This window comes from Helianthus annuus, chromosome 17 (genome assembly GCF_002127325.2).
Source record: "Helianthus annuus cultivar XRQ/B chromosome 17, HanXRQr2.0-SUNRISE, whole genome shotgun sequence".
Taxonomy (NCBI): domain Eukaryota; kingdom Viridiplantae; phylum Streptophyta; class Magnoliopsida; order Asterales; family Asteraceae; genus Helianthus; species Helianthus annuus.
Window position 1 is genome coordinate 8,526,797 of NC_035449.2, and position 60,948 is coordinate 8,587,744.

Genomic DNA, 60,948 nt, shown 5'->3' on the forward strand with positions numbered 1-60,948 from the left:
TGCTTATTACATGAAAACCATGCAGGAGATTAGAGCTGTGATGGATGTTACATCAGCACGGAACCTTATGGGAAAATTGCAGGTGCTGCTAGATGATCTGTGGAAAGAAAATGGTGAAACAAACACAGCTCATATGAAGCAAGACAAGGCACCAATGGAGATTGTAAAGCCTCCTAATCCAAGATCTCACTCAGCTAAAGCAACCAACAGGTGTGCGGAATCCACCTGATGATCAACCACTGCAGATGAAACACTAGAATGCAAGGATTTGATAGAGAAATCAAGAATACACTGAGTATTCTTGATGAAGATGAATGACGTCACTCACACAAAGCAGCCGCCAGACAAAACACAATGATTAGGGTTAGGTGCACAGAATTTCACACAGAATCGCCACCTTGTCTATTCCACATTAAAGTATATATACAAGGTAAAACCCGGACTTTCAAGACAGACTAGAAAGCCCGGACAAACAACTACACAAAGAAACTCTGACTTTTGTCCCTATACAAAACTCAGACAAAAGTCCTAACCAAAAACTCTGACTAAAGAATCCATCCTAAAACTTGGACAAAATGTCCCTAGGATAAACTTGGGACTAATTTTCAACATATGTACAATAAAGACCCTATAACTTGGGAGACATGCACTTATCACCAAAAGTGCATTAACAGAGATCCGCATGTCAACGGTGCATGGGCAAGAGGAAGTTGAGAACCATAGGGCGCAACGAGACACAAAATCAAAACACAATTTTTATGAAAGAATGACACATATCGAGAGTTATTGGGAAGATCTGAATGAGCCGTTTGAGAAAGGGTATAAAAATACTCGCCGCATGATTTCATTGTTGCGAAGCATTGAAGGATTACTGCAAAAGGTGCCTAGATCACTTGGGGCTAAGTTGCAAGCAAGGTTTTCTAGTTTGCGTGCTGAGGCTGAGACTGTTATGGAGAATATGATGGATCGTATCAAGATCCAATGTGATAAGAGACCAAGCCGTTCAAATGTCTACTTTGATCCAATGTCACAATTGTCCTCATGACAAATTGTAAGTTCTTGATTTTCCATATACTCTCATTTGAATATGATAATTATTCTTTATATCAATTTGCAAACCTTTAAGTATTTGGTAAATAAAAAGAGCAAGCTTAAATATAACAAAAAGTAGAGCATGATCGGATGCTAAATTGGCAACTTGCATTGTTTGATTTCTAACATGATAGCCCTTGACCCAAAGGCTTATAGCTTAGTAGTATCAAGGTGTGTTGGTAAGGTGTTCCACCTGGTTGAGGGTTTATGCCCCTTGGTGGACATAGGTGTCGATTTAGGAGTAGGATTGGATGGTGTGAGTTAGCCGTTCAAATAAAAAAACATAGCGGCCCTTGAACTATAAGTCTTGATAATGACCAAACAAGCCCTGGAGTTTTACTAAACTTGTATCTTCAACCTTTTCCTATATGGAAAACTAACATTAGTAACCTATAAATAAGCAACCACTTTAAGCATAAGGTGGTTGTAACTTTGGCTTTGGGAGAGTTTCAAAAAAAAATGGAATTTTTCATTTTAACCTTCAAGTTTTAATCCTTGACAATTTAAGCTTAAAGTTTTAATCTTTGTTTCCTTTTTAACCCTAGAGTTTTAATCTTTGACAATTTAAGTTTAAAGTTTAATCTTTGGTAATTTAACCTCTTTAATTAATTTGATTTTTCACTTCTAATTCAAAAATTTCAATCTTTTGCGATTTAACCACTTTGATTTTTTTTACTTATGTGTTGTAATCTTGGCTTTTGGGGGGTTTTCAAAGAAAAAATGGTTATTCATATGGTTGTTCCGTTGTTGTAACCTTGGCTTTGGGGATTTTTCAAATTTTTTCGCTTTATAGCTCATTCGAAATTTTGTGACTTAACACATCGCAACGTGTGTCTTTGGTTTAACGTTTTTACATTTCGTTCTAACGCGAGTTAACACGACGCAACGTGCGTGTGTGGGTGAACGTTTTTACATCGTCTATTTTTTCCCGTTTGACAGGTTTAACATAACGTGCGCATCCTAAATCGACTTAGTTATAACTAAAGAATTCCCGCCGCATTGCGGCGGGTCGTAATTCTAGTTAAGATTAATTAACAAGAAATTAGCATTAAGTTTCTAGTTATTATTACTTACTATAAACTTTTATTATTATCATTGCAAATTAATTTAAACATTATAGGAATTATGAAAACTGATATTCTTATTATCTATACTATATTATAATACATGAGGGAAGGATTCCCAAAAGTTAAGAACTTCTTCCCCCATTATTTATAAATAAACCCCTAGAATGAGGGTAAAGTGGTCTTTTAAACCATAATTATTTTTTAGTCCCTCAATCTATTACATTTAAACCCTTGACATTTAACATAATTATGGGTAATTAGTTACACTCCCCCCCTCTTTAATTCTTTAATCTATTCCTGCGATATCTTACAACCCGTAATGTTTTAAAAAAATCCAAAGGTACCATGACGATCGGCACATTTTTTTAAACGTTTCGATAGTTGTCTTTTTTAGTTTCGCCGTGCGTTCATAAAGTACAAATAGCCGATGCGTAAATGTACAATTGATTAAAGCCAACATTTGTTTTTTACCCAAGCCAGCTTTGACCATTACCTAGCTAACGTGCATTAACATTTGTTTTTTACCCAAGTTTTTTATTTTGAACGGCATTAATAAACTAAAATATTCCCTAATTTTACTTGTACAGAGTCAGTTTGTTGTGGCATGTTTAATATAGTAAGTATCGATAAAACTCACAACAAACTTCCTATTAAACATGCCACAACAAACTAAACAGGATATGTGCATCTTATTTTAAAAACTTAAAACTCACAACAAACTTCCTAAATAAATGGATGACCAATCTAAAACTAAACCCTAATGGACTACTATAAATACATAGCAAACACTCACAATTCTACATTTCTGTTGCTAAACAGATTTAAAATATGGAGCCAGTTCTGAATTCACTTGATGCGAAAAAACAAGCATGCGATATTGAAAAATCTAAGGTCGGTTCTATGATAAGTTTTGTTATATCGCAATAATGAATAATTGTTTTCTTTTATTTACTTTTATGTGAATACTAACTTATTTGATTTTTCAGATTCAACACACCAATTTAAACACCCCAGTTGTCGAACAAGCTTTTGTTAGTTTTTAAGTAATATTTTCGCTTATAATCTTTCATATTAACAAGTTCGTTATGTTATTATTTGGTGTTTTATTGTAGGATGATGGTGATAATAGTGTTGAAATTATTTCTTATGGTGCAATGTTCAGTCCATACAAGTCTAAGCTTCAACGTCAATTTAGTGAAGAGGTAATTTTAAAATTTATTTAATCTTTTTAAATTTTTTTTATTCAATATTTGTTCTTTTTTTTAATTTATTTAATCATTTTTAACTTTTTTATTAAATTTTTGTTTTTTAAGGATCGGAAGTATGAGAATCAAAAGAAAAGATCTAAGAGACTCTCTGAATGGAAATGGGTCGAGATTATAAATTGATGATTCTGAGGACGATGAGAAAGAAGATGAATTAGATGATACTGCTGATTCGAGCACAAACAAGAAAAACGGATCAAAAAAGAAGAGATTAATATATCAAGTGTTTTTACGTTTTTTTTCATTTTCAGTTGTTTTTGTTTGATATAGACTATCCCATGAATAATAAAGTTTATTTTATATTTGAAGTTTATGTTTTGTGTTATTTTATTGCACTTTTAATTTACATCTCGATTGAACTAATATACTTTAGTACTTAATCATGTTCGTATTATATAGTTTACATGTTCGTACTTGATCATTTCCAAAGAGATAAATTCAATTACCAAGAATGGCCAAAACATGAAAACTACCTCTTGGTTTGGAGTAAATTCAAGATTGTATTTACAAAACACACTAAACTTATTCAATTTAACAGTCATGTTCCACGAGGATTTCGTATATATCCATTAGTGCATTCTATAAAAAAAACTGTTGGACGACACAAGATATGAAAAAATAATTATATAATATTATAGATTTTTCGAATAATTTGTATTTCTTAAATAAAAAGATAAAGTTAATAAAGATATAAACTTTTACATCCTATTTTTTTATAAAAACTGTTTTATAAAAATATGATTTTTTAAATATTTATAAAAATGAAATTTAACATTAGTTAAAGGTGTTTAAAACGTACCTACAAGTCACCTACTATTTTTTACTTTTTACTTTTTCAAAAACGAAAATTTTAAAATTAAAGTTTATTGGATGAGTATGATGTGGATATTTAAAAAAGTTATGGACTTTAAACAATAAAATTATAAACTTTATCATTTCACCAACAAAATAAACTTACTTTATAACGATAGCAACTTATTTTTTATTTTTTGTCATTTGTTTAGTATTTTTTATTAACAAACGAATCTTTACATGTTTAAAACAGTTTTTCTATACTTTATTTATTATTAATTTTTATAACAAAACAAAACTTTGATATTTAGTAGATAGAAGATAAAGTATGTTTCAAAATTTTAGGAATTATTTAATACTAATTTACGGATTAGTAGATAGATAGTAAACTATATCCCAAAATTTAGGAATTATTTAATACTAATTTACAATATTTAGTAGATAAATAGTAAACTATGTCCCAAAATTTTAGGAATTATAAGTCAACTAATAAAAAAATAATTATTGCAGTTATTTTTGGATATTAATATAATAATTTGCATTTTTAATTAAAAAGTAATAAAGTAAAAAACTTTAAAGCTAAACTAAAAAACTGAACTTACTATGATATAAAGTTAATAAAAAATAATTATTTTATAAACATTTTTATAACAAGTAATATAAATAAAATACTCCAGAAATTTACAATCTTTACTAGATAAATTCTAAACTGGGTTTCAAATTTTTAGGAATTATAAGTTCAACTATATTGTTATAGATAATATTAGTCAGTTCTAAAATAATTATTTACCAACTTGACTAGATACATAGTAGTAGATTGTGTTGCATATTTTTAAGGATTATTAGTTAAAAGTAGACTCATATAGATAAGATTAGTTAGGAACTAAAAATTTGAACTTAGTATGATATAAAGTTAATAAAGATATAAACTGTTATCATCTTATTTTTTATAAAAACAGTTTATGAAATCTTATAAAAATATAAATTTTTTATATTTGTAAAAACCCGAAATTTAACAATTTAAGTTAAAGCTCTAAAACGTACTTACGAGTCAAATACTATTTTTTGTTTTTATAAAAACGAAAATTTTAAACTTAAAGTTTATTGGATGAGTACTATGTGGATATTTATAAAAAGTTATGAACTTTAAAGAATAAAATTATGCTTTATAATTTAACCAATAAAATAAACAAACTTTACAATTATAACAACTTATCTTTTATTTTTTGTCTTTTGATTATTAATTTTTATACAAAAAAAAACAATATTTTTTGTCTTTTGGTTATTATTTTTTATAAAAGAACAAAACTTTTACATATGTGTAAACTTGTGACATATATCCACCACAATAAACGAGTGTTGCAATGCAAAGTGTCGCCCCCGCCGCATCGCGCGGGCACCCTACTAGTTATCAACAATACAGTTAAATCATGTGAAATGAAATTCTGTACCAATAAATTATATAAAAATCTCGCAGGTACAGGTATGTCGTCACTACTTTATTAATGAAAGTTCCAGTAGAAGGTTTCAGGTAGGCTTGAATTTTTCTGTGACCTAGATCGAACCAAACTAAGACTATGGGGTATGGCGGGGTTGGGTACAACCGCCCACGTCACCATCCTGGGTGGGTTTGGGTTTGGGCGTGGCCCCTTGGGCGGGGGTTTCAGCCCGGGCGTTGAGCAGGGCTACCCACATGACATGGCGGAACCTCATTGGCCAAGAACATTAGGCCTTTAAAATTTGCTTTTTTTCCACGTCACCCAACCCACGCCCCACCATACCCCTTTGAAATTAGCTTTTGGTCTTGGGTGCCTCATAGTTCACGTGTCGCACCATGCCCCCAACCCACACCCCACCATACCCCACGGTCTATCTTGACACACATTAACAAATGAAACTTTGTTAAATGAATATCCAATAGATTTTGTGCTTTGTTTTGTTTTCAGGTTCTTAATTGGACTAGAGCAATCACCCCTTTGCACCAACTGAATTGGATGGTCGAAGTTTTATTTATGTCAAGGATCTGTATTTTTTGCTGCTACTTACTTATCACACTATGAAAGGCTTTAATAGATTTTTGTAATTAAGTCTACACTTCCAAGTTCCAATTTTGAGCTTATGCTTTAATTTTTAGCACCCAATATATTAACTACATGGCATAAATGTGTTATCTAAAGGTTAATTTGTGAACAACCCCTTAATTGTGAACACTAGTGAACTAATCCTAATCCTTGATTATCAATACACAAGTGTAAATCAACGAGCATGATTTGATGATGAAAATACACTAGTGTATTTTACGATTTGATGATGTAAATCAATGACCAAGATTTATTCATTCAATTCACAAATACACTAGTGTTCACTCTAGAATCTCAACCTATATATAGAGAGGCCGGTTATTGTACAATTGGCCTTAATGTACGATACGTACGCTGTAAAAATATAACATACGGCTTCACAAACCCGGACAACATATATCATGAGGCTTCGTAAACTCGGACAACCTATAACATTCGGATTCACTAAAACCCGGACCTATAACATGCGGATTCACTAAACCCGAACACCTATAACCTGGGCAGTCAATATCGGCGCTATAGCGGTGCTATATCGGTTATCGGTGATGGCCCATAGTATCGGTTCAGAATATCGTTTTAAATATCGTTACCGAGAATATCGGCGATATATACCGAGATATCGCCGATATTCTGAGAATGTTATCTCGGTCGTATCAGTGATATTATCGGTAAGCCCGAATTTTTATGTTTTTCTTTGAAGATGATTGTTGTGGATATTATTTGTAAGCCAAAATTTTTATGTTTTTCTTTGAAGATGATTGTTGTATGAACAATTGATGCTTACCTGGTGTTGTGCTGAAGAAGAAAGACAACAGATGAATGTGTGGGGTGGATGATCTAGAAGAAACAAGGCATATGGAGATGACGATTGTAGTAACTATTAGAGTTTCTTATGGCAAATTAAGTTTTTGGATGTAAACCCAAGTTTTATAAAAGTGGGTTTTTCTTAAAACTTGGGCTCATTCTTAAAACTTGGGCTTATTCCTAAAAATCAGAAAATTTTAACTTAGCCTAATGAATTCTTAAGGTATTTAGTGGAAATTTGAAGTAGTATTTTATTTTTTATAAGATATATATATATTTATGCATGATATTATAAATTACCGATATCTCAAATATCGGTCCTTGACCGATAACCAGTATTTTTCCACATTAACTGCATAGCCTATAACATGCGGATTCACAAAATGGGAAAATATAACATGCGGATTTCCTCTACTTCACAAACCCGGACGCTCTTTCACTCTACTTCACAAACCCGGACACTACTTCACAAGCCCGGACACTATAACATGCGGCTTAGCAAACTCGAAAAAATATAACATGTGGAATACTCATCACATACGTTCATACGTTAAGGTCAATTGTATTTTACACTTTCTCTCTCTATATATAAGGGTTGGTTAACATACAATTTGCCCTGACGTACGCTGCGTACGAGATGCCCTTACAACATGCGTTTTTTTTAAACATGCCATTTTGGTTTTTTGGAACAACATGCGACATCTTTTTCAATATGGGAAATTTATATTTTTTTAACATGCGACTTTTTTTAACATGCGACATTTTGTAAAAAATTCAACATACGCGATTTCCTCTCTGAGCTTATTGTTATCGAACAACCAACTATAGTAAATTTAAATTTATAATAATATATATTTTAGTTATTTTTTATTTTATATTGTAATACTTATTTATTACATTTGCTTTTAACTGTTTAACATATTTTTCTTTTCTTAAACCGTATTTCTTCTATCATTTATTTTCTACTTTTAATAATTATTTTTTCCTTTTTCAAATCATATTTTCTTTTTTAGTTAATTTGATATTTTTTTAATAATTTACGTTCGATAATTTTTTCCCTTGACATTCTCGTATAAGTTTTGTTAAAAACAAACATGTATTCAAAATATATAGTATTTATTTGGTATCATAAAACTATACGATAATAAACTGAACCGATTCTTGCGGTTTGGCTTTCTAAACAACATGCTTATTTTTCAAATAATGTTTGTTTTATCTTATCAGTTGCTCCGTTTCACAGCAACGCGCGACGTCAACAAATCTAGTCAATATCAATAATGAATCAATGATCAATAAGTTATTAATAAACACATGACGTTTACAATCATGTAGTGTAAAGATCAAATACAAATATAAGTTTTAACATACATAATATCCTTAATGTAAGAAGGGAAGGATGACATGACACTTTTTTTCCCTACTACTTAAGATTGATGTGTAATTGCAAAATGTAAGAAATTCGTGATTTTACAAAAATAATTATTGTAGGGTAATTATTGTTACTCTACAAAATTACATAGTTACTATACCGGTTAAAATACCCATGGCTTTATAGCCTACTATTATCTTGGGGGTGGGAAAAGGCTTTGAGACCAATAGGTCCTGGGTTTGATTCTCACAGTGAGATTTTTCCCGTATTTATTGGGTTTTCTTCTGAATTGCTGTATAGACATTATGCCTAGTGGAGACGAATATGATCGGGTGGTTCCGCTGGTGGCATGATGAATGCATTACGCCTAGTAAAGATGGACATGATCAGGTGGTTCGCTGGTGACAGGATGCTACTCCAGTGATATGACAGTGATCCTAATTTGCCGTTAAAAAAATTATACCATTTAAAATAAACAATATTAAATACAAGCCAAATAGGCAACTAGGTAATTAGTTTTTCTTTTTTTTTTTTTAAATGCAAAACAAACCACCATCAAACCAAACTAGTAGGTGATTAGGTCATATGTAATGGGGCGCGAGATGTGGGCATAGCGCCGCTATGGCGCCATTAACACCGCCCCCCGGGGCGCCATGAGGCAAAAAAAAGAATTGGCGTGATGTATTTCGCGGCGCGAGTTGATGGAATATTATATTTTTTTGACCGTTTGATAACGGTCATATATAAAAAAAAAAAAAAAATTCTAATTTTCTTATTTTTCACACTATAAAACCTCATATTCTTCCACTTTTTTTACAACTCATACCATTCTCATTCTCATTCTCCATATATTTTTAAAAAAGCTAGTCTCACTTTATAAAAAATGGGTTCCCCGTCGGAAGAGTCTTTCACCGAAATTTACCGAAGATATTTTTCGCCCGACGAAGACGCGGCCGAGGAAGAAGCGGTTACGAGTGCATGTACTTTTGTGCTACAAACATTTGAGCACATTCGGCCACCTCCCCCTCCACGACCCATCTTGCGATGCACCTATATCTTGCGAGATCGTGAAGCCGCGAACGAGCGTTTGATGAAAGACTATTTTGACGCGGCACCGGTTCACGGACCGAATGTTTTTAGACGACGTTTTCGGATGAGCCAAAGGTTATTTTTGCGCATTAACAATGACTTGGAAAATACGTACGATTTCTTTAAGCAAAGAATGGACGCACGAGGATATCTAGGCTTCACCTCAATTCAAAAGGTCACATCCGCCTTACGCGTATTATCATACGGAAACACGTACGACATCAACGACGAGTATTTGAAGATGGCGGAGAAAACAACCCGAGATACCTTGGAACATTTTTGCTATGGTAATTTTTTAATTGTCTTTTATTTATTTACTTTTATACATTTATTTTTTCGTAACTTGTTAGTAAAACTTTTGTATATTAAATTACATTTTAGGAATATGTCAGTTATATGGAAAACGTTATTTGAGAAACCCCACTTGGAACGACCTTCAAAAAATATATGAGGTGCATCTAGAAAAGCATGGAATACCCGGCATGATTGGTAGCTTGGATTGTCGTCAATGGCGTTGGTATAATTGTCCAACCGCATGGCGAGGTCAACATACACGGGGTGATCAAAAAGGGCCAACTTTGGTATTACAAGGTGTTGCGTCATACGATCTTTGGGTTTGGTCGGCCTTCTTTGGTGTAGCCGGGTGTTTTAACGATATTAATACGTTAGAGGCTTCACCATTAATCGAGGGCTACATTTCTGGAACTATACCAAAGGCCGGTTTCCATGCAAACGGGAACGATTACGAGCATGGCTACTACTTGGGCGATGGTATCTACCCCGAGTATTCGATTATTGTTAAAACGTTTTCAGAAACTTTCGATGAAAAAAGAAAGTATTTTAAAAAATTACAAGAGTCTTCGAGAAAGGACATCGAGAGGTGTTTTGGGGTTCTACAGCAACGATGGCATTTTATCAGAAATCCTTGTCGCATGTGGCATAAGGATAAAATACGAATGGCCATGTATGCTTGCATCATTTTGCATAATATGATCATTGAGGATGATGGAAAAGCGATATGCCAAAACTGTATTCCCGAAGATTTGGTCGAACTACCCCAAGCGACAACGGAAGAGAGACTCGCAAATGCTCAACTACTACGATCTAGAGAAATACATAACACGTTGAAGGCGGATTTGGTTGAGCATGCTTGGGCGATTCGCCCAATTCGATTAAACAATGATCACGACGAAGATTCCGAGGAAGAAGTGGGGGAGGAATTCGAAGACGGGAACTTTGAAGACGTAGGTTTAGATGCTGGAGAAAACGAAGAGGAAGAAGGAGAGAACGAAGATGACACCGAAGAATAAATTTATTTTTTAGGTGTAATTTATTTTTTAATTTTAATGTAGTGTTTTTTATTTAATGAAATATTTTTTTATTTTATAAAACTTATAAATTATTTAAAAAATAGAAAATTAAATTAACTGAGTAATGATTACACAGGGGCTTTATGACTACGGCCTCAAATTGCATAAAGCCCCATAAAGCCCCTTGCTGACGTGGCATGCCACATGGCGCATAACGCCCCTTTGAGGGCTTTATAACTACACATGCCCTTAGTGTCTTGGGTTTTAGGCGGTGATGGGAGTTGGTCACTAGGCATTGACATGACATAAAGTATCTTTTAGTTTATAAAACAAATTTTAAAAATCCCATAAAATTGTTAAATATCTTATTATTATAAGAGTAAATTACATTTTTGGCCCCTGTGGTTATATCACTTTTACTATATTAACCTAAAATAAGAATTTTTAACATATCTGCCCCTATGGTTTCTATAACTAACCATTTTAGCCCCTAAATCTAGAGATCATGTGGGCTAAAATGGTTAGTTATAAAGATCATAAAGGCTAAAATAGTTAGACTTAGGAGTTAAAATGGTTAGTTATAGAGACCATGAGAGCATATATGTTAAATAATCTTATTTTTAGCTAATATACTAAGAATGATATAACCACATAGGCTAAAAACGTAATTTACTCTTATTATAAATACTTTACTTTAAAACAATATCTAAGAAAAAAAAAGGTAACTGTTTGCATTGTGTGTGGACTGTTAAGTGTTAACCAGAAGATCCGTGACCTTCCAAACATTTCAACTTCTTCGAAGAAAAAGGCAACTTTTTGCATGAAACCCTATATGTATGTATGTCTTCTCTTTTTCTTCCTTGCAATTGTTGAACTGCCGATACTTGTACAGATTATCATATTTCATTGTTGAAAGTTTGAACTTTGATTTTTATTATGAGGACGAGTTTTTGCTAATAGGTCACTCAAATATATGGATTTATGAAAAAAAAAGTATATCGATAGAAGATTTGTTTGGTAAAAGTAGTGGCGAAGATTGAGATTTCCGACCGGGCCGTGGTCGAAAACGTATATACCCAAGCATATCTATAAAACGGGGGTTGAAAACATATATACCCAAAATTTCTATACGAAAACTACACACTCTTCACTACCGAGCAAAAAGTTCGGGGGATCGGCCGCTCCCTCCTGCCCCACTATGTTGCGCCCAGGGTAAAAGAGTATAAACGAACTAAAAATATATAATTCCAATGTTGCATGTGTAGTGGGATTGATTATTATTATTATTATTTGTATAAATGGTAAAATTCTTGGTTAATAATAGTCAAATATTGGAAATTTTAAGGCATCGTTAGACTATGGAGTGAGTTGGAGAGAAACGCTCAAGTCACCACCCCGGGTGGGCTTGGGTTTGGGTGTGGCCCCTTGGGCGGGAGTTTAAGGCCGGGCGTGGGGCATGCTAGCGATCCTATGTGGCCGGCTTTTATTGGCTTGTTGGCTAGGCTATAGGTGTATTTTTTAATTTTAGGTTTTTTTTTTAATTTTAACCAACCCATGCCCCAAACCCCCGCCCCACCATACCCCACGGACACGTCACTCACCAGCGTGGGGGCTCGAACTCCACGTGTCAACCCATGCCCCAAACCCCCGTCCCACCATACCCCACGGTCTTAGTTGATTGTTTAGATATATCAGTTCTTTCAATATTTGTTCACTACTGGAAATTGCAGCTCTTGAAATCAAACTTAAAGAGGGCATGATATGAGGATGATATTGGTTTAGCAAACAAGACTAGTAGTACCGTATTTGCACCAGTGCTCTGTATCTAAGAGAGTGGGAAGATAATGGGTGATAGAAACAGGGTAAATGTAGGAGATCGACTAACCAGCTTGCCGGATGATATTATCCATAAAATCCTGTCTTTTGTTAGCATCAAACGTGCTGTCAAAACGAGTGTTTTGTCATCCAGATGGAGGTTTATTTGGACTTCAATGCCTTACCTCAGTTTCTCATGTGAAGATTTCCATACATTGCCCAAGCTCTCCAACTTTGTTAAACATGTTCTGTCGGGCAGATATAATCAAACTGAAGTGTCCTCTGTCAAGCTCAGATTTCGTTGAAAGGTTAGCCAAGCGTTTGTCAAAAGAATTCTGAACTATGCATTCTCTCACAATGCCCAACAACTGAATTTTATTTTCTTGTATGAAAAGAAGACTAAAATTCTTGAAATTCCTCTTTCTCTTTTTAGTTCTCAGTCTCTCAAACATCTCACTTTAACGGGGTATGGTGATGACGTACATTTCATCACAATACCTACTTGGGAGATACAAGCTTTAGCAATATTAAATCTCAAATCATGTCTCATTGCATTATGACAATACTGACAAGGGTGCTGGTCTTTTCTCCCACTGTGCAAACTTGAAGAATCTCACCATAACACATTGTAGAATAGTGGGCTTGAATGGTTTTAATATATTTCATCTTGGACTATCTAGTCTAACACTTGAAAATGGATATGGTGGTGTCAATGTGGTTACACCTCAACTCAAGAATCTTACCGTAAAATATTGGCGAAGAGTGCATCTGATTTCTGCACCCAACCTTTCCTCTTTGCGTTATTATGATAGGTTTTATAGCATTCTTGCTCATCATCCTTTGCAGCTTTCTACTGACCTTCTTCACTTGGAGAAGGTGGATGTGTGTATTCACATACATTCACGTTTTCCACCTTCTCCAAATGTAGAAGGTTCCAATAAAAATGAGGCATATATATACTCACAAAATTGTTAGTCTTCTTCAACAGCTCCATAATGTCAAACGTCTTACACTTAACTTGGAACTTGTCAAGGTATGCTGGTATTGGTCCTAATGTTTATCACGTTCATCTAAGACTATGCATTGTGGATTAACGGAGGGGTGCCACATCACCCATTAACAGCAACACCACGCCCCTCCCTTAATGGCTTTAGTTAATGAATGTTTGGTGAATGAATTGGCGCGTGAATGAGAATAAGGTGGTGATGATGGTTCGGGCCGCCCCAATCTAAACCAACCACATCCTTTTGTTTTTTTTTTGTTTTAATTTTTTGATTTAGTTAATCCACAACGCATTGTTAATTAGGTATTTAGTTAACGGTCAAGTTCTAATGTGGCAGTGATGTGGCAATAGGTTTAGTTAATCCACAACACATAGACTAACGTAAAGTATCAATATAAACAATAGCAATATTCTTCTGATTGCAAAAAAATAATAAAAAGAAGTGTATTGAGAGTGCTTACAGTACTCTACTGCCTCTATTTCACTGCTTTAGCTCCATGGCTATTAAGAAGCATGCTCACAGGAAAATATGCTTTTAAAGCTTTACTTAAATTAATCTCCTTTTGTATACATTCTTTTTGGCATTTGGCAGTTTCTTTCTTCATCCGTGGAACTAATCTCACATCAACCTTCTCCATTTGCCAACTTACAAAGTTTAAAGATTTATCCAACTGATCTTGACGGACCACAGGTAGCAATGTCTTCTGAAGTCAAAAATTATTTGCTAGATGGTTCTCCTGATGCCACCTTCACAGTGGATTCACATGAGGTAAATATGTACATCAGTATATCATGTCCAAACATTCTTATTCAAGTAGAGCTCATGTCCAAAATTTGTAAATGCCTTGGTGCATTTGTTATGTTAAAAGCTGAACAATTGATTTCTACAAGAGCCTTAATGGAGGGTATTTATATGTTTCTTGCTTATTATATGATCCATGGAAACCATGCAGGAGGTTAGAGCTATGATGGATGTTGCGTCAGCACGAAACCTTATGGGAGAATTGTATGTGCTACTAGATCGGTGGAAAAAAGATAGTGAAAGAAACAAGGCTCGTACGAAACAAGACGAGGCACCAATGGAAAGCGATGTGGCAACAGTTCTCAAACAAGACGAAGTTGAGAACCATAGAGCACAACGAGACACGATAATGGATTGCGATTTCCTGGAAAGAATGACGCATATTGAAAGCTATTGGGAAGATCTGAACCAGCGATTGGAGAACGGGTATAACAATACTCATGACGTGATTTCAGTATTGCACAGGATTAAGAAAGTACTGAAAAAGGTGCCTAGATCAGATCGGGCTAAGTTGGAAGCAAGGTTTTCTAGGTTGCATACTGAGGCTGAGACTATCATGGAAAATATGATCGGTCGAATGAAGATCCGGTGTGATAAAAAGCCAAGCTTCTTCCATGACCTTGCTACATCATCACAACGGTGTTCTTGACAAATTGTAAGTTCTTTGTATTCCATATACTCCCATCTAGTTCTAGTGTTTGTTAATTGTTTTGTTTATCAGTTTGCAAACCTTTTAATTATTTGATGAATAGTTAGAGAAGTATAAATGTAACAGAAAGGCTTGCTTGATCGGATATTAAGTTAAAATTTGTCCAAATGTAACTACGTACTTGTGTCTTTATAACAAGAGTAAATTACAAAAATTATGTATGTCACTTTTTGCAAACTGTGTCATTTTTCTTCAATAATTACAGAAAACGTACTCGATGTTTGCAAATCTTTGCAAATTATGTCATTTAGCCCTAACTCAGTTAATTTTTTGTGGTTAAATCTGACGAAATGGACCCCACATGAGGATATTTTGGTCATTTTACCCTCATGTGGGGTCCATTTGGTCAGATTTATCCACAAACATGACCGGACTAGTAAAAGATCTCATTTACTTGTTCATTTGTTACTTTAGCGTTCGTATTTTATTAAAATTTGCAAATCAACACAAACATAAAGTAAAACTGCAAATCTACACTAAAACTGAAAATATTGATCAAATTATTTATGGTGTTGTTAAATGTGGTCTCACAACTTATGTTTATCGGTATCAAGGAGAAAAGATAAACATAAGTTTTTGAATATAAATTTATTAATTGTAGAATATTTTGGTCAAAGTGTTGTAAGTTGTAAAATTTAGATTTCATGTATCACCTCCGTCATTCTATATGGCAGCCCTTTTAATCGTAGAATCAAGTTCAATATTGTTCGATATCTCTCTGTTCGATGTCATGTCTGATTGTTTTTTAGGATAGAAACATATTAAAAAGTAAAACTGATGTAAAGTAGAAATTCATATAAATTAAGGGCATGTTTGGGTAAGCTTATTGAAACAACTTATTGACTTATTGGCTTCTTGGAAAAGTCAGGATTTTGTGACTTATTGACTTATTGGCTTTTTCCTCTCACATACACCCTCTTTGCCAAACATCATTTTAGAGCTTATGACTTTTCAAAAAGCCAATAAGTCAATAAGTTGTTTTAAAAAGCTTACCCAAACATGCCCTAATAGAGCCTTGTTATAATTGTGTTTTGTTTCTAGGTTCTTAATGGTGTATTTTCATTCCAATCATCAGGGCAAATTACATAAGGATAGCGGGTAGACGAGCAACGAACTGCGCCGCCATCCCTTTCTTAATTGGCCTAGAGCTTTTGCAGCAACTTTAGTTGGATGGTGAATTCTTGTATATCTTGTAGGCCTGGCAAAAGTAACCCATTAAGTAGATTTTGGGTCCTTTTGGGTCAGAATATTAAGTTCCTGGGTTGTTTTGGGTTTAATAATATTTTTGATGGGTCAAAATGGGTGAAATTAAAAAGATGCGAAGGCTGAAACGGGTTAGAACGGGTCAAGAGAAAAATCAGAACGGGTGAAACAGGGTTGAATAAGAAATCAAGCGGGTCTTTGAAATCACATTTGAACGAATGAAGGGTAATGACTGAAATCGTTTCTGCTCAATATAGCATCTGAAATCGTTCAATTCATCTCTGAAATCAATGGGTCTCTTGTTCGATTCATATCTAAAATCTTAGTTACTTACACAGTATCCTTTCATCAGTAAAATCCGAACCATATTTCGTATCATATTTTCAATGATTAGATTCAGATGAACAATTGTTCATTTGTAGATTTGTGTTGAAACAATCCATTAGTCCCTGTGATCTATAATCAATTAATCATCTTCTACATCCATCTCAAACCCTAGAGGTAAACTTTTCAATCAGTTAATCATCTTCTTCAATAATATTTGTAGCAGTTTATTTCACTGTTTATGCCCCACCATCCTTGCTCACCAAGTGTTTGTTGAATTGCTTAAATGAATTTGAAAGTGTTTTTTTAATTAGTTTACGAGTTATAATTTGAGTTTGAACCTATTGATTGTTGCAGTTATTTGATTTTACATTGTGAGATGAAATGTGAGTTTTGGTTATTTGATTTTGCATCTTCGAAGCTCAATTAACCGTTTTGACGCGTACTGTTTCGACGCGAACTGTTTCGACCCGTACCGTTTCGACCAGTACCGTTTCAAATCGAACCGTTTCGATGCGAACCGTTCGACCCGTACCGTTTCGACCTGATTAAGTGTGGTACAAATGCGTGGGCTATCATTGTTCATCTATTTGATGTTCCTCTGTTTTGCATTAGGTTCATCGCTATCTTAACCATGACAAAAAGTTCAATTCTTTTTTGTTTTCTATTTGAGGTTCAGTGGCTCAGGTGATGAACAGCAGCATGACTAGCTCTGTTGATTGGCACTTGGAAATATTGAATGATTTTAATTTGCATGTGTTGCCTAATCTGTAGGTTAGATGTTGCAAGTTTATATCAACTTTGAAAGATGTATGTTTAGTAATAGATTTAGAGGATTTCAGCTTGTATACCATTTTAACAAATTTTCAAACAATATTTTATGTTGTTGAGTGATAGGAATTTAAAGATGGCCAGTATATGAATAATCAATGCATATTAGGCCATCCGTAGTCATAAAGCCCCTTGTGGGGCGTTATGCGACACGTGTCGTGCCACGTCACACAGGGGCTTTATGGGGCGTTATATCACTTGAGCCCGTAGTCATAACGCCCCTATCCATCATTACCTAATTATTAATTTTCAATTTTATTAATTAATTATAAAAAACCTTGCTTAAATTTGATTGGTCCAAATTTTGAAAGATTCCCCCAAAACGCCGTGATATATATAGCGCCTACCCCCATTTTTCCCCCCATAACGCCGCCCGTCGCGGTGTGCGGGGCGCTATGGGGGCGCCATCTCTGTTTTGGGCGGTATATCAAGCCCCAGTACGTATGCTCTTAGTAATCATTATAAAAAAAGACCTGGCTCGAAGCCCGTTCTGACCCGGACCCGTTTCAACTCGACAAAATTGCCCCTTGATGTATAATCTCTCTGTTTTTTTTTTAAGAAAGCAATTTTTAACCAACCCGACCCGACCCGAAACCCGTTCTGACCCGGACCCGTTTCAACCCGAACCCGTTTCAACCCGAACCCGTTCCGACCCGAACCCGTTTTGACCCGAACCAAAACAACCCTTTTTTGTAATTGACCCGTTTTGACCCGAACCCGTTTTGACCCGAACCCGTTTTGACCCATGACCCGACCCAACCCGAACCGACCCGTTTGCCAGGTCTAGTTTCTAGCCGCCTAGTTTATTAACTACCTTGCTGCATAAATGACTTGGATGATTACTTAATAGTTCTTATTTCACCTTACTTTGATTCTTAATTTGGACGGCTACCTGGGACTTGGGTGATATAAAGCAGTATAATAAAAACATTTTTACTGGCCGGAAAATTAGTATTTAATAAACCAACATTTGCCCAGTTGGTAAATAATAATCAAACCTACAAAATTGGTATATAATAATCCTACCTATCAATATGTTGGTACTCAATGAACCTCCGTTAGTTTTTTTAACTAAAGTTAGTTTTTAAGTTTTATTTATTACACAAACAGTCCCTGTAGTTGTAATTTACTAGTTTTAACTATGAGTTAATAGCCAAAATGGTCCCTGAGGTTAATAGCCACAGCACCGCCACCACCACCGCCACCGCCACCACCGCCGCCACAGCACCGCCACTACCACCATCACCACCACCACCGCCACCACCACCACCACCGCACCACCACCACCACCACCATCGCCACAGCACCACCACCACCACCGCACCGCCACCACCATCGCCACAACACCGCCACCACCACCACCGCACCGCCACCACCACCACCACCACCACCACCGCACCGCCACCACCACCATCTCTTTCTTTGATCATCGACGCCTAAGGGGTTTGAATTCAGATGCAGCAACAGACGATGACTGACCAAAAACAGTTGGTATTTAATAAACCAATCTTTAACCAGTTGGTAAATAATAATCCAACCTACAGAATTGGTATATAATAATCCTACCTATCAACATGTTGGTACTCAATGAACTTCCGTTAATTTTTTTTAACTGAAGTTAGTTTTTAAGTTTTATTTATTACACAAACAGTCCCTGTAGTTGTAATTTACTAGTTTTAACTATTTTATAAACCTCAAATCGAGGAAAAGGAGAATTTTCGAGTGGTTTTTTTGTTTCATAAAATAGTTAAAACTAGTAAATTACAACTACAGGGACTGTTTGTGTGATAAATAAAACATAAAAACTAACTTCAGTTAAAAAAAATTAACGGAAGTTCATTGAGTACCAACATGTTGATAGGTGGGATTATTATTTACCAATTTTGAAGGTTGGATTATTATTTACCAACTGGTTAAAGGTCGGTTTATTAAATACCAATTTCCCTATTTTAAAACAGGTGTCGTGGCGGACCCATAAAATTATTTTTTGAGGTAGAAAGACATGAATATTTATTGATAATTTTTGAGGTAGAAAGACATGAATGAACTTATCACAAACACTCTTCACATATAGTGGCGGACTCATAAAATTACTTTTTTAGGAATCGGTTTTCTGTCGTTAAATGTTTTTTTTTCGGTTCATGTTGTGTCACACAATAAAATGATAAAGTCAAATTAGTATGTCAATCATTATTAGAAATGCATAATGGAAATATCTCCATGGTTGCTTTCAATATTTTCAGAACCGGCCCGAATATTAAACCGGCAGCTTTACCACTGATTCGGCCAGATTTAAGAAACACAATGACATAATAAATAAAAACAAATTTAACAATCAACAAACTATGTACAAGGATATTGAATAGAAAAACATGAAACGTGAAAGAAAGTTAAAAGTCAAAAGTGTTGATACATTTTGTGTCTGTAGCTTGTATTTATTGTTTTGTATTTTGTACGGTCTTAATTTTGTATGTTTATGATAGTATGGTTTGTTATAAGTTAAAGAAGTTAAGCATCCTCCTGTCTTTGACTTGGTCAACAGCTGAAATACAAAATTGATGTTTTTTAAACGAAAGTCAGACAACGAAAGTGGACGTGATCTTCGTTCAAACGAAGGTTAAGTTTCGTTATATTATCAAATGCGAAGGTGGACCTTCGCTTAGAACAAGCCACCTTCGCTCAGAATAGGCCACCTTCGCTTGGATCGTGTCACCTTCGCATGAGAATGTCATGCGAAGGGGGACCTTTGTGTGATTTTGTTTGACCTTCGTTTGAACCTGTTGCATGCATGTATAAATACAACAATGGTCATTTTGAACAGTTAGAGAGCACATTTTAGAGAGTTGAGAGCATTTCATATTTATCATTGAACCGAAACTCTGCTGAAATCAATACTAGTGAACTTTAAAGTGATATCTCATGTTATTGATTGTGTTCGTACTTCGGCCTTGTGTATAAATTTGGATGCCACACTTGTTTATGCATTAACAACAAGAAATATTGTGTACAAGAAATAACGGCGAGTAAGGTCTTTTATGACAATTCATATGTAAAAAAGCTAGTAAACTATTGAGTTCTCCATAGATTTCATTTCTTTTCGAGTAAACCCCAATTTTACCCCCTGTGCTTAGGGGCGAATGACACCCATACCTCATATTTCTAATAAATTGTTGTCTTACCCCTGACATTTTATGATTACATCAATGTACCCCCCTCAACATGAAAAGTCGTGTTTTCCCTTGATAATAAAAAAGAATTAGAAGTAAATGACACATTTACACCCTGTGCTTTACCTCCGCAGACACATTTACACCATGTTTTATTATAGTGTGTTCTCCGGCGATGTTCCGACAACTCCAGCGATTTCCATTATACACATTATTTATGTATAATTTTTTACATATTATTGTAATTTCAATTTTCTATTATACAACATGTCTATTATACAACCTCGTGTAATACACTGGTATATAATCTAGTAAACCAATACCTTATTATAAAAGTATAAATTTATATTTATCAAACATTAGATAAAAGTTTCATTCGAAAACCAAACAAGTAAAATACAATCGATTTGGAACCCCTAATTCATAACCCTCCAAAAGACTTCTATAAAATCGACGACAATTTGTTTGTGTTATGATTTGTTTGTGTTAACCTATTTTGATCTTGTATTTATATAGAAAATATTTTTAATGTCCATAAAGTGATACATTGAACACAAGAAGCATAATAAGGTGGGAGATTGAAGGTTTCTTTCAAATAGGGCCGTTCATTTATATACATGCATTGTATGCAATAATTAAGTGGAAGCTTGAAAGGTGTTTGTAAACTAAGTATTCTACTATAAATTAATAAAATATTAATTAATATATAAATTAATAATTATTAATTTATCGATTAATTAATAACTCTTTTAATTTATAAATTTTTGTGATCCAAATGTATTATTTTATAGAGTTTCTATTGTACTTTATAAGGGGAGTGAGGTGTTCCGTGATGGTCACTCACCACGCGTTGAACTTCAACGGAACACCGCCGCCACCACCCCATATCACGCGTTATGTTTTTACGAGTTGATAATATCACGCGTTGAAATCTTTTGGAAATCGTACGTTGCATTGCTTTTTGACCGTTATTCAACGATTATATATTAAAAAAAAAACTTTAAACCTTTTATCAATATATATCTCCATTTTTAACCATTTCACCCACACCAAAACATAAACACATTTCACACAATCTACATATTTCTCACATGGAGTTCCCTACGGATTCGACGTTTCTGATGTCTAGCGATAGCGATACCGAGTCGTCTTCCGACAATGAGACGCTAAAATATTTTGTGTCGGTGTATAACGAACTTGATACTAGTTCGTCCCACCCAAAGAAGAAGATGGTAGACCGTAATCGTATACGTGCCAACGAAGTGTTAATAACGATTATTTTGTGGAAAATCCGCTCTACAATGCCGAAACGTTTAGAGATCGGTTTCGTTTACCCAGAGAATTATTTTTAAAGATTGTTGGAGACATCGAAGCAAGCGAGGAATGGTTTCAAGAACGTTACGATGCGATGGGCAAACCAAGTTTCATGTCGATAAAAAAATGCAAGTCCGCCATTCGCCAACTAGCGACAGGTAACCCTCCCGATCAATATGATGAATACCTAGTTGTGGCGTCTAGAACTTCCCGTGAATGTGTAACGCCCACTTTTCACATTTGACAAATAACATAGACTTCATACAATTTTTTGGAAAATTTTGACATGACCCATTCGTAAAGTAAACGTTTTCCTGCTTTATAATGAAATCATTCCAAAATACATTCTACGACATGTTTCAAAAGATATAAAAGTAATAACCATACAAGATTTAAAATCCCAACTTACTTAGGAAACATCCTAGACATAAATTTAACATTTACATTATGAAAACGTTTTGACCCATTTACAAAAGACGACTTTAACCGGAAGCGCATAAAGGGCTATGTAGTGTGTTCGGTCCGAGCTCGCATCGCCAAGAGCGGGATTTACCTAACATACATAACGCAAACATTCCTTAGTTCAAATCTCAAGACAAATTTAACGCCTATCCTTTACTTATTCTAATTCGACCCATTAGCGAAATAAAACATTTTATCAACATCCTTATTAAATCATTCTTTTCATTCTAGCATGAAATTTCTTCATGCTCATTTATTCTTGCCTTTCGAATACATTCAACATGTAAGACTTTCGACCCATTCATAACGGATCAATTCATACCATACACTTTCAACGCTTTTTCCTCATTCCGACTCGTTATCTACAAGTCTTTACTTAAACCATTACATTATCCTTCCTTTTTAATATTTCGACCCACTTGAAGCGGGTTAAAATGCATCCATTGCTAATACACTTCCTATCCATTACCAATACTCAACATAACACAATTTTACCATGAACAAGCGTAAAAATTCCACACTAGGATTTAATTACCCAAACTAACATTCGCAAGTCTACAAGTAGAGAAAATGAAGTTCATATGAACTTACCGTGGTCTTGTGTCCCTTACGACTTGGAGTAACTTGCTCATTCCTCTTTCTTTGTTCCTATACATCACAACTTCATATGCTTAGCTTTCGGAAATTTTCAGTATTCTCATATTCTTTGTCATACAATATGATGTTTATGAACCATATGCATTCCCACCATAATCACATTTCATAAATTTAGCAAATTTTCATATGAAATCACAATTACATTAATTTAGACATTTCATCAAACACATGGCGTGCGTACATTCTAATAAGCATAATGTACAAGTAATTATAACACATTCATCCTAAATTCATCAAATAAATCAACCAATTCTTTCAAAATCAACAATCATAACCATACTACATATGATTCATATCAAGTTACTAATCTAAACACTTCTATAACATGAGTTTAACATCAACATTATATAATTCATCCATGAATTTTACTAATTCTTTACTACCTTACATAATCTCAAGTGGGTTTTACCCCAACAACTAGAACAATCGAAATAGCACATAATATAATTCCTATTTGTTCATATCATCCAACATCTAGGTTTGATTTCATACAAACATCATAAATTATACATAACCCACTTCATGAATTTCATAAAAACATCAAATTTTAGACTTACTTGAGATCAAATATAGTTAGGAGATCCTAATTCCTAACTCCTGAATCAAGAATTCAGCTTTTAATCCCTTCAATTTGTAAGATTTGTGAGATTCTTTAGACTTAGGGTTTCCCCTTGGCTTCCCCCTTGTACGATCGCACCCAGGAACCAAATACTGGTTTCCTTTTCTTTTTTTTTTTATTTATCAAGTCTTCATTAGATATTTACACCTTTGGTCCCTTATCTTTTTAAAGTGTGTCAAAATGGTTAATTCTCATACTAACTTAATCACTTTCATTAGCATAAGGGGTTTTAGACTTATTATTAAAAACTTTCGAAACGGTAAAAAAATATATATTTACCATTCCTTATTATTATATTATTCTAAGTCATACGAAATTTTGGGGTGTTACAAGTCTACCCCCCTTAAAGAAGGTTTCGTCCACGAAACCTGAATACGTACATTCTGATGAGTTAATATGTATCCCTTCGTTATTACGTACCTCGAACTTTGATAACATGCTTTCATTCGATCATCCCTCGTGATGAATCAGTCTTTACTACTCGAAACTTGTCTAATACATTTGGTAATTCAATCTTGTATGAATCAAAGCGATCCTATTACATTATTCATGATTATCATTCAATTGTTCAAGCTGATTTCTTAAAACTTATCTGTCAGATCATTCATTATCGTATACCTCTAACATATACTTAGGGGAAATAATTATCATAATATTCATACTCTTTCATTCCTATTCATTCGTAATAAATCACAAACCAAATATCATTCAATAGTTTCTAACTATTTAGTTTCTATATACTCCCCATCCTTCCAAGGCCAATATAAGTCTTTAATCACGCTATCAATATGATCGTGTAATCAATACTTACATTTGAGCAACTCATATTACACGCGAGGTGTCATACTCAGCTATACTTGTTATCACATTCCATGGCCGCTATACATACTTCATTCCTTCTAGCAATTGTAATACTAAGGCAATTACCCAACATTGTACCTCAAAGGGTTAATTCTTATCAACCTAGGTTCCGCTACATACGAGATTATAAACTTAGTACATATGCCACTCCATTTCACGTATGAGTTACATAAAACTCGGCACAACCATTCATTCGATAATTGAGATTACACTCTACCACGTAGGGTTGTTTTATAACACGAACCAAGAATCATGTGTATAAAAACTTTAACTCTTGAACTTTTCTTTAGAGGCTTATCTTCTAATAATTCCTCACATACAATAGGGAACTCGACAGAAGGTAAGATTTATTCAAATATCCATTCAAATATTCATCATATTTTACATTCCACTCGATCCCTATTTATGTAACATTCCCCCTCTAACAGTTACCCATTCTTATATTTTCATTCTAGCTTCCATCTACGTTAACCTTTTACAATTTCCATATAGTTCTTTCTAATTACTCTAAATTTGGCATCCAAAGTGTGTACCCCGCTATCTTAACAATTCCTCGCTTTTCATTCTTTTCTATTACCCATTTTCCGATATACGGATAGACTCTTACTATCTTTCCATCATGACATTTCAAGACATTTATTAATCTTACTCTATAATAAACAAAAATTTAGAGCCGTCATCATTTCCTATATTGATATGAAGATTATAATTTACTTACTAGCATTATAAGTCATTTACTTCTGCCTTCCAAGTCACTAACCATACATTGTTCCTTCACTATGTTGTTTGAATCAATAATGCCCACCATGAGCTTGCTACTTGATTCCTCTATTATTAGCATCATCATTCTTCCTAGTCACCCCCAAATGTAACGTAAAAACTTTGACTACTAATGTATTTGTGTGTGTATATATACATATACTGGCCTCAAACATTTAGTAACTCTATTACCATTAGTTGCTTATTAATCCATTCGTATAGTATGAACTAATTCGCACAATTGTACTTCCTTATTGATTTTAGACCTACTTGTTATCACTTTACCATTTCTTGCAAAATTTCTATCCTCGCCGGTACTTAAATCATCCATCTAGGTCTTAGCCCGTTATTCATTTTAATCCTCATAAGTCGATCATCACATGCCTAATACGCAACGTGTTCGGAGCATATTTCTTTCATCATAATCTTATTACCTCAACATCTTTCTATCTATATATATATAATTATTTACACCATCATATGTTACCACATTTGTCATATGTTTTACTCTTACTCGTATATCCCCTTTAGGTCTACGACGATTAACTATCAACATATCCCTACTCATATTCCCACAACCAGCGGCAACATATCTCACATACGTTCACATACACATTACTTATATATATATATATACACATGTGTGTGTGTGTTCTTTTAGTCCTACATTATGCTTGACCAACCAGGCTATCTGTGCCATTACTTGTTATGTTTATACTTATCTTTAGTTAGGTGGAGAAAAAGCATCTCCTCATTTGCTTTCATACTTTCATTCCTACCTAATGACTCTAACTTTCATCTGTCTACGACCCTTTCTTAAGTCTCTATCTATGCTTACCACGTAAATATCTTCCCTTAAAATTTTAGTTCTACTAACATTTACTTTTTGTTGACAAAAATTTTAATCCTTAGGACCATACTATTCTCGAAATTCTATCATCCTTTCATGTTCAATATTTACTAAGCTTAATCGTAATTATCATTCTTGCCTTTCATTACATTCTAGGACCATACCATCCTCTTTTGTAATCATCGTTTTTATTCCTTCCCACCATGTCATTTGTTATCATTTGTGTCTCCTTCGCCCGTTATCTACAATTAAGCATTTTCTACATTCATTACTTCATTTACTTTCCATGTCATCTCAAGTAACATTGACGCATTCATAATCACATTTCAATAACATTCATTCCACTTGTACATTATCATCAATGTCGGTCACGATAAGCCACATTACACATGCCTTTCGTTCATAGGGGAATAGAATCCCTCGTCCTTCTTACTTACTTTATCTCACCACCCGTTACTCGGAACATATTTTATTGACAATTTCTTCGTTTTCATCAACCATCTACTATATCATTCGAGATCATTATTAAAATTTATTCTTTGGTCATGTTCATTCCATTCTATCATTAAATTTTTTTTTATACTTTCCTTTCTTTCAAGCGAGGTGTTAACGGTCCTTTATGACTACACCACCTATCTCTTATTATAGGGTTGATAAACCCAACTAGAACTTCATTCACAACCTTCCAATCATATACGTTCTTACTTCTAAACATTTCAACATGACCCGGTTGTCATTTAGAGGATCCTAATATCATAGGTTGCATTTTCGGAAACTTAACGAAACTTTTGGATTTGTCTTAAGAAATATTGTACCACATAGTTTAGGAAACATGTTAATATGCCTAACATATTTCAATGACTTTCATTCTCTTACTTATTAGACATTCGTTAATTTTATATATAACTTTTCACTTCGTTATATGTTACTTCATGCCATCATGCTTACGTCTTATTGACCTTTATCCTTTTTTTTTAATTATAGTTATCATGCTTTTATTTCATAATTCCGGGTGTTAATAGCCACTTAGTGACCATACCGCATTCCTTTCATCATCCTCGGTGTTAACGGCTACTTCGCCCCACACCGCATACTATTCATCATCCTTGGTGTTAACGGTCACTTCGTGACCTCACCGCATATCATTCATCATTCTTGGTGTTAACGGTCACTTCGTGACCTCGCCACATACCATTCATCATTCATTTCTTTATCATTCATGCATTATTTTGCTTTCAATCATTCATTTTCGCAGGTCATAAAACCATACTATCCTTTATTACGAACATTCTAGACATGTTAATCAAAACATACATTCATTCTTATACTTACTTCTTATTCCTTCGTTCTTTAACTAATTGCCTTCGTGTTAGTAAACTTATATTTACGGTTTCATTGTCATTCACGTTTATTATATTCATTAGATTTCATTTCATACTTCCCACCATCATGTTTTAACATCATTTTATCATGACACATTCCATTCATCATTCATACTTCATGCCTTATCGTCATTGACGATCGTATCGTATCATTCTTTATTTTAGACATTCATTCATCCTTTCTATCATATAACCATGCTAGTGATACGTAGCTCTCATTCTTTCTAATACGTAAAAGAAATTACTCGCGACTAAATCATACTTAAACTTTCTTTGGAAACTCAATGTTTCCGACAACCAACTTCATAGTATTCTTTATCCCATATACCTTGGTATCACTTTTTTTTTAATTCTTTTTATCCCCCACTTTATATATATTTCTGGTTACAATTTCGATTGAATCGACATTTAATTGTGTTTTATTTGAATATTGTAGTTTTGGAAAGCTTGTTGGTGATTCGTTGCGGAAAACTCAAGAAAATATGAAGTTTGTGGAAATTTTCCCCAGACACAACTGTGTTGGTTATCTGAGTACAATGTCACACAGCTGTGTCAGCCTTGCCACACACCCTGATCTCAGCAACAAGCATCAACGGTCCACACAGCTGTGTCACTTAACGACACAACTGTGTGCGGCACCAGATCTGATGTAACCTAATGTTTAGCTCCCATTCATTTGACCCGTTCTAACCCCCAAACTGATCCGATTCATCCCACATCTTTCCACAACATCCCGTAACCATTCCATAACATTCCGTAACTAAATTATTTGTAATGCAAAAATTTTAACTTTTAAAATACTTACTTGCCTTGCGCCGCGGAACGAACACACACTTCTCACGAGCTTTCAGTTTGAGTTCAAGCACTTAATGCTTAAATCCCTCAAACCTAGGCTCTGATACCAACTTGTAACACCCACTTTTCACATTTGACAAATAACATAGACTTCATACAATTTTTTGGAAAATTTTGACATGACCCGTTCGTAAAGTAAACGTTTTCCTGCTTTATAATGAAATCATTCCAAAATACATTCTACGACATGTTTCAAAAGATATAAAAGTAATAACCATACAAGATTTAAAATCCCAACTTACTTAGGAAACATCCTAGACATAAATTTAACATTTACATTATGAAAACGTTTTGACCCATTTACAAAAGACGACTTTAACCGGAAGCGCATAAAGGGCTATGTAGTGTGTTCGGTCCGAGCTCGCATCGCCAAGAGCGGGATTTACCTAACATACATAACGCAAACATTCCTTAGTTCAAATCTCAAGACAAATTTAACGCCTATCCTTTACTTATTCTAATTCGACCCATTAGCGAAATAAAACATTTTATCAACATCCTTATTAAATCATTCTTTTCATTCTAGCATGAAATTTCTTCATGCTCATTTATTCTTGCCTTTCGAATACATTCAACATGTAAGACTTTCGACCCATTCATAACGGATCAATTCATACCATACACTTTCAACGTTTTTTCCTCATTCCGACTCGTTATCTACAAGTCTTTACTTAAACCATTACATTATCCTTCCTTTTTAATATTTCGACCCACTTGAAGCGGGTTAAAATGCATCCATTGCTAATACACTTCCTATCCATTACCAATACTCAACATAACACAATTTTACCATGAACAAGTGTAAAAATTCCACACTAGGATTTAATTACCCAAACTAACATTCGCAAGTCTACAAGTAGAGAAAATGAAGTTCATATGAACTTACCGTGGTCTTGTGTCCCTTACGACTTGGAGTAACTTGCTCATTCCTCTTTCTTTGTTCCTATACATCACAACTTCATATGCTTAGCTTTCGGAAAATTTCAGTATTCTCATATTCTTTGTCATACAATATGATGTTTATGAACCATATGCATTCCCACCATAATCACATTTCATAAATTTAGCAAATTTTCATATGAAATCACAATTACATTAATTTAGACATTTCATCAAACACATGGCGTGCGTACATTCTAATAAGCATAATGTACAAGTAATTATAACACATTCATCCTAAATTCATCAAATAAATCAACCAATTCTTTCAAAATCAACAATCATAACCATACTACATATGATTCATATCAAGTTACTCATCTAAACACTTCTATAACATGAGTTTAACATCAACATTATATAATTCATCCATGAATTTTACTAATTCTTTACTACCTTACATAATCTCAAGTGGGTTTTACCCCAACAACTAGAACAATCGAAATAGCACATAATATAACTCCTATTTGTTCATATCATCCAACATCTAGGTTTGATTTCATACAAACATCATAAATTATACATAACCCACTTCATGAATTTCATAAAAACATCAAATTTTAGACTTACTTGAGATCAAATATAGTTAGGAGATCCTAATTCCTAACTCTTGAATCAAGAATTCAGCTTTTAATCCCTTCAATTTGTAAGATTTGTGAGATTCTTTAGACTTAGGGTTTCCCCTTGGCTTCCCCCTTGTACGATCGCACCCAGGAACCAAATACTGGTTTCCTTTTCTTTTTTTTTTATTTATCAAGTCTTCATTAGATATTTACACCTTTGGTCCCTTATCTTTTTAAAGTGTGTCAAAATGGTTAATTCTCATACTAACTTAATCACTTTCATTAGCATAAGGGGTTTTAGACTTATTATTAAAAACTTTCGAAACGGTAAAAAAATATATATTTACCATTCCTTATTATTATATTATTCTAAGTCATACGAAATTTTGGGGTGTTACAGAATGTTTCCAATTTTTTTGCAACGCGGTCATTAAGTTGTATGGTAAAGAGTTTTTACGTAAACCAACGAGCCACGACATCTCACGTATTTACGCCGCACATGAGGCTAGATGGCATTTTCCTGGGATGCTTGGTAGCATCGATTGTACACATATCGAGTGGAAAAATTGTCCAAGAGAGTTGCGAGGAGCGTATGTTAGGGATGACATCAAAAGACCAACCATCATACTAAAAGCTGTGGCGTCGAATGATTTATGGATTTGGCATTCGCATTTCGGTGTTTCAGGTTCAAATAACGACATCAATGTGTTGCGCACGTCGCCGTTGTTTCAAACCGTAACGGATGGTACGCATCTTCCTCTCCTTTCTATGTTAACGGACGATATTACAAACGAGGCTTTTTTCTTTTGGATGGTATCTACCCGTCATGGTCTGTTTTTTGTGAAAGCTCCCTCATTTCTTGTAGAGGCTAAAGAAATCATGTTCAAAAAATTGCAAGAATCGGTAAGAAAAGATGTTGAGAAGGCATTTGGTGTTTTAAAGGGTAGATGAGGTATACTACACCGACCGGTTCGTGCGATGAACAAGAAAGCAATAAATAGCATAGTGTATGCATGTATTATCTTGCACAATATGATAATCAAAGAAGACGGGCGTGCAATATCCCCGGATTGGGTGCCGGATCATTCTACACAAGTTCAAGTTCCACAAAATATCCAACAAGAATTGCGTGATGAAGAAACTCACTTTCGGTTGAGATACGATTTAATCGAACTAGTACGTTCTGTAGGTTTGGAGTTTCATGAGTCGGACGAGGAATAGAGTTTTTTTAGTATTTTTTTTTAAATTGTAGCCTAAAATATTTCTAGTATGTTAAATTGAACTAATATGTTTTTAGTTTTAATGAAATTTATAATTTTAATGTTTTATTGCTAATTTCTAATTTAAAATAAAAAATTAAAAAAAGTTGTGAGTGATGGAATTCTATCACTAGTGATGACCACCGCCAGTACAAAATGCTTGTGAATGATAGAATAGTGGCTAATGACATGACATGAGTTGATTGGATATTATGAGTGATAGAATTCTATCACTAGTAACCACTCCTAAAATTTCTAATATAATCTAAGTTTCCATACCTTTTTAACCCATTTAATTTAACTATTTTCTAATGTGTTGTGTTCGTAAACTTTAAAAAAGCTTAGTAGTGAAGAGGTACCAAATTTCCGTTGCATTACACTTAGAATCCCACTACTTATTTCAAAGCTCATAAAATTGTTACTATTTAAAGTTTACATTTTGTTTTTTTTAACGTCCAATCAAATCACTAGATAAGTATTTTGGTATCCTCTCAATCGAACAAATGCATACCCTCCTCCTTAATGATCAGAGTTGGATGTATACTCGAGGCACCAAGCCACCAGTTCTAGGGAACACCCGCCCGCTCGAAGCCCCATTGCAATAAAACCCGGTTCGGCTCAGTTTCGAATTAGCGACCTTCAGAGAGGCCTAGTTCTAAACTTCATTTCCACCACAATGTCCTTCAAAGTGATGTTAGTGGGAGTTGAACTTGTACTAGGGTTGTTCAATTTTTATCCAAAACCCAAAACCCGACCCGAATTCAAAGCCACCCAAACCTGAATTAGCTAATATCCGAAAACCTCGAACCCGAACTTTAAATGGTTCGGTTATCGGGTCACTTTTTTCCTACCAAAAACCCGAACAACTCGACCCGAAAAACCCGAACATTTATTGGTTTTTTCTTACAAAAAACCCAAACAACCCGACCCGAATAACCCAAAACCAACTAACCCGAACTTTAAATAGTTCGGTTATGGGATCAATTTTTCCTAGATAAAAACCTGAAAAACCCGACCCATTTTGTTATAAATTTAAAGTAAAATTTAAAACAAGAGATGTCATTTAATGTATGTTTGGCTATGGTATAAATTGAAAATCATCCCTACACATTCACTCTCTCACGCTCACATAGTCACATCCTGTAATACCAACTGAGCGATGCTTAACTTTTCATCTTCCTTGGAGGAAAAGGTACCTTTTCACAACAAACCCTACCCCAACATACACTCATCATCTTCCTTTCAACTGTTGAACTACTGATTCATTGTTAGAAATTTAGAATGATTATTATCATATTCATATGTCGATTGTTGATAGTTTGAACTCATTATTTTAATTTTTCTTGTTATTGGGTTGAGTTTCTGCTAGTATAATTTGTATGTCTGCTCGTAATGCACGGGACTGCTTAGAGGACTAATCTTGTGGTTAGTATTCCATTTTCGGATTTTTAAAGTTCAATTAAGATTTAGCAAACAAGAATAGTGCTGTAACGATTGTTGCCAGCTTCAACTGATTTTCCTTGTTTTTAGGGTAAGTTTCTTTTCTGCACATAAACATAAGGGTGTACGGGGTAGAAGCAGTAAGGGGTGCGGCAAGTCCTTTACCGCTCGGGGAACACCGCCGCCACCTTTTTATGCCGTGCGGGCATCGTTTAAAGCGGGGAGAGTTCACCGCTTGCGGGGACTTGATTGTTTGGCTTGATTTGACCGTTGAGGACTTGATTATAACCAATCATGTTTTGTTTTTTGTTTTTTTTAAAGGGAAACCACCTCCAATATTTTTTAAGCAAGAGGGGAGAACGAAAAGGAAAATGCCATAACATATTTGACCGTGGTGTATGATGGGGCGGGTGTTTAGGGTATGGGTTGACACGTGAACTTCGAGGGCTTCGCTGTTCAGTTACAAATTGGGTCGGTATGGCGGGGCGTGGCTAGCCCGCGTGAGTTGGCCACGTGTGATAATTTTTTTTTCGATTATCATAAAAATACACACAATTATTAAATTTAAATCTTATCCACCTATAGCCTAGCTAACCCAGCCAATGAGAGCCGGTCACGGAAGACCGCTAGACCCGCCTAACGTCCGGGCTGAAATCCCCGCTCGAGGGGCAACGCCGAAACCCAAACCCTCCCGGGGTGATGACTTGAGCGTTGGTACCCAACCCACGCCCTAACTCCCCCCCATATCCAATAGTCTTATGATTAGGTAGATGAAATTTTCCGCTTGATAAGCGAGCGGTGCACCCCTTCACCCTAGCTAATGGCCTAATGTACTGATCAGAAACTACATGTTTGACTCGAGATGAGAAAAGTTGATGAAAGGTCTTATATTTTCAGCAAATATTAATTAACATCTATTATTACAATATTTAAAATATAAAAATTTAAAAAATAAACAATATTAAAAGTACCAAACTAGCCATGTAGGTAATGATTGCTTGGCGGCTTCACCAGGCCCTTGACACGATTCCCATCAAACTTCAAATTGTAACAAAAAAAACTTTTGATTTCTCTTGAAACAAAAAATTATGTGATGCTGCTAGATCAAAAAATTATATCTAAAAAGTTTTATCACCACCTTCATGTAATATTAACAAACGTTGATATAACACCAATAAATTAAAACATAAGGTCTTAGGGTGTACTCTAACTTAATTAGTGTTAAATATGACATGGCAAGCCAACATGTCTTTCAAACCATTCCCTCCTCATATTAAAGGATGTTAAGACCTCTTTTGGTTAACATGTTAACATAGGAAAAATGAATAAGAAATTAATGTGATTTATTATAATTGTTTATTTTAGCTAAGCCGTTAATGAAATGGTATTATTATTATTATTTATTTTGTAGTTAATTTAAATATTTAATCTTAAAATAATTAAAAAATAATGGGTGATGTAGAGTTAACAAGGTTAATTAAACCATTTTCTTAGGAAGTAAAAGGGAACAAACAGGTGATGTGGCACTTATATAGAATTAAATAGAATTAAGAATAGTTAAAGTATAACTCATGACCTAACATGTACATTAGCAGTCTAAAAAAAGTATGTTATAGTTTATTAACATTTTGGGAAAATCCTATAAAATTGTCGTTTATTTAAAATCTTGTTTAGTATATTTTTACAAATTATATTATAAGCTCTGGAAGGTTCACTATCCCTGCAGTGCTGCACGTTCTCTTTCTCATATCGATCGCAGATACGAAATGTGCACTGTTAACTGATTCTTGACCTTCTCAATGTTTGAAACGCTAGCCGAACATACACGTGTTCTCTTTATCTTTCTTCTAGTTAGTGAACCGCATGTTTCTGGTTTAGCAGAATACCATAGAAGGGTTTTTCTTTTCTTTTGTCTTCAAGTTCTTCTCATGTCAGTACAGATTTTCTAGAGAGAGAGAAAAGAGAGTTTCTAGAGAGAGAAAGCATGGAACTTGCTTCTAAGCCCTTGAATCCCAACGCTTCTCCTTACATCCCCAATCATCATTCACCACCCATCTACACATACAACACCCATCTTCAACCATTTCCGACTACTCTCTCACTCACCCCTGTGCCCTCGGGGCCCCGAATCCCCAAAACCCGCCGCCGGAAGGAAATGAAATGGGTTCCGGTGGATAACAAAGTTCTAGGGTTTGAAGAAACCAGATGGAAGAACAGTCGTCGTGGGTATCACAAGCTTCTGCCTTTGGAACCACAAACCACATCTTTGATGATAAGAAATGTTCCAAGTAGATATACGTACGTGACTCTTCATTTATGACAGCTTTTAGTTTTTTTTTTTTTTTTTTTTTTTTTTTTTTTTACATTTAATGTTTGTTGTATTCTTAATATGGAAATGTTTTGGTTTAAACGAAGTTGTTTATTTTGCAGTCGGAAGTTATTGATACAGACTCTTGATAATCATTGCCAACTTGAGAACAGGAAGCTCAACGAGGGTGGTAACAAGTCTGCTTATGACTTTGTTTACCTGCCGATTGATTTCAAGTAAGTTATTTATTGACATTAAACTCACCGTGTGTTTGTTGTTGGTGTAACTGTGTGTGTGTCACAGGCGTCGAACGAACGCTGGGTTTGCGTTTGTGAACTTCACAAACCCTGAGGCGGCGTTTAGGTTTCGAGATGCGTTTCATGGCGGACATTGGAATCTGTTTGAGAGTTCAAAGGTGGCTGAGATTACAAGAGCAAGGATTCAGGTACCTACTTTTTTAATCATATAATTAATTATTAATATTAATTAATAATGGGGGTTTTATTAATTAATTAATTAATAATTTTTACTTTCTTTCAGGGTAAGGCAGCTTTGATTAATAACTGCAAGGGTATGGATTTTAGCCATGGCTCGGAAGAAGACATGCCGGTGTGGTTTGCACCGGCGAGAGATGGATCGGATCAGGTTAGGTCCAAAATGTTTGTGGTGGGGAAGTTTTCATGGGCTAAAATGAAATTTGGGAATTAGGTCATCATCATCACATGTGTGTATGTTGTTTAGTATGTGCAAATAGTAGTAGGGTGGTGGATTTGAGCACCTGAACCATGGTGTCGTGGTGTTCTGGTCCACCATCTTTTCGAGAATTTTGTTGAATTATATTTTGCTATAGGTATGCAATCTCTTTTATGCAATTTGGTACGTTGTCCAGGTACAATTAAATTCATAAATTTAAACACATAAGCCATCAAACATCTACTTTCAAATCATTAATTGTTTAAACTCACCTTTGCCTTTGTGATCATAGCTAATATGCCCTAATAACAAAGTTATATATAACTACAGGGATCACTTGGACATGATAATGCCTGGATATCTTAAATTAATAACATATTGTCAATAAGTTGACAATTTGTTGGATCATGTCATACCAAAATTTTTCTAGTACTAGTACTTGTATATGGACAAATTGTATAATTCAAGAACAATGAGACCATGATCGACAAAACCTCAATAGTTTAATATCCCCTATACACTATAAATAATATGTGTTTATACGTCAATAGTTTAATTTTCCTTTTATAACTTTCGTTCGTAAGTTTTGTTTTTACAAAACCTAAATACGCGACATAATTTTATAATTGTTATATTTTGTTTCGATTTTGTCTTTGTACGCATTCGTATTTTGTTGGGGTTTTTTACCCTTTGCACTATAGATAATATACGTCTTTATCAGGTAGTTTTATTTTCCTTTTATAACTTTCGTTCGTTTGTTTTTTCTTACAAAAATTAAATAAACAATATAATTTTACATTGGTAACATTTTATTTCGATTTTTTTACACATTTATATATTACATCTTCATACTCGTCTTTGCAGTTTGATCCGTACATGGATTCCCCGCCGCAAAATCGCGATGGGGAAATCCTAGTTATAAAAACAAGAAAAGGTACGTCGGTTTGTGTATTGAGCTAACATTACTGTATATATTTAACATTTGACGGTATTTATGATTACATTGGTCATGAAATAACTAGAGGCCCAAAATCTTAGAAATGTGGGTTTGTGTATTTGAGCTAATTAATTTCTGAATGTATCATTTGACGGTATTTAGAGTGGAGGGAGTCGTCACCAAATGGTAAGTGTTTAAACAATTTTTTTAACAAGTAATGTTATGTCATGTCAAGTTTCCACTCCACTCCTCGTTTTACACTCACTTACTAGCAATGGTCAAATACATGGAGGGTGGTAAACAATTAAATATGCTTGATTGAAAGGGGTTGAAGTCCACCATTATCTCTCTCTCTCTCTCTCTTCCATCACTTCTTTTCTCTTTCGGTTTCTTGCCCGGTGAGTACAATCCCTGATCACCGCTCCACCCCTGGCAATACCTCCCCCCTCTGTAAACTACCCTCCCCACCCCACTCACCGCTACCACTCAACCCACCTTTATGCTTACAATGGTCATGAAATGAAATTTTATTAACCTTCAACGTAAACTAGTAGTAATATTAGGTATTCTTTAATTGACGTAAAAACAAACTTCCATCTATCCGAAATACCAAAATGAAGATTGACGAGTGCATAATATTTAAAAGCAAAATGGATCACTTTTGAGAGTTTGAAACAAGTGTGAGCTGTTGGCTTAGCAGAGTGTAATATACTCTGATTAAAATATAAGAAATGGCGTGCTTTGTATGTTTTTCCAAATGACTTAAAGTTTGAGAAATCATAATTTACATTTACATACTACATTAAAGTGTGAAACAAACAAGGGAGTAACTAAGTATTAATATTATTGTATGTTATAAGCATAATCCCATATTTATTTTGATAATCATTACATACACAATATACAAATATAAATGACTTACTTATTTTCTAACAATATCCTAAGGTGTTATTATTATTTTTACGTACGGTTGATGATTCAAGTTGTATAATGGACAAATGTGTAAATTTAGAATTTGGTTGACACAAGATGTGTGAATAATAAATGGGTAAATTTAGACTAGGTATTTTCATGTCGTTTTTCTGAACTATGTGTTTTTATGGCGTTTTAACTAGTTATTTTCATGTTTTTCTGAACTGAGTGTTTTATGGCGTTTTCAACTGAGTTTTTTATGGCGTTTTTCTGAACTGAGTGTTTTATGGCATTTTTCTGAACTGAGTGTTTTATGGCGTTTTCAACTAAGTTTTTCATGGCGTTTTTCTAAACTGGGTGTTTTATGACGTTTTTAACTAGGTATTTTAATGACATTTTTCTGAACTGTGTGTTTTATGGCGTTTTCAACTGTGGTATTTTTATTGGGTTTTTCTGAATTAAGTGTTTTTATGGCGTTTTATTTGAACACTCATTTCATGTGAGTGAGTTTTTTTGACAATATTACCCCTTAGTGTAATTTAGAATCAATGTCACACGTCAACACCAAAATCGTTCTCAATGTTCTCACACTTTTTACTGTTTTTCCTAAATCCTGACCCTATAAATATATTATATTATGTGGTTATCAACTCCATAAATAGATTGACTTGTTAACCAATATTTCATCCCTTACACATTCATTGTAATTCTTTGTAAAAGACATGCCTATCAATGTAATATACATCTCTTTCTCCCTACATTTCTTTCTCTTATTGTTAGCTATTAGGCTACTTTCACAATACTAACAAATGTGTTCGTACAAACTTTTGGATATCTTTTTGAAGTCTATTCGGATGTGTTAATTTGGACTTACCAAGCGGTGGTTTAAATACGCACTTGTTTAACCATAATTAAATCAATTATTATGCTAGTAAGTATACGTGATTAAGTGTTTGGTGAACATTGTTCTAGCAAACACATGATTAAGGGTATGTTTGACATGGAGCTTTTAAGAGTTTCTAACTTTAGTTTTTAAGAAAAAACTCCTACTCAATAAAAAGTCTTGTTTGGTTGAACGAGCTTGAAGCTTTTAGGTTAGGAGCTTGAAGCTTTTGGTTGAACGCTCCTACTAGTAGCATTTAGAAGGAGCTACAAGCTTTTAGGGAAAAATGACTATTTTAACCTCTAGAAATAATAAACTTTTTAATGCACAAACTTTTTAAATTTTTAGTTATGTCAATTTTGATCATTTTATTAAAAATTCCAGCTACTCTGCTAATTGCCAAACACCAAATATATCTAAAAAGCTACAGGTACTAGCTATCAGCTTTCAGTCACCAGCTAATTTTGCCAAACATACCCCAGGTGTTGGTGAACATTCTTCTAGCAAACACATGATTAAGGTTTTTTTTTTTTTATTTTTAATGCCAAACACATGATAAATGATAGTGAACATATACTAATTTGTTATTAGTGTCATGCTAGTTTTTTTTAATCTTTCTATTTCTCTCAACATTAATTTAACATGCCCATCAAACTTATTAACATGCCAGTCATCAGGTGCGCTTCATAATTTATCAACATGCCCATCAAACCTAAAAGTTAAAATCATAATAAAAAACTAATTATCACATAAATTATTATTTTTAACCTATTTTTACTTTTTTTTAGAACAACAGCATATCAACAGTGCTACTATTTGTAATGATGAATAACATGGTGCCGTGTGATATTGGGAGAAATATGGAAATTTGATTTACCTGGATCTAAGGGTGTAGGGAGTGGTTAAACACTTTGCGGTGGTAAACCAAAAAAAACGACCACTCAGAGCGCGCCATGTCAATCAGTCAAAAGTGTTTAAACTTTGGTGAAAAGTGTTGGCAATGGTTTAGACACTTGGTGAAGTGGTAAACTATTTAAAAAAAGTGTGATTGGTTGAGATAGGAATGGACCCCACCCACAATACCCTCTCTCTCAATCATCTTCTTCCCGAATCGGTAACCTGTCACCGATTGCTTTGCTTTGCCGCCTCGCCAAATAGTCGGCGCCGGTGTTTGCCGATCGACAAACTTGTTTGCCGCCCCTTGCCGCATGCCACACCGTACACCCTAAACAATTTAATCAAAGTGATGAGTGCTTTGACAATGGAGGATAATCCAAATTCCAAATCATTGTGTTGCTTGGAACATGAATTTGAATACACACGTCATATTTACCTAATATACTGTATCCACTACGAATCTGATCGTATTTTTTTTGAACGGCTAACAAATCTTTCAGATACACTATTGGCGAAAATCACCACATTAGGATACACTGGTATCCGAACCGAGGAAAACCCTCACCTAGGGCCGAAGCCCGTGAATGCTCGCCCGAAGGCATGACAGTGCGGTGAGGTAAAACCCGCTCATTTCTAGGATCGAACTAACGATTGTCGCCTACTTGCTTGTTCTCCATCATCACCAGGTGCCGCCGCACACGAATACCCCAAAACCGACTAACCCGAACTTTAAATGGGTCGATTATCAGGTCAATTTTTCCTAGACAAAAACCTGAACAACCCGATTCGAAAAACCCGAAGAAAAAAACCCGATGAATACCCCTGGTTGTTTGTTATAAATTTAAATTAAAATTTAAAACAAGAGATATCATTTAATGTATCTTTGGCAATGGTATAAATTGAAAATCCTCCCAACACATTCATTCTCTCACGCTGACATACACATACATCCTGTAATACCAACCGCGCGATGCTTAACTTTTCATCTTCCTTGGAGGAAAAGGTACCTTTTCACAAACCCTAGCCCAACATACACTCATCATCTTCCTTTCAACTGTTGAACTACTGATTCATTGTTAGAATGATTATCATCTTCATATGTCGATTGTCGATAGTTTGAACTCATTTTTTTAATTTTTCTTTTTATTAGTATAATTTGTCTGTCTGCTCGTAATGCACGGGCCTGCTTAGAGTACTATCCATTTTCTGATTTTTAAAGTTGAATTAAGATTTAGCAAACAAGAATAATGCTGTAACGATTGTTGACAGTTTGAACTGATTTTCCTTGTTTTTAGGGCAAGCTTTTTTGTCTGCACATAAACATAATGTACTCAGAAACTACATGTTTGACTTGAGATGAACTTACGAAGAAGTTTACGGTAGAAGGTTTTGACTTTTGAAGGTCAAATTAAGACTAGAAACTAAAGTTGTTGGAAACTTGTACTTCCAGTGTCACATGTGTAGTGGATTCTTTCTTTATTTTTCATGAAAATTTTTTGGTCTCTTTTAGCATAACAAAAGGCTTGTCACAAAAAAAAAAAAAAAAATCTATCTTCTTGTAACATTCTTGGTTAATATTAATTTAATATTGAAAATTTTAAAGTATAGCTAGTTGTATTGTTTATAAATATTAATCCTTTTGTTTGACCACTGAAAATTGCAGCTTTAGGGATCCAAAAAGGGGGTGTAATATGGCAACGATATTGGTTTAGCAAACAAGATTGGAGATCTGCCGTATTGAAACTGGCGAGTGTGGTGTATCAAACTATGAGTGGGACGAGAATGGGTGATAGACTAAGCAGTTTGCCGGATGATCTTATTCATAAAATCTTGTCTTTTGTTTGCATCAAACATGCTGTTCAAACGAGTGTTTTGTCACCCAGATGGAGGTTTATTTGGACTTCAATGCCTTATCTCAATTTCTTAAGTGAGGATTTCCCTTCATTGCCCCATTTCGCCAAAGCAGTTACCAATGTATTGTCTCGCCGAAATGATCGAATAGAAGTGGCGTCTTTGACGCTTAGTCTCCATGGAAGGGTTAGTCTGGCGTTGGTCAAACGAATTCTCAACTACGCGTTCTCCCACAATGTCCAACATATGACTGTTACATGCCTGATTGAGAAGAAGATTGAACTCCCTCTTTCTCTCTTTCGTTCTCGGTCCCTCAAACATCTCACTTTAGTCGGTTCTGTTGATCGTTCGGTTGCATCAACTTGGGAGCTTCCAGCCTTAACGACATTACATCTCGGTTATGTCACATTGTATAAAGACGAAGATGAAGATGATGATGATGAGGATGAGGATGAGTATGAAGATGAAGATGATGAAGACAACAATATTTTTTCCAAGTGCCCAAACATGAAGAGTCTCACTTTAGATGGCTGCAAGATAATGGGATCGAATGGTTTAAGTATTTGTCATCCTCAACTTTCTAATCTCACGATTGAAAATGGATACTGGGGGTGGAATTTAGTCTATGTGGTTGTACCTCAACTCAAGAATCTCACTATTGAAAATTGTGATTGGGTGCATCTTTCTGCACCTGATCTTACCTCCTTTATATATAGAAGTGGTTATTCTTTGAAATTCTATACGGACAATTTACCCTCTTTGGAGGAGGTTGATCTTTGTATACGCAAACCTTGCAAGACAGAAATCAGTGCTATTGTTGGTTTACTTCAGCAGTTTCATAGAGTCAAATATCTTACCGTTAACTTGGAAACTATAGAGGTATTTGGTTCTTTATTCGAAAGACATGTGCTTGTTTTCTGGTGCTAAAAAAACTAAATATCGAATCATGTTTTATACCTTAAAAGACCAAGAAACAGTTAACCAAAACACGACGTTGCATATAATATATCTATGTATGTGTACTTATATTAATGCTTGTTTTATACTTCTAATAATTTTCTCTTAGTGCATACTTTTCTTTTGTAAAATTTCTGCAGGTTCTCTGTTCCTCAGTCGAACTAATCTCAAATCAACCTTCTCCATTTGCTAACTTGAGGAGTTTAAAGATTCATCCCGTGGACATACAATTGGCGGGGCAGGCACAAAAGAAAGTAGTTGTGTCTAATGAAGTCAAAAGCTATTTGCTAGGCGGTTCTCCAAGTGCCTCATTAACACTGGTTACACGTGAGGTAATTAATTACATCATGAAGGATCTTATTATTATTTGTCATGCATCATACGTATTGCTCTAAGTTATAAAGAAAGTTATGGTAAACAATTGGCATAATAATTAGAATCTTTTGTTAGATTTTATTTTGATGTCACCGTGCTGACCTTGATCCGGTATATAATCTACCATTTCTCACCAAATTGAGACGCTTGATAGGGTGATATTTTCTTTTTGCTACAACCGCATTAATTAATAGGGCCCTAAAGCATGTCGGTAAATCATGAAAGTTAGGTAGATTGTTGAAATTTATTCAGTTATTCCATTGGGGGTTTGGGGTTGGATCTTTTGCCCGTGTGTTATTTTCCAGGACCTGTTTCCTCAGTAGTTTTCCTTTGATTGTCGAAGTTTACATTTAGGGGCTGTTTGGCAACTTCTGAATGGTTAAGTGTTGAACCAGTAAGAGGTCTGAACCATTAAGTGTTGAACGAGTAAGAGGTCTTAAGAGCCAATATAATGCTTAACCCTTCAGAGGCAAATGTCTGACTAATTCATATTAGAGGTCTTAACCATTCAGACTCTGTATAATACTTAACCATTCAGAGGCAAATGTCTGACTAATTCATATTAGAGGTCTTAACCATTCAGACTCTGTATAATACTTAACCATTCAGAGGCAAATGCCTGAACCATTCAGACATTTGCTCACGAAACAAACAGTCTGAACCATTAAGAGTTGAACCAGTAAGAGGTCTGAACCATTAAGAGTCTCATTAAGAGGTAAACAAACAGCCCCTTAGTGTTCCGTTTTTGACATAACCAAGATGGATCAACTGATCAGTGGTTCTAATGAATGTATTGGTCTAGTTTTGTCATATTTCAAATTATATCCAACAAACAAGATTCTAAATTTATTATCTATTGAGGGCATATTTAATAAAAAAAATATTACCGGTTTCGGCATTAAAGCGCAGTTGATTTTGTTATTAGTTAGTGTCAATCCATAGACGTGGTGGATTCTACTAACTAAATCTGTAATATGTGTTAGTGCTATTGTTGTATTCCTTAAAGAGAACACCAGTGATCCATCTGTATTAGTAAGGTAGTACAAATTTGGAATAAATGATTAGTATTTATTATGGAAACATTGCAGGAGATTAAAGCGCGGGACACATCACTAGCACAACACCTTATGACAGAACTATGGGTAATGCTAGAGCAGGATAAAGCTAACATCAACTTGGATCATATGGAGCGAGGGAAAGCACCAATCGAGAATTATTGGGAAGATCGGAGTCAGCTTGAGAAAACAAAGATTTGCGACATCATTTCAAAGTTGCAACACATTGAAGGTGTACTGACAAAGTTGCCGATGTCAGACAGGGCTAAAATGCAATCATCGTTTTCTAGTTTGTGTGCAGAAGCAAACCTTGTCGTGAAGAAAATAGATCGTAAGGATATCCAGTGTGGTACCCTAGGGAGGCGTTTAAGTGTCTACTCTGATGAACTTGCTAAAGCATTGCAGCGGTCTTCTAAGCAGATATAAGTTGTTGATTTTCTATAGCTTGCAAGTGTTAAAGCTGTTCTTTTGTTTTGATTTCAGGTTCCTGCAGTAGTCTTCAACACTTCATGTTCGTATTAGGAACTAAAGTGTTGGGTGCCTAGTGTGTGTTGGAACTTGTTTCAAAAGTGTTTTTTTAATTGATGTGGAACTCACAACGATCGTTAGTATCCTTGTATTTGAGTAAACTTGCTCCAGCTATGATTTGGATTAGAAAAAAAACATCTAAAAGATTTTAGAAAAAGTTTATGATTTCTAAACTGCAATCATCTTTTACTCTTTTAGAGAAGTTTATTTTCGTTTTTGTTTGTGTACTTTGGATTCACCTTGTAAAACTTTAAAGTCAAAATATGATGGTAAAAAGCTAAAAAAGATTAAACTCTACCCATATCATATTTACTTGTACACTGTGGTATAATTCGATCGAGCAAAAAAATATGATATTTTTTACTGTGTCAATGAGATCACGGCACGTAGTTAGAAGCAACAAGTTCAACCTTACTAAAACTTGCTGGAACACTATGGTATAATTCGATTGAACCAAAAATATGATATTTTTTACTGTGTCAATGAGATCACGGCACGTAGTTAGAAGCAACAAGTTCAACCTTACTAAAACTTGCTGGAACACTATGGTATAATTCGATTGAACCAAAAATATGATATTTTTTACTGTGTCAATGAGATCACGATACGTTGTTAGAAGCAACAAGTTCAACCTTAAACTTGCTAGAAATAAAGTTACAAGTCTTTCAATACACAAACTCATCAAACTTAATGAAGTTAGGGGTGTATATGTTTTGGTCGAACGCAAACTCATCAAACTTAATGAAGTTAGAGGTTTATGTTCTGGCCGAATATGGGTTGTGTTTCGGTCAACCGCCAATCCACCCGAGGCCCTAAATGAAATTTGGACAACCATCTAATTGTCCAAATAACCCTTATAAAGATTTTTATCCATACAGTTATCCGAGTATATAAGAGGAATCCAAAATTGGATTCATGTTATTATGGTAATAGGATTAATAAAATGTTAATTCAACCAATTTGTGTTCATTGGATTGGGTTGTTTGTGTAACCGAGTTTGGATTGTGCCATTTTGGTTGTTCAACAATTCTATTAAAGCCAAAAAAATCATTGATTTGTGTTTTTGGCCGTTAAAAAAGATAGGCTGTTTTGTTGACGATTTGCATACCCCCACCCCCCTCTACACACGCGCGCGCGGGGTTGCGTAAAACTGCGCCAAGTAGCACCAATTTCACACCACCGCCGGTAATCACCAACACCGGAAAGCTCGTATACAAAAGAAATAAAAATGAACGTGAAAAAAACGTAAAACATATAGAATAATAACTAAGTCGTTCTAGAACTCGTTTGTTGCGATGGAGCCGTTAAATAGGGAAAAAATAGGCGTAACAATGTTGAACCACAAACGCACATTGCGATGTGTTAACTAACAAAAGTTAGACAAAAATGTAAAACAAATAACTTTTAAAATATAAAAAATATAAGGGATCAAAGTTGAAAGTGAAAAGTATTAGGGTTAAATTGTAAAAGATGTATAAGTATTAGGGTTATAGGTTAAAAGAATCAGAGATAAAAAAAACCCAAAGTGGGTACAATAAACTAAAGCTAAAAGTACAAACCAAAGATGCATGACAAAGTTACAAATTGAATCAATTGATAATGATAATGATAATGATAATTATAATAATAATTGATAATGATAATGTATATAGTAATAAATAAATTTTTGAATATTTACAAAATTAGAGCTATTCTTTTCTTTTGAACGACCAACAATATCAATTATGAGCACTCTCGGAGCATCTACTGGAACAAACAGAGTACTTCGAGAGTAACCCAAGTCCACCACCAATTTCGAGGAAAACCCAGTAACTTATCCGCCCGTAAGCGTGACAGTGAAATTACTGATAAAACCCGTTTAACTTAAGGATGAAGCCTATATATCCCTGAGTCTCCTATTATTTTCTACCAATGCCTGTATCAAATAGAAGTTAAACTTACATCTATAAATAAAAAATGCAAGACTTTTACCCTTGATTCAAGTATCATTGGGCAAAATTAAAGCCATTCTAAAATACAAAGAATTTTTTTCTAAAAGTTTAAACGATGACACGTTAAAAGTCAAAACACTTTACCAAATATTCAAAGCTTTTTAAGTACAGTACTTTTGAGGTAAAAGACACATTTTAACGTTTTATGGTAAAAGAGTTTAAAGCAGAGGTCAGCAGCACGCCGCCATCGTACCATCAACACATAACCCGGTTCACTGATTTGTGTTTATTCCCTCCAATAATTTGTCTAAAATTCAAATTTATTTAGTTTTCCTGATTTGTTGTATAAGTTCCACAATCAGGGCCGGCCCGGAGGGTGTGCAGGGCGGGCGACTGCACAAGGCCCAAACTCCTCCGGGGCCCGAAAGATTTTTCCTGAAAAAGAAAATATATAATAAATGTATATATAAATGTTTTGTTTCAATCATGTGAATCAAAAAGAGGTTTGGTCTGGTGGCTTCATTACCCGTGATATGAGTTAGGATGGAAGAAGTTTGTCAAAGGTTCGATTCCTAACTTCGACGTCTTTGACTATCTTTTTTCCCAATTTTATTTTTATCATTCTAATCCTTTTGTTTTTACTCTTATTATTCTTATCATTTTGTTTTTACGCTTTTTTTTCCCTATTTCAAATTAAGTTTATTTTTTTGTTTAAAACTTAATGTACTTATTATTATTATTTAGTTTATTGTTTAAACTAAATTTAACAAAACAATTTATGATACAAAAACTAAAGAAACGAACGCGTTTTTGGCATGTTACGACTATATGTTTTGGGTTTTCGATCACTTTCGTTTGCTATAACGTATGCATCGAAACAAAAACAAAATTTCACTCGACGCAACATGCAGGTTTGATCCCACTAGTGTGTGTATATGTGTGTATATATATTTTTTATATGTTATTAAAAAAGTCATATTTTAGTAGCCCATTTTTTCATTAATTATGTTTTCTAGTATATAAATATGTACTAATTCAAATATATGTATTTTTTTTTACAAAATTAAGTTATTGACTTTTTATTATATGGGCCTACTTTTTCTACTCGCTCCGGGCCCAAAATTTTTTAAAGATTTTCGGAGACGGCCCTGTCCACAATTATAGGGATTTCCCTTGTATATGTACTGATGATTCTTGATTAATGAAAAATAATCCTCTTTCATACGTTCAACCGCTCCGTCCGTCAGTCCCTATACAGCGTAAGCTTCTCCCCCCATACCAGATTAGGGTCTTTTTTTTGTTTAAATTTCGGTTCGATTTTTATTTTTGTGTAACCAAAAATTGATAATGTTGAGGCGTTTTCGCAAATTCAGTTGTTTGAGATTTTTGAAGTTTTGGTCATAATCAAATTATTAACTGTAGTTTAATAATGCAACTTTCAGTCAATTTTGTGGTTGTTCTTTTCACTGTGGTAAGTGAATTTTCAGTCAATTGTCTTTGCTAATATGATAAAAGTTTTTATTAGATAAGAGTTAACGTTTTTTTCTCAATTGTTTGTTGCTGAATTTGGGGTGTGAATTTCTTGACACGGCCCGAAAACAACTGCAAACACGACACGAACCTAACATGAAATTTGCGGGTTTAGGTTTAGTCTAAACGAGTTCGTGTCAGTTTCAGGTTGAACCTGCGAACCCGTTTAGCTAAACGGGTCGGGTTTGGGTCAACCTGTTCGGGTTGACCCGTTTAACCCATTTATATTATATTATATTATATTTTTTTTACAATATGTTTTATGTCATTAGTTAATTTGGGTGTATATTTTATGCATAGTCATAACTTAAAAAGAGAGATTGACATAAAGTTTTATAATTAAAATGCAATTGTATTATATGCATTCGTGTTTCTTGTAGTAAAATTTTAATTTTAATATATTAATTTGCGAAAAAAGTTTAAAAATTTGAAAATTTGAGTTGAACGGGTTGTGTTTGGGTCAACCTGCTAATACTCGGGTTGTGTTCGGGTTCATATGTATGACAAGATTTTCGGGTTCGGGAGAGGTTGGACCCGCGAACCTGGCCGGGTTATTGTAAATTCCTCCCAACATTTTGGAGGACAATGTTTTAATTGTTCCCAGGCACCATTTATTTGAATTATGTAAGCTCTTGTATCTTTAGTGTTCAGTTTGTCCTATCTCCTAACTGTTGCATGCAATCAAATTGCAGCTTCTTGATCCAACACATAATCCTGGCGGCTCAGCAAAAAGACACAAGTCAGGGGAGAATGGATTCTGGGCATGGTAAAATCAGAATGAAAGTAGAAGGTGATAGACTAAGCAGCTTGCCAGACGATATTATCCACAAAATCCTCTCTTTTATCAACACTAAACATGCAGTCCAAACAAGTGTTTTGTCACCTAGATGGAGGTATACCTGGACTTCAGTGCCTTGTCTCAATATCTCATATTTGAGTTTCCGTACGCAGGCCAAGTTCTCCAAGTTTGTTACACGTGTACTGTCTGGCCGAAATAATCAAATTGAATTGTCTTCTGTCGAACTCACTTTTCATGGGAAAGTTTGCGGGGAGTTTGTCAAAAAAATTTTGAACAAAGTTTTGAAGTATGCATTCTCCCACAATGTTCAACATCTGGATATTACTTATGGCCGACCTGGAAAGAGTACCGAATTCCCTATTTCTCACATTAGTTCTCAGTCTCTAAAACATCTAACTTTGTTTGGGTTTGGTCACAAAGATTCCATTACGACTCCATTTACTTGGGACTTGCTAGCTTTAACAACATTGGATCTCTGGTATGTCACATTATGGTACGACGATAATGACAAGTCTGCTGGTCTTTTCTCTAACTGTCCTAACTTGAAGAATCTCACCGTAAGTCATTGCCATATTGTGGGACCGAACGGATTCTACATATGTCATCCTGGACTATCTAATCTAACACTTGAAGAGGGTGACACGTATGGTGATGTGGTTACACCTCAGCTCAAGAGTCTCACTATAAGAAATTGGCCAAAGATGCGTCTGATTTCGGCACCTAACCTTGCCTCCTTGCATTATGAAGCTGATCATGAACCTTTGCGGCTTTCTTCCGAACTTCTTCACTTGGAGACGGTGGATATGTGTATTTTCCATCCGTATGTTGTTGACCCCGAAGCCCGTAAAATTGTTTCCTTGCTTCAACAGCTCCGTAGTGTCAAATTTCTTACTCTTAACTTGGAACTTATTGAGGTATCTGTCCTTAATGTTATAATTCGCATCTAACATATATTTCCAGCATTAACAATTAAAAGATTAGTACAAACAAGGTTAATGCTTTCTAGATAAAAGATGTATATTGAGTCACTGAGTGTGCTTACTTACATGACTTAGAAACATGTATTCATAGAATTAAACCTTTATATCTTTGCTTATGATTATGAGATCGCATTATTTTTGTAGATTCTTAGTTCATCTGTGGAATTAATCTCACATCAACCTTCTCCATTTGCCAACTTAAAGAGTTTAAAGATTCTTCCAGAGTTGTATACAAATCCAGATAGTTGGTTTTTTTGGGAAGACGAAGAGCAAACACAACCAAAAGTAACTACTATGTGCAATGAAGTTAAAAACTATTTGCTAGATGGTTCTCCAGGTGCCACCTTCACCATGGTCACACATGAGGTATGTACACAATGAAGTATATTTTTATCTTCCATACATTCCACTTATTGCCTTGATTGCCAAATTTCTTATTCAAGCAGAGCCTATGCGTCAAATTTGTAAAGTGAACCGGTAGCTATGTTTTAATATTAACCATGAAATTATACTAGGAAGAGCATTTAATATAAGAGCTCATGATGATAAATGGAGAGCATTTAATATACATTTCATGCTTATGTTTTTGTCTCTAAATTAGCTGGTCCTTTTTGATAAATTGATATTGATGCTGGATAGTGTTTTGTTTTGTTTTGTTTTGTTTTGTTTTTTTTTTTTTTTCAAACAAATATCACAACAATTTGTTTTAACCTTTTGCCTGTAAGTTGAATCTATGCAGTTAATGCGGTAAAATATGCGGTAAAATATCGGATTGTCAAGGATCGATATTTGAGATATAGGTTATCTCGGTGATGAGATATCAGTGATTTTAATATAATGCATAATTTATATATATATATATATATAGGACAAAGATCCGTTAGGAACCACCCTTTATTGCGAGAACCACGAGAACCAGTGTGAACACAAACAGTAATACCTAAAAAAATCTAAAAAACACCCAAAATTTTTTTTTTTATTTTTTTACTATTTTTTATATAAAAATCGCTACTTTTAGTATCCAAAAAAAAAATTTTTTTTTTAAATTTTTTTTGGCTACTAAAAGTAGCGATTTGAACATAAAAAATAGTAAAAAAATAAAAAAAAATTTAGATTTTTTTTAGATTTTTTTTTTATTTTTTTAAATTTTTTAGGTTTTTTGGGGGTTTAGTTTTTAGCATTTTAGCTTGGGGGGTGGGGGGTTTAGGTTTTTTGGGGGGGGGGGGGGGTTAGGTTTTTTGAGGGTTTTTTGAGGGTTTTAGTTTTTAGCATTTAGCTTGGGGGGGGGGGTTAGGTTTTTTTTGGGGGGGGGGGTGGGGGTTAGGTTTTTTTTAGGTTTTTTTAGCTATTTTATGTTGTATTCACATTGGTTCTCGCGGTTCTCGCAATAAGGTGGTTCTCGCATGAACCTTACCCTATATATATATATATAGCAAGTTAACACTAATTATTCACTGATATATCGGTCCAATATCAGCGATATATCAATATTGCCGATAATATCGGTACCGATATTTGAGACTGATTTTTTACTAGGAGACCAGTATAACCGATATATCACTGATATTAACTGCATAGTGTTGAATTTTGTAGTATATACACCTTTTAAGTTAAGAAACTCACTATGCTTTATATAGATATTAAAGAAAACGATACATTTCAATATGCTATTAATTTGGAGATATGTGACAAATGGTAATTAGTATTATGGTTTCTTTAAATATTTTAACATCATGGAAAAACTGTAGGAAGCAAGGAACAACACCAAGGGAAGACACAGGATGATGTGGAAACGTTCCAGAACTATTCAGGAAATAAACGGCCAATTCTGACATCATTTCAAAGTTGAACGAGATTACTTGGAGCCGTTGTCTTAGCAAATTTTTAAGGTTTTGATTTACGTTATACTCACAAGTGATGACTGTAATAAAAACGCCAACTATTGGTGCCATTGTTATCTAGTAGTATCTCTATGTTCAATGCTTCCTTAGCCGAAAATGGACTGCGAATGGGATTGGAAAAAGGTTTATTGCAACGTCTTTGTGTTTACTTTCTTAGAGTTTTATAGATTTGGTTTACAATTTTTGACAAATGATGAGACACGCGTGACCACAAAATGATTTCGTATATATCATCTAGCTAAGCATGAATCATGTCGAAGATATTCGAACATGAAAGAATTCAAATGACATACTCAAGTCGAATGTACCACGATATAATTAGTGAAGCTTTCAGTTATTTCAATTGAAATATTTAAAAACGGGGAGACTTGGAGACTGAATAAAACAGTGCAAGTGAATAATTTAAATAGTTGCATGTTTGGTTCAAGCCTGTATCTAATTATCCATCATGCAAATTTGGTCGCATACTCACTATGTTAAGTTTTGGGCTCTAAAATATTGACTAGTCTATAAGCAATTACCTCTATATTAATTAACAAAATTAAGGCCAATGATCTCTAGATCAAGTGGTGGAGGGCTTGCATTTCTCTTGAGAGATGCAGGTTCGACTCCCACTTGGTGCAGAGTGAGGCATTGGTGGGCAATGATAGGAGACCCGGGAAAACCTGGGTTGGATCCTTGAGCCAAACGGGTTTTACCGGTAATTTCACCGTCGTGCCTACGGGCAGGTGGGTTATCAGGTTTTCCCCGGAATTGGTGGTGGACTCGAGTTACTCTCGGAGTACCCCGTTTGTCCAGTGGGTGCTCCGAGAGTGCTCGGGATTGAGTTTGTTGGCCGTTCAAAAAAATTAACAAAATTAAGCCCCCTCACAATCTTACTGTTCAATTTCTACTCCTTTCTGTTGGTCATAACTTAATTTCTCTTTCTTTTTATTGGTGTTGGTGTTAGGCTTTAATAAATGCATATGATTTAGGGGCTGTTTGGTAGCTTCTGAATAGTCATTAAGAGGCTACCTCTTAATGGAACAATTAAGTTTTTTACCAATGAGAAGGTAGAAGAATGTGACGTGATGATTTACCATTCAGAGGTTACCTCTTAACCATTCAGACTTGAGGTTACCTCTTATTCATTCAGAGGTTTTAAACCATTAAAAGGTACCATTTAAATGATCATTAAGAGGATACCAAACAGCCCCTTATTAATACTCCACTTACATGTAAGTTGAACTTTGTGCATGGAATTATTGATGACAATTTTTTTTTTGAATAGCACATTTGATGACAATTTTAGTTTTGGTAATTAACATGCTGACAAAATGTGAATGTATTCATATTTTCGTAAATTACTTTTTGAGTCCTTATGTTTTAGTGTTTTTAATCATTTGAGTCTAAAATCAAAATGTTTAACGTACTGAGTTCCTAGACGCTTTTTTTATAACCATTTGAGTCCTTTTAAGTCCAAATTATAACCTTTTGAGTACAAATTTTTTTTAACAAAATTGGATTTAAACTGTAATAAAATAAACAAAATCGGACTCAAAACGTTATAAAATAAATGGCTAAGGACTCACGGCATTAAACTTTTATTTTGGACTCAAGTGGTTAAAACCACTAAAATATAGGGACTCAAAAAGTAATTTACTCGATTATATAAAAAAGACAATTCAACAAAATAGGATATATATTGGGTTTTTTTTATGATTCTTAAAAATCTAAATGGTTATTAATTATAAAAATTAAGCCCCCTCACAATATTACTGTTCAATTTCTACTCCTTTCTATTTGTCATAACTTAATTTCTCTTTCTTTTTATTGGTGTTGGTGATAGGCTTTAATAAATGCATATGATTTAGTGATAACATGTAAGTTGAACTTTGTGCATGGAATTATTGATGACAATTTTTTTTAATAGCACATTTGATGACAATTTTAGTTTTGGTAATTAACATGCTTACAAAATGTGAATGTATTTACATTTTCGTAAATTACTTTTTGAGTTCTTATGTTTTAGTGTTTTTAATAATTTGAGTCTAAATTCAAAATGTTTAACGCGCTGAGTTCCTAGACATTTTTTTTATAACCATTTGAGTCCATTTGAGTCCTAATTTTAACCTTTTGAGTCCAATTTTTTTTTTAACAAAATTGGACTTAAACTGTTATAAAATAAACAAAATTGGACTCAAAACGTTATAAAATAAATGGCTAAGGACTCACGACATTAAACTTTTATTTTGGACTCAAGTGGTTAAAACCACTAAAACATAGAGACTCAAAAAGTAATTTACTCAATTATATAAAAAAGACAATTCAACAAAATAGGATATATATTGGGTTTTTTTTATGATTCTTAAAAATCTAAATGGTTATTATATTAGTTAAAAAGTTGATTAATAAATTTTCTATACTTGGAGAAGTGTTGCCTCTTCATCATACTAATTAGTAATTATACGGATGGTCCATGTGATGTATCTAAATTACGTATATAATTATAGGCCCGCTGCAACACACGGGTTCCAAAAACTCGTTACCTATTAGATAATACATGGTGCCCTTAATTCGTTTACATATTTTTTTTTAACGGTGAACTTCATATATAAGGTTACCACACTCTCCAAATCGAAGAGCTCCGTGTTGCCTCACTTTCGCCAGGCCCAAATAGTTCAGATTTAATAAATAACTAAGTGGGTTACCATTCTTGCTTCGTGTTGGGTTTAAAACATAGCTAAAAATAAAATGTACCTATAAAAAAACCACGCCATGATAACATATTCGAAATTCAAGGAAAAGTTACCTCATTATATACGAAAGTCAAGTTATTTTAACAAAATTTACACCAAAACGTATATAAAGATTAACACGAAAACAACACATTACAACAGTTTAGTTTAACCGTAGATAAAAAAACATGTCGCAATGGTTTATTTAGAGATGAGCGTCGGCCGATTTAAAAAAACCGAACGCTTTTTAAAAAAACGTTTAAAGCAACCGGCGAGTATAGAAACAACGTTACAAAAATTGCAAGTCGAACATAGATTAAAATAACTCGTGTGAAACGTTGATATAAAAAAGTGAAACTCATAAAAAATTATATAACAGAAAATTCATTAAAAACTCAAAATAATAACTTTATTAAAGTTTAGAGTGTAAACATGTTAAAGTGTTAAAAGGAAAAGGAAAAAAAAAAACCAAGGACTAAATTGGAGGGGTATAAACAAAATTTAAACTAAAATGTAGGAAGAAAAAAATAAACCAACTAAATTGTATTGGGTGTCTGCAAAAATTAAACTAAAATGAATGTGGTAAAAATAATATTTTTTTTAACGGTCAACGAATCTTCCAAATAGATTACTAGCGAAATTCACCACATCAGGATACACTCGCCTCTAATCCGGGGAAAACCCTCAATTAGGGCCGAAGCCCGTGAACACTCGTCCAAAGGCACGACAGTGCGTGAAGGTAAAACCCGCTCAGTTCAAGGATCGAACTAACGATCTCCGCCTACTTATCTAGTCTTCTATCATCACCAGGTGCCGCAGAAAATAACGAGAAGAACAAGAATTGAACTTGGGCCCCTTAGAACACCAAGGCTCTCCTATACCATTCCACCACCACCTCATTGACATGGTAAAAATAGTATAACTTTAAATGTTAAACTTATCAAAGATTGTAAACAAAAATTTCACTAATCTTAAGCACCCTCTTTTGTTAATAATATAAGTTGATTAAAAATTTTAAATTATCAGCCAAAATATTAATTAACACCTATTATTACGAAAGTAAGAACTAATTTTAAAAAATAAACAATGTTAAAAGTATCAAACCTGCCAAGTAGGTAATGAGTGCTAGAGTTTTTAGGCGGTGGCTGTAGCGGGTCACCTCACCAGGCCTTGACATGACACTCATCAAACTTAAAGTTATAAACAAAACGTTTGATTTTTCTAGTAAGCGTAGCCGTTTGGCTGAATAATGCTTCACCTTTAGGCGTTTTTTGTTACGTGTCGTCCTAGTTAGCAAAGGGGTGTTATTCACAAAGGGATGTAGTGGTGATAACGCCCAATAATGCCCCGTTAATCATTACACAATTATTTAATTAAATAAAACAAAACCATTAAAAAATCTTATTGGGTAAAGACAATGAAAATGAAATGTGATTGGACCAATAAAATGGTGGAATAAAGCACGCTTCAACTTGGATTTTGCCAAAAACACGCCCACAGGGCGGTTAACAACGGCGTTGTCCGGCGTTTTCTACCAAACAAACGCCCAAACAAGATCTACTACGTACGGTCTAAGATAATTGTTAACAAATTATTGCTGCTCAAAGATCAGTTATTTATTATACCAAAAAGATATTTCATCCACCTTCATGTGATATTAGCAAAACGCTGATATAACACCATTAAATTAATATATAACATATACGTTACCAGCATAAAAAAGAGTATGTTATAGTTTTATTAACATTTTTGGAGAACCCTACAAAATTGTCGCTTATTTAAAATCTTATTGCTTAGTATATTTTTATAAAGTAACTTAAAAGAGAGGAAGTCATTGTATGTCTGCAGTGCTGCTCTTTCACATATCACAATACCAAATGTGTACTCTTAACTGAAGAGATGCTTGACCTTCTCAATGTTTCATCTTCTACGAAGAAACAGGTAACACTTTGCATTTAACGCTAGCCGAACATACACATGTCTTCTCTTTATCTTCCTTCTAGTTGTTGAACTGCATGTTTCTTGTTTAGCAGATTACAATTTACAGTATGTCGGTTGTTGAAAGCTTAGAGTGACTTTTTGTTATTAGGCTGAGTTTCTGCTAGTACTTTTATTGTCTGCAAGTTGATATTGGACTCTATGTGAATATAAACTATACGACTTTATGAAAAAAGGTATAATGATAGTTGATTGCTTTCAACATTTGTATCACCACTGTAAATTGCAGCTTTTGGAATCAAAATAGAGAGCGCATGAGATGATCATATTGAAAATTTGAAACCAGTGCTTTGTATCTAAGATAGGGGGAAGAGAATGGGTGATAGAAAGAGGGTGAATGTAGAAGGAGATCGACTAAGCAGCTTGCCGGATGATCTTATCCATAAAATCTTGTCTTTTGTTAGCATCAAACAGGCTGTTGAAACCAGTGTTTTGTCTCCCAGATGGAAGTATATCTGGACTTCAATGCCTTACCTCAATTTCTCAAATCAGGATTTTTGGACGTTGCTCACGTTCTCCGAATTTGTTAAACATGTTCTCAGTGGCCGAAACAATCAAATCAAAGTGTCTTCTGTCGACCTCACTTTTATAGGAACGGTTAGACAGAAGTTTGTCACAAGAATTATGAAGTACGCATTCTCCCATGATGTCCAACAATTGAATATTACATGCTTATCGGCAAAGATGCTCGATACCACTCGCTTCCATTCTCGGTCTCTCAAGCATTTCACTTTGACGGGGTCCAGTCACAAACTTACTTGCAGGAGCCCAACTACTTGGAAGATGCAAGCTTTAGCAACATTGAATCTCTATTGTGTCACATTGCATGATGCCAATACTGACAAATGACAAATGTGCTGGTTTTTTCTCTGCATATGCAAACTTGAAGGATCTCACCATAAAGAATTGTAGAATGGTGGGTGGATTGGATGGTTTCAATATATGTCATGCTGGACTAACTAGTCTAACACTTGAAGATGGTCCTGAGGATGTCAATGTCAATGTGGATACACCTCAACTCAAGAATCTCAATATAAAACAATGGCGAAGGATACATCTGATTTCCACCCCCAATCTTTCCTCCTTGCATTATAAATATCTATCTTATAATTATTATGAAGATGAAGATGATGATCTTTTGCAGCTTTCTACTGATCTTCTTCATTTGGAGAAGGCAAACATATGTATTAACTATAAATTTGAAAAAAATGGTGCTGCTCATAAAATTGTTTGTCTGCTTCAACAGCTCCACAGTGTCAAATCTCTTACACTAAACTTGGAACTTGTCAAGGTATGCTGGTGTTGGTCCTTCATGTTTATCATGCTCGTCTAACAAAGATTTTTAAACAATGGAAACCTTCTTGTCATTACGAAAAACATTAAAAAAAGTGGTACATGGAGCTTGCTTACAGGAATCTACCCCTTTTACTCTGCTACTTACATCATTATTAAGAAACATGTATTCTGGAAAATAGACTTTTAAATCCTTACTTATGATTATGAGATTGCATATTGTTCTCATTTTTATACATAATTCTTTTGGTATTTTTTTTGTAGCATCTTTCTTCTCATGTGGAACTAATCTCACATCAACCTTCTCCATTTGCCAACTTAAAGAGTTTAAAGATTTATCCAGTTTGTGTTACCCAGCCAAAAGTAACCATGTCTAACGAAGTCAAAAACTATTTGCTAGATAGTTCTCCAGATGTTATCCTTACAATGGTTTCATATGAGGTATGTACATCTTACTTATTGCTCAGATTACATGCCCTGATGCACTAAATTTAACACAGGTGCTTATTGTGATTAATGGAGAGTGTCAATATGTTTCTTTCTTATTATAAGATACATGGAAACATTGCAGGAGATTGAAGCTGTTATGAATGTTGCATCGGCACGAAACCTTATGAGAGAATTGCAAGTGCTACTAGATCAGTGGAAAGAATGTTGTGAAACAAACACAGTTCATGTGAAGCAAGACAAGGCACCAATGAAATCACGTTTTCATGAAAGAATGACACGTATCGAGAGTTATTGGAAAGATCTGAATGAGCCGTTTCAGAAAGGGTCTAAAAACACTCGTCGTATAATTTCAATGTTGCGGGAGATTAAAGGTTTACTGAAAAAGCTGCCTGGATCCCACAATGCTAAGTTGCAAGCAAGGTTTTCTGGTTTGCTCAGGCCGAGAGTTTCATGGATAATATGATGGATCGTATGAAGATCCAATGCAATAAGAGGCCAAGCCTTTAAAATGTCTTCTTTGATGAACTTGCTACATCACAACAGTCTTCATGACAAATTGTAAGTTCTTGATTTCCCATCTATTCATCTGAATCTGATAATTATCCTTTATATCAATGTGCAAACCTTTACATATTTGATAAGTTGACAAGTTGCTTCGCCTGATTTGTAGCCGGGACAAGTTCAAATCCCACCTTCATCCTTTCATTTTTCTTTTCTTAAGTTTCCAAGTTACATGACAGCCCTTTACCAAAGGGGTTATCGTCTAGCGGTGTCAACGTGTGTTGGTAAGGTGTACCTCCTTATGTGGTTGAGGGTTCAAGTCCCTTGCTGGGCATAGGTGTCAATTTAGGAGTAGGATTTGAGGGTGGTGATTTAGCCGCCCAAAAAGAAACTAACAGCCCTTGAACTTAAAGTTTTGATAATGACCAAACAAGCTATGAAGTTAAATAGAACTTGTATTTTTATTTTCAAGTTATCCATAAATAGTGTAATTATTGCTTACCATATACTTTTATTATTATCATTGTAAGTTTGTTTAAACATTATAGGAGTTATAAAAATTAAAAAGTGAAAACTGATATAATTATTATCAACAATACAGTTTTATCATGGTTATTATAGATTGTTGACTATTATAACATGCAAAATGAAATTATGTGTCAATAATTTTTTTAAGAGTTAACTGTCATTTTCGTCCTTGTGTTTTGTCCAGTTATGCCAGCTCAGGCCAAATTTCAAATTTGTATCATTTCCGTCCCTGACGTTCTTGAAACAAGCCAATTTTGTCCAAAAAAAAAAACTAAGGTTGAATCGAATAATTGGACAAACCATAGGGACGAAAATGATAGTTAACTCGTGCTTCTTTGGACGGAATTAGCATATTTCAAGAATGCCAGGGACGTACATGATACAAATTTGAAATTTGGCCTGAACTTGCACGATCAGACAAACTACAGGGACAAAAATGGCAATTAACTCTTTTGTTTTTTAAATCTCGCAGGTACAATATATTTAATTAACTACTTTATTTATGAAAATTATAATAGAAGGTTTGAGGTAATGCTTGAATTTTTCTGTGACTGGAGATCAAACCAACCTGACCCGATTACACACATACATACCTATATGGCTTTATCTCTATAACGAAAGAGATGGATTTACAAGAACTTTTAGGATTAATACATATTAAAAAGGTAAAACTAATTTAAAATTGAAATTTTACCTTATACGAAAAGCGGCAAGAAATAAATAAAACTTCTTTTTAAAAAATGAATATCCCAACAGATTTTGTGTTTTGTTTTGTTTTCAGGCTCTCAATTGGACTAGAGCTATAACCCTTTTGCACCAACTCAGTTGGATGGTCAAGCTTTATTTATGTCAAGGATATGATTTTTTGCTGCTACTATATGCCTCACATGAATTTTGGTTTGTAATATCTCTAGTTATGATATTACCTATCACATTATGGAAATGCTTTAATAGTTTTTGTAATTAAGTCTACATTTCCATCTTTGAGTTTAGGCTATGTGTTGTGAAGTGGTGAAAGGTGAAAACAAGTGATGGCGTGATGCCCAGTAGGCGTGTTATTAAGGGGAGTGTGAGGTGCATAAATGTGGCTGGCCAATTGAATATGCGAGAGTGGGGTACCCTCGCACCTGCTAGGTGCTCCACCTTCTAGGTGTTGCGCCCCTGTCACCAAAGGGTTGTAACGTGTTCACACTCTAGCGTCCAATGTGGCTTCTTTACATGCCCAATTTGGAAGTCCACAACCCTAATTTATTAACTACATAACGCAGATTTACAAGTTCTCTTAAATATATTACCGATCACAATTATATATTTTATTGTTGCGGATGTTGTAACCACAATTTGAGATCATTTGACCGTTTAAAGTCCTTAACATTTGATCCTGGCCATCCAATGTACAAAAAAACTTCCAAATGGGGCGGTTAGTGGTGGTTCGGCATTATCTTTGCTAATTCACAGTGGTTACGGATTCTTGCTGTAGGAAACAAAACATTTCCAAAACCTAATTCACATTTTGCAGTTACCCAAAGCGGTTCATCATCTTCCCCACGGAAGGTATGTGGATTATGATAAGGGATGTCAATGAAGTGCGTTTTCCTGATGAAACACTTGATATATATTCAGTGATTTTATTTATGGAGCTAATTTGATGAAATATGATATATTGGTTTGAAGGCTAGGATTTTCTATAAGCTTGTAGAATCGAACAAACATGAACACATACAGGTTCGTGTTCGTTCGTTTAGCTTTAATTGAACATGAACACGAACATATTTGAGCTAATTTATGTTTGTTCATTTAAAACTAAACGTAAACGAAAATAAACAAATAAACATAATTTAACAAACATAAAACAACATAAATGATCAAACATAAACATACATAAAGTAGTTTTTTTATATAAATTATTGATTAATTACAACAAGTTATATTCGAAAGTAGGCATGAGCAAATGGTATAAAATACTGATCTCATCCCCATCCCGATACCAATAATCCCCATCCCAACATGTTTCGGTATCGGAAACGGTATCCACATTTTGGTTTTTCGGTATCGGTACGGTACGGTATCGGTAAAAATACCGACTTTTACCCTCGAAATACTGATACCGTACCGACCGACATGTTTCGGTATCGGTATCAAGTATTCATGAAATTTCGGGATCGGGATTATCGTTATCGGGACGGGATCGGTATTTGCTCATCCCTATTCGAAAGTCCATTTTTGTTACTGGAAAGCCCA

At 34.5% G+C, this 60,948-nt stretch overlaps 2 protein-coding genes and 3 long non-coding RNA genes across 5 annotated transcripts; 3 read left to right on the forward strand and 2 right to left on the reverse strand.

Moving 5' to 3' along the window:
* The first annotated feature begins 2,891 nt into the window (after nucleotides 1-2,891).
* On the forward strand, nucleotides 2,892-3,521 carry LOC110926086. The gene is made up of 3 exons (XR_002584969.2): nucleotides 2,892-3,050; nucleotides 3,272-3,361; nucleotides 3,473-3,521. It is a non-coding gene; the product is annotated as an uncharacterized LOC110926086 (long non-coding RNA).
* An 18,814-nt stretch (nucleotides 3,522-22,335) lies between these two features.
* On the reverse strand, nucleotides 22,336-23,851 carry LOC110922202. The gene is made up of 3 exons (XR_002582966.2): nucleotides 23,714-23,851; nucleotides 23,091-23,147; nucleotides 22,336-22,590 (listed from the first exon to the last, which is right to left on the reverse strand). It is a non-coding gene; the product is annotated as an uncharacterized LOC110922202 (long non-coding RNA).
* Nucleotides 23,852-28,613: 4,762 nt separating this feature from the next.
* On the reverse strand, nucleotides 28,614-30,130 carry LOC118489090. Its single transcript, XR_004886115.1, has 3 exons — nucleotides 29,992-30,130; nucleotides 29,369-29,425; nucleotides 28,614-28,868 (listed from the first exon to the last, which is right to left on the reverse strand). It is a non-coding gene; the product is annotated as an uncharacterized LOC118489090 (long non-coding RNA).
* An 18,098-nt stretch (nucleotides 30,131-48,228) lies between these two features.
* Nucleotides 48,229-51,354, forward strand: LOC110921844 (putative F-box/LRR-repeat protein At3g18150). The gene is made up of 3 exons (XM_022166172.1): nucleotides 48,229-49,253; nucleotides 49,464-49,685; nucleotides 51,068-51,354. Exons 1-3 carry the CDS (start codon nucleotides 48,291-48,293, stop codon nucleotides 51,149-51,151), a joined length of 1,269 nt encoding a protein of 422 aa, XP_022021864.1. The 5' UTR covers nucleotides 48,229-48,290; the 3' UTR covers nucleotides 51,152-51,354.
* A 4,896-nt stretch (nucleotides 51,355-56,250) lies between these two features.
* LOC110923662 (F-box/LRR-repeat protein 25-like) lies at nucleotides 56,251-56,784 on the forward strand. The gene has a single exon (XM_022167726.1). The coding sequence runs from the start codon at nucleotides 56,251-56,253 to the stop codon at nucleotides 56,782-56,784; it is 534 nt and encodes a 177-aa protein (XP_022023418.1).
* Nucleotides 56,785-60,948: the final 4,164 nt, after the last annotated feature.

Coding starts and splice junctions, on each gene's coding strand:
- LOC110921844 (XM_022166172.1), top strand. CDS start 48,291: ATGGATTCTGGGCATGGTAAAATCAGAATGAAAGTAGAAGGTGATAGA. Junction 49,254..49,463: donor TTAACTTGGAACTTATTGAG/GTATCTGTCCTT, acceptor TTATTTTTGTAG/ATTCTTAGTTCATCTGTGGA. Junction 49,686..51,067: donor TCACCATGGTCACACATGAG/GTATGTACACAA, acceptor GAAAAACTGTAG/GAAGCAAGGAACAACACCAA.
- LOC110923662 (XM_022167726.1), top strand. CDS start 56,251: ATGGGTGATAGAAAGAGGGTGAATGTAGAAGGAGATCGACTAAGCAGC.